Source organism: Gossypium hirsutum, chromosome D01 (genome assembly GCF_007990345.1).
Source record: "Gossypium hirsutum isolate 1008001.06 chromosome D01, Gossypium_hirsutum_v2.1, whole genome shotgun sequence".
In the NCBI taxonomy this organism is placed as follows: Eukaryota; Viridiplantae; Streptophyta; class Magnoliopsida; order Malvales; family Malvaceae; genus Gossypium; species Gossypium hirsutum.
In genome coordinates, this window is record NC_053437.1 from 54,124,792 (window position 1) to 54,196,880 (window position 72,089).

The 72,089-nt window shown below is 32.7% G+C and overlaps 5 protein-coding genes across 9 annotated transcripts; all 5 read left to right on the top strand.

Annotated features, from left to right (window-relative positions):
- The first annotated feature begins 22,444 nt into the window (after positions 1–22,444).
- On the top strand, positions 22,445–25,319 carry LOC107921334 (probable amidase At4g34880). Its single transcript, XM_016851208.2, has 5 exons — positions 22,445–23,206; positions 23,851–24,065; positions 24,151–24,390; positions 24,483–24,681; positions 24,774–25,319. Exons 1-5 carry the CDS (start codon positions 22,664–22,666, stop codon positions 25,137–25,139), a joined length of 1,563 nt encoding a protein of 520 aa, XP_016706697.1. The 5' UTR covers positions 22,445–22,663; the 3' UTR covers positions 25,140–25,319.
- A 4,163-nt stretch (positions 25,320–29,482) lies between these two features.
- LOC107921026 (TSET complex member tstD) lies at positions 29,483–32,852 on the top strand. 5 transcript variants are annotated; one of them, XR_001690900.2, is made up of 6 exons: positions 29,484–29,677; positions 30,971–31,023; positions 31,327–31,407; positions 31,899–32,035; positions 32,356–32,495; positions 32,570–32,852. XR_001690900.2 is itself a non-coding variant. In XM_016850878.2 (5 exons), exons 1-5 carry the CDS (start codon positions 29,625–29,627, stop codon positions 32,419–32,421), a joined length of 390 nt encoding a protein of 129 aa, XP_016706367.1. In that variant the 5' UTR covers positions 29,483–29,624; the 3' UTR covers positions 32,422–32,852. The 5 variants fall into 5 exon arrangements, 3 of the variants coding, with proteins under 3 accessions (XP_016706367.1, XP_016706366.1, XP_016706368.1); XR_001690901.2 differs by having other exon boundaries at positions 29,493–29,677; positions 31,899–32,023; XM_016850878.2 differs by having other exon boundaries at positions 29,483–29,677; positions 32,356–32,852.
- A 4,301-nt stretch (positions 32,853–37,153) lies between these two features.
- Positions 37,154–37,788, top strand: LOC107921956 (dirigent protein 4). Its single transcript, XM_016851750.2, has one exon. The coding sequence runs from the start codon at positions 37,154–37,156 to the stop codon at positions 37,712–37,714; it is 561 nt and encodes a 186-aa protein (XP_016707239.1). The 3' UTR covers positions 37,715–37,788.
- A 10,704-nt stretch (positions 37,789–48,492) lies between these two features.
- On the top strand, positions 48,493–57,788 carry LOC107921565 (uncharacterized). The gene is made up of 3 exons (XM_016851402.1): positions 48,493–48,771; positions 57,504–57,635; positions 57,777–57,788. The coding sequence occupies exons 1-3, from the start codon at positions 48,493–48,495 to the stop codon at positions 57,786–57,788; spliced, it is 423 nt and encodes a 140-aa protein (XP_016706891.1).
- A 9,587-nt stretch (positions 57,789–67,375) lies between these two features.
- LOC107921926 (dirigent protein 4) lies at positions 67,376–68,077 on the top strand. The gene has a single exon (XM_016851731.2). It carries the CDS (start codon positions 67,403–67,405, stop codon positions 67,958–67,960), a length of 558 nt encoding a protein of 185 aa, XP_016707220.2. The 5' UTR covers positions 67,376–67,402; the 3' UTR covers positions 67,961–68,077.
- The last annotated feature ends 4,012 nt before the right edge of the window (positions 68,078–72,089 follow it).

The following is a 72,089-nucleotide window of genomic DNA, read 5'->3' on the forward strand; positions in this document are numbered from 1 at the left end:
GTAATTTCAATTTCTGTTTTCAAAATTCAACTCATATTGCGAGAAATGAGTTGAGCCTTAAGACACGTTGAGGTAATTTCAATTTCTGTTTTCAAAATTCAACTCATATTGCGAGAAATGAGTTGAGCCTCAAGACACGTTGAGGTATTTTCAATTTCTGCTTCTCAAAATTCAACTCATATTGCGAGAAATGAGTTGAGCCTCAAGACACGTTGAGGTAATTTCAATTTCTGTTTTCAAAATTCAACTCATATTGCGAGAAATGAGTTGAGCCTCAAGACACGTTGAGGTATTTTCAATTTCTGCTTCTCAAAATTCAACTCATATTGCGAGAAATGAGTTGAGCCTCAAGACACGTTGAGGTAATTTCAATTTCTGTTTTCAAAATTCAACTCATATTGCGAGAAATGAGTTGAGCCTCAAGACACGTTGAGGTAATTTCAATTTCTATTTTCAAAATTCAACTCATATTGCGAGAAATGAGTTGAGCCTCAAGACACGTTGAGGTATTTTCAATTTCTGCTTCTCAAATTCAACTCATATTGCGAGAAATGAGTTGAGCCTCAAGACACGTTGAGGTAATTTCAATTTCTGTTTTCAAAATTCAACTCATATTGCGAGAAATGAGTTGAGCCTCAAGACACGTTGAGGTATTTTCAATTTCTGCTTCTCAAAATTCAACTCATATTGCGAGAAATGAGTTGAGCCTCAAGACACGTTGAGGTAATTTCAATTTCTGTTTTCAAAATTCAACTCATATTGTGAGAAATGAGTTGAGCCTCAAGACACATTGAGGTATTTTCAATTTCTGCTTTTCAAAACTTAACTCATATTGCGAGAGATGAGTTGAGCCTCAAGGCACGCTGAGGTATTTTCAATTTCTGCTTTACTAATTCTACTTTTTCAAATCAACTCATATTGCAAGAGGTGAGTTGAGTCTCAGGCCACACGCTGAGGTCTTTTCAAATTCTGTTTTTAATTTCTGTTTTTTAATTTCTGTGTTTCAAAAAAAAAAAAATCAACTCATATTGCAAGAGGTGAGTTGAGCATTTTAATTTCTGTTTTTCAAAAATCAATCATATTGCGAGAGGTGAGTTGAGCCTTTTAATTTCTATTTTTCAAAAACCAACTCATATTGCGAGAGGTGAGTTGAGCCTTTTTCTATTTTTCAAAAATCAACTCATATTGCGAGAGGTGAGTTGAGCCTTTTGCAAATTCTGTTTTCAAAAATCGACTCATATTGCGAGAAGTGAGTTGAGCCTTGGCTCACGTGCTGAGCTATTTTCAATTTCTATTTTTAATGTCTAGTTTTAAATAGTCAATTCATATTGCGAGAAATGAGTTGAGCTCAGGATCACATGCCGAGTAAAGAATAAAGATTGGACAATTGAACAAAATTTAGTGCTTTTAAGTCTTTGCACTATCCTTGTTTCACAATGATAAGCAAAGAGGGGCAGTTGTAAGCACTAAATTTTTGTCCGACTAGAGTTTGTGTTTAATTTTCAAAATTTCAAAAAAAAAAAATTAAAAATAAAAATTGCATTTTGACACCTAAACTTTTCCTAAATTTCATTTTGACCCTTAAACTTTCTTTAAATTTCACTTAGACCCCTAAACTTTCATTAAATTTCATTTTAATCCTAAATTTTCTAAAAATTACATTTAGCCCCAGAAGTTTTGCTGCATTTGCGATTTGGTCCTTCAGACAAGTTACATGATTTGGGGCACCCACTTCCAGATTTTCAGGCCATAAACATGGGTGGCTGCTCCTTCCCCACTTGCTACCTGCAAAAAAGAAGCAAAACCAACTATAAAAAGGAGTTTAAACTCCAAAAATGAGGACACCCACGAAAAAAAATAAAAAAAAACTTGCAAAAAGAGAGATTTTTTCGAAGGAAAAAAGAAGAAAAGAGAAGAAAAGAGAAAGAGGAGAAGAAAAGAAAGAGTACCGGCGTCGGAGGAGGTAGCGGCGGCGCAAGCGGTGGTGGAGGCTAGACTTTGAAGAAGAAGAAGGAAGAAGAAAAGAGGAAGAAGAAAGAAAGAAAAAAAAAAGAAATAATAAAAAATATTATAACAGTCGGGTCAACCCGACCCGACCCACCTACGACCCGATCCGACCCAGCAGCCCAAGAAAAAACAAAAAAAAAAGAAACAAGCCCAAAAAAAAATCAAAGCAAAAAAAAAAGCAAAAAAAAGAAGGGAAAGAAGCAGCACAAAAAAAAAAAGGGCAGGCCAACAATAGGCCCAATTCCAGCAGCCCAACAAGCAGCCAACAGGCCACCAGCCAGCAGGCCCGCGCAGGCCAGCCCAACAAGGCAGCCCAGCAGAAAAAAAAAGGAAGAAAAAGAAGAAAAAAGAAAAAAGAAAAAAGAAAAAAAGAAAAAAGAAAAAAAGAAGAAAAAGGGGGTTCAATTTTAGCAACCCGTTCGGCGAAGCTCGTGTTTTAGATTTTTCGGTAATTTTATTTATTTCTCTTTTAATTTAATGCTCGTATTTTTATGTTATTTCATTTTAATATTATTAGCATTTTATGCATTTTATATATTTTTATATTTTTGTATTTATATTTACAATTTAATTAAATTTTAATTTTACTTTATTTTAAATAATTTTAATAAATAAGGCAACGAATCGGTTTAGCATCGAGTCACCGAATTCATCGCTATGTTGGGTGAATATCGATGGCTTATGTTAAATTCGGGACCCGTTTTAAAAATAAAAAATGTTCAAAAATCCTCGTGTTTCAAAAAAATTTTCTCGTGTTTTAATACAACCCGATTAAATATTAAATTGAATTGGTTTGACACTAATTCGTCGATTTCATTGCCATGTTGGGGTGAATATCATCGATTCGTGTTAAATATGGTACGTTTTTCTAAAAAAAAAAATTCTTGTTTCAAATTTTCGAATCTTTAAAAATTACTCGTATTTTAGAAATTTTCGAATTTTCGCGTTTTCAAAAGTTTTTGTGTTTGAAAAAAATTTTCGCGTTTAAAAAATTTCTCGTATTTCAAAAATTGTCGTTTTTTATAAATCTTCGTGCTTTCAATAATCCTCGTGCTTTTAAAAATTCTCATGTTTCAAAAATCTTCGTGTTTTCAAAATTCTAGTGTTTCAAAAATTTTCTTGTTTTCAAAAAAAAAATTTCGTGTTTTAAAAAAAATATTTCCGTGTTTTAAAAATTTTCGTGTTTTAAAAATTCTCGTATTTAAAATTTTTTTTAAGAAAAAATTTTGTTTCAAAAAAATGTCTTGTTTTAAAAATTCCCGTGTTTCAAAAAAAAGTGTCGTGTTTTAAGAAAATTTCGTTTTTTTCCAAAAATTTTCGTGTTTCTAAAATATTCGTGTTTACAAATTCTCGTGTTTTCAAAAATTCTCGTATTTTAAAAAAAAACTTTCGTTTTAAAAAAGAAATACTGCGCTTCAAAATTCTCGTGTTTTTTTTAAAAAAAAGGGGTTCTCGTATTTCAATCGGATCACGACTAAATATTAAATGGAACTCGTATTTTTGAAAATTAAGACAACATGCGTTTAACGAGATACCAATTTTGGGCGTCGCGAGGGTGCTAATACCTTCCTCGCGCGTAACCGACTCCCGGACCCTAATTTTCTCTGGATTTTGACGTGGACCTAAAATTGTCTCTCTTTTTTTAGAAAAGTTTAAAAAAATTCTTCTAAAAAAGGATTTTATTTGGTGTCCGATCACACCTAAAAAAGATCGGTGGCGACTCCTCTTTTGTAAATAAAATTTGAAACTTTAATTTTTCAATAATCATTTCAAATAGCGCCTATTGCCAAATTTTTAGGTCGCTACAATGACCTAGAGCTATGTCACACGGCCTGACCACACGCCTTGTGACCCCTGTTTTGCAAATTTTGCATCTCTTTCCTAAACTTTCCAAACTATTTCAAATTTGTCCTGAATTGTTGCTAAGTTAGTTTTAGGGCCTCGAGGGCTCGATTTAGGGACAATATGCATGTGTATCAATGGTTTATGATGTGATTAATTATCGAATGACATAATTTTCAAATATTTTTGATTGTACTGTAATGCTTCATAACCCTAATTCGGTGATGGAGACGGGTTAGGGGTGTTACATTTAGTGGTATGAGTGATATAGTTTAGTCGGTTCTCGAACTAAACGTACCATGTATGGAGTCTAGAAATACATGTCATTATATAACCTATGATAGTGTGAAAAATCCTGACTCAAATTGAACTATGTTTTCATATAAAAAATATGTCATCCAACCAAGCCGATTCCGATGAAGTAGAATGTAACACATAAGCTTCCGTTCACGGAGCAACCTCTAATAGTAGTGGGCCCGTAGCTAAGGTCCGGAGAGGTGAGGATAAAGAAGCCTTCTTTTAGATGATGTCTGAATGGTTTACAAAGTTCATAAGAACGAACCTGTTGGCTCAACGACCTCCACCCCCTCCCATACCCCAACCTGACCCCATTATTCCTCAGAATTTGGAACCAATACGTACAAGCAAGCCTTCGGTTGATAAAATTCGATAGTATGGGGTTGAAGAATTCCACGGTTCAATCGAAGATAATCTAGAAAGAGTTGAGTCTTGGTTGGCAAACACAGTGAGAGTTTTTGATGAATTATCTTGTACACTAGAAGAATGTTTAAAGTGTGTTGTATCGTTACTAAAAGACTCAACATATCAATGGTGGAATACGTTGATTGCGGTAGTACCAAAAGACCGTGTGAATTGGGAATTCTTTCAAATAGAGTTTAGAAAGAAATATGTAAGCTAAAGATTCCTCAACAAGAAATGAAAATAATTTCTAGAATTGAAACAAGGTCATATGACAGTAGTCAAGTATGAGAGAGAATTTGTGTGACTCAGCAAATTTGCTCAATAGTGTATACCATCAGAGGCTGTTATGTGTACCAGGTTTGAGGATGGTTTAAATGAAGATATTAAGTTGCTAGTCGGGATTCTTTAGTTGAAAGAATTCATAGTTTTGGTTGATAGATCACAAAAAGCCGAAGAACTCAGTAAAGCCAAAAGAAAAGTAGATTCTGAGACTCATGACACGAGTAAATGACCTATGGGAAAATCATTCTCATCTTCATCGAAGAAATCAAAAAAATTTCACAGTCGTTCATCAGTTTCAGTAGGTTACTCAAAGAGATAAAGGAAAACAACATTTGAGTTCGAGACCTCAGGCTACATCTGTAGCGAGTGTGGGTAGCGTTAAAAACAACAAAATCGAATGTTAACAATGCAATAAATGACACTTCAGAGAATGCAGATTGAAAGATGGGTCGTGTTTTAAATGTGGTTCTTATTATCATTTTCTTAGAGATTTCCCGGAAAGATCAAATAAAGAGCATGTTCAGAATACTCGTTGGAGTAATACAACTACGAGAGGGAGACCACCCAAAATACTAGAAATATGGGCAACAGTCAGAGTGGAACGAAATATTCTACTGTTAGATCTGAGGCACGGGCACCAGCTAGGGCTTATGCGATTCATCCTCAAGAGGAAGCTTCAACACCTGATGTGATCACTGGTACATTTTCTATCTTTCATAATAACGTTAATGCTTTGATTAACCTGAGGTCAACTCACTCATATGTATGCACAACTTTAGTATTGGATAAGAAAATATCTTTTGAGTCTACTGAATTTGTGGTTAAAGTAATGAGTCCTTTAGGTCAGTATGTGTTAGTTGATAAAGTCTGTAAAAACTTTCCTTTGATGATTCAGGATTGCAACTTTCTGGTTGATTTGATGTTGTTACCTTTTGATGAGTTTGACATGATTTTGGGTATGGACTGATTAACTCTGCATGATGCTGTTGTGAACTATAGACAAAAGCATACTGTGTTAAAGTGTCAGAATGGTAAAAGAATCTGAATTGAATCAGATAGATTGGATGGTACATCAAATGTTATCTCAACTATGGCAGCGCAAAAATATGTTAGAAAGGGTTGTGAAGCGTATCTAGCTTACATATTTGATTCTAAGGTTTTAGAGTTGAAATTAGAGTCAGTTCTTACTGTTTATGAATTTCCAGATGTGTTTCCAGAAGAGTTACCAGGGTTATCGCCGGTTAGAGAGGTGGAGTTTGCTATTGAATTAGTACCGGGAACATCTCCGATATTGATAGCTCCGTATAGAATGGCACCTACAAAGTTGAAAGAGTTAAAAGAACAGTTGCAAGAGTTGATAGAAATGGGCTTTGTTTGGCCTAGTTTTTCTCCTTGGGGTGCTCATGTTTTGTATGTTAAGAAAAAGGATGGGTTAATGCAATTGTGTATAGACTAACGGCAGCTAAATAAAGCCACAATCAAGAACAAATATCCTTTTCAACGTATTGATGATTTGTTTGATCAGCTGAATAGTGCAGCTGTATTTTCAAAGATCGATCTTCGTTTTGGATATTATCAGTTATGGGTTAAATATTCAGATGTGCCGAAGACTACTTTTAGAACCAGGTACGGACATTATGAATTTCTTGTTATGCCATTTTGTTTAAACAATGCACCTGATGTGTTTATGGATTTGATGAACAGAATATTTAGGCCATATTTAGATCGATTTATGGTTGTATTCATTGATGATATTTTGATTTATTCTCGAGATGAAATAGAGCATGCCCAGCATTTGAGAATTGTTTTGCAGACTTTATGCAAAAAATAGTTGTTTGCTAAATTTAGTAAATGTGAGTTTTGGCTTTGAAAAGTTCGATTTTTGAGGCACATGGTATCGGCTGACGGTATTAGGGTTGACCCGAGTAAAATATTAGCTACAATTGATTAGAAGCTTCTGAAAAATGTTTCAGAAGACATAAGTTTTTTGGGTTTAGCCGGATATTGTCGAAGATTTGTTAAAGGATTTTCGATGATTTATCTGCCGTTGATGAGATTTCTTCAGAAAGATGTCAAGTTCGAATAGTCTGAAAAAATGTCACAAAATTTTAATCAATTGAAAGCGTTGTTGACCGAAGCCCCTATGTTGGTCCAACCAAAGTCTGGTAAGGAATTCGTAATTTATAGTGATGCTTCATTGAATGGTTTGGGTTGTGTGTTGATGCAAGAAGGAAATGTGGTAGCGTATGCTTTTCAAGAGTTGAAACCACATGAGTGAAATTACCCGACTCATGATTTAAAGCTTGCAGCTATTGTGTTTGCTTAAAAGATTTGGCGACATTATTTGTACGGAGAAAAATGTCATATCTTTACATATCATAAAATTTTCAAGTATTTGATGTCATAGAAAGATCTGAACTTGAGATAATGTAAATGGCTTGAATTGTTAAAAGATTATGATTTGATCATTGATTATCATCTAGGAAAGACTAATGTTGTTGTTGGTGCCCTAAGTCAAAAATCTTTGTTTGCTTTGCGAGCTCTGAATACACGGTTGATGTTGAATCACAATGGTTCAATCATAACTGAATTAAAAGCTAGACTGATATTTTTGCAACAGATTTGTGATGCTCAGAAAACTGATGCTGAATTGATCTATAAATGGAAACGGATTTGGTCGACACCTGATTTGGTTTAGACGATAGTTTGTACTTCAGAAACAGGATTTGTGTTCCAGGGAATTTTGATGTCATTCAGAAGATTTTACAGGAAGCTCACAGTAGTATCTTATCGATACATCCTAGTATCAATAAAATGTTGGTGATTTGAAACATATGTACTAGTTGTCAGGTATGAAATAAGAGATTTCAAGGTTCGTATCAAAATGTTTGATCTATCAGTAAGTTAGAGCTCAACATTAGGTACCTTTTGGTTTATTACGACTGTGATGATTCCGGAGTGGAAATAGGAACGCGTCACGATGGATTTTGTATCAGGATTGCCTCTAGCTCTGAGTAAGAAATATGTTGTATGGGTCATTATAGATCGTTTGAAGAAATCTGCACATTTTATTCCAATGCGTACGAATTATTCACTTGAGAAATTGGTAGAGTTGTACGTTTTAGATATTGTTAGATTACACGATGTACCGGTTTCTATTATCTTCAATAGGGATCCACGGTTTATCTCTGGATTCTGGAATAAGTTACATGAAGCTCTGGGTACTCAATTGCATTTTAGTATGTCAGTCTGAGCGAGTAATTCAGGTACTCGAGGATATGTTCCGATATTGTGTTTTAGAGTTCAAAGTTAACTGGGAGAAATTTCTTCTATTTGTTGAATTTGCATAAAATAATAGTTATTAGGCGAGCATTAAAATGGCACTGTACGAAGCTTTGTATGGTCGAAAATTTCAAACTCTAGTATATTAGGCAGAGCTGAGTGAGAAAAAGTTATTTGGTGTTGATTTGATTCGAGAAACCGAATAAAAGGTCAAAGTAATACGTGACAGTTTGAAAGCTACTTCTGATCGCCACAAATCTTACATAGATTTGAAAAAGAAAGATATTTAGTTTCAAGTTGGCGACAGAGTATTTCTAAAAGTATCACCCTAGACAAAAGTTCTTCAATTTGACCAAAAGGGAAAACTTAGTGCTCAATTCATTAATTCGTATGAGATCATTGAAAGGATTGGCTAATGGCTTATCGATTGACTTTGCCGTTAGAGTTAAAGAAGATTCACAATGTATTTCATGTATCGATGTTACGACGGTATCGATCAGATCCTTCACACGTGATTTCACCTGTAGATGTTGAGATTCATCTAGATATGTTATACAGTGAAGAATCGATCAGAACTTTAACTCGGGAAGTTAAATAATTAAGAAACAAAAGTATAGCTTTAGTTAAAGTTCTTTGGCAACGTCAAAGAATCGAAGAGGCTACATGGGAAACGAAAGAAGATATGAAAGTGTAATACTTAAACCTATTTTCTGTTAAGATTTTCGGGGACAAAAATTCCTTTAAGAGAGAATATAACAACCTGCTTTTCACTGATGTCAGAAATAGTGGTTTTGGGCCAACAATTCTGACGAGTAAATTAGGATTTTACTATTTATTATAGGTCCACGAGATTATATTAAGGTCATATTAAAATTTCGTTAAGAAATTTTAATGTTTAAATGGTTAATTAGGTGAAAAGAACTAAATTGTAAAAGTGTAAAAGTTGAGTTATATCAGTTAAAAGGGTTAAAAAGCAATAGAAAGGAAAGAAAAAAGGGTTTATATGGTAAATATACCATAATGAATGCTAGTGGATGTGCATGGGCAAGTTTTTATTGTAATTTTTGGTTAACAATAAGGTTAATATGGCATCTGAGAAAATAACCTTAAAACAAAAGAAAATAAAACATGCATCATATTTATTTCTTCATGTTTAAACAATTTTAAGAGAAGAGAGACTCCATTGTTGATAGCTTGGTTCGGCTAGGCTTAAATCAGTGCATGGTATGTGATTTCAACCCCGTTTTTAATGATTTTTATATTTTTGAGTTCGTTTTAGCTTAATCTAGTTAGCTCGAGGGTTAATTTGTAAAATTTTTAAAGGTTGAGGGACTTACCATGAATTTTTTGAATATGTTTTAATGTTAATTGATAGATTATGAATCTTTGTTGAGAAATAAACAAGTTTTGTTAAGTGATTTTTGATGAAATTGCATTTATGGATTTATTTGTGAAAATAGTAAAATTTCATGTTAAATTTATGAATTGATGGTTTAATTGGGTTAGTATAAGTCCCTAATAAATTTGACTAGCTTTAATGGAGGATTAAAATGGTTAGATTTCAATTTTAAGCTTAAGGACTAAATTGTGAAAAGTTAAAATGTTAGGGGTAAATTAGTAATTTTGCATAAATATAAAATGTGGATTAAATTGAATACTAAAAGTATTTAATTGAATAAATTCCTACTTAGATCAAGATAAACCAGGTTTAGACTTAGATCGAGAAAAAGCTAAAGTTTCGGATTAGTTCGATTGTATTTCCACCCCCTAACTATCAAGGAAAGTTCATATGAACGGTTATCGTGGTAATGTTATTTAATATGAATGTTTAATATGTTATTTTTAATGTAAATGGATTGATATATATATGTATCAATGCTATGACGAATTGACGGCTATTGAGTCCCGGTTGAACCTTAGGAATACTTAGGATACAAATGACATGTCATTAGAGATTTCAAGTTTCGGGTGCTAGTCTTGAATGTCCTACTGATGGCTGAGGTCTTGCATTTGTTGCAGATTCTCCACAGCTCGTGTTAGCAGCATCGTGTAGCTTAAACTCCGACCCACAACTTGTGTGAGCAGGCCCATTTCACAACTCGTGTTAGCAATTATGTAAAGGAAAGGTTACGATTATATGTAAAGGCACACTTCGTGTGAGCTTTCTCATGTATCTGACATAATTCTAGATGGTTCAACGGGTAAGAAAAGGGAATGAAATGGTAAGTATGTAAATGGATTGAATCATGATTAAATGAAAGGATTAATGAATTAATGATGTTGTACATGTGGAAATTTATGTCTTATTATTGATTTCATTTATGTTATGGATAAACATGCTAACTTTTGAGTTGGTGATGTTGATTAGGCCTTGATAAGCTTATGGCATTCGTGTTGAATTGTATTTAATTTATGTATTGTATTATGAAAATGGTAAGTTATGTTTATGTGAGCTTACTAAGCATTGTTGCTTATGTGGTTTCTTTCCATTGTTTCATAGATTATTGGAAGCTCGATTTGGTTGGAAGCTCATCGGAGATCTATCACACTATCCAACAGACATTTTGGTAGTTTTTGAATATTTTGGCCAAAGCTTATAATGGCTTGTATTGGATGATTTGTAATGGTAATTTTGATGAATGTTTTACTGGTCTTTTGATATGTATAAGTTTTGAAAGTTAGGTTGGTTTGGTACCATTTGATGCCTTGTTAAATTGTGTCAATTTGGTTACCTTACTATGCATATTGGTATGGCTCTGTATGGTTTGTTTGGAATGGTATGATAATGGTAGAATTTGTGGTATGTTTTGGTAAGTATTGAACTAAGATATGAAGCTTGAAATATGGTAATATTGACAAGTTTAGGTAGGTGTTGTTTGTATGCATTAGAGGTGCCTTTGAATGACATATTGGTTAGTTGAATTAGATATTGAAATGACATTTTTATGTGTGTTTGGATGCTTTTTAAGTCCCTTTAAAGTGTGCACAAATAGATTGAATGTGTATGTAGGGTTAGGTTTTGAAGTGACTTAATTTTAGGTGAGATTTGGGTTCACATGGCCTGAGATACGGGCATGTGACTCAGCTGTGTGAGTCATACAGCCTGGCGGCACGGTCGTGTATCATCTGATGATTTCCTTAGGGTGTAAGCCAGTGAGTTACATGGCTTAACACATGGCTTGGCACACGGGCGTGTAACCCTACTCAAAGAGTTACACGGGTGAGGACACGGGCTGGGACATGGTTGTGTGTCCCTAGTTTGAAAGTTGCACGGCCTAGAGCTATGTCACATGGCCGTGTGACATAGTTTTTGCAAATTTTGCATCTTTTTCCTAAACTTTCCAAACTATTTCGAATCGGTCCTAAATTTTTTCTATGTTATTTTTAGGGCCTCAAAGGCTCGATTTAGGGACAGTATGTGTGTGTATGGATGATTTATGATGTGATTAAATTATTGAATGACATAATGTTCAAATATTTTCAATTGTACAATAATGTAACCCTAATCCGACGACGAAAACGGGTTAGGAGTGTTACAAGATTTGACTTTAATCAAATAGATTTATGTCATCCTATTTCTAGGATTGTGTGCAACTCCACTCAATTTCGTTAGATCTACTCTTAAACAAGGTCTATTACTCCTCTGAATTAAACACTTTAAGCATGGATCAATAATATAACCGAGAATTAAGCACACATAATTTAGAACAATATCTAAGTATTTATTGTGTAAAATAAAAATCAAAAGACAAAATTTATCATAGGGTTCATCTCCCTAGGTATTTAAAAAATTAGTTCATGCTTGAAAATAAAAACATCCTAGAGATAGTATAACCGAAAGAAATAAACTCATGATAATCTCCAAAGAAATCAATTGTGAGTCTTCAATCTTGACAGAAATCTTCTTCAGAATCAGTTTCAATGGTGTTTTTCGAGTTATTTTCTTGAGTATCTTATGATGAATCACTCCTATATTCTTATTTTGTCAAACATATGCCTTAGAATGTCCGAAAAACCTAAAAATCACATTTTCTCGTAGTTCAGAGTGCCAATTCACGAAATCGACATGGCCTATCACATGGTCATGTGGCAGACCTTGTGGCTCACATGTCAGTGTGCCCAAGTCGTGTGTAAGGGGTCAACACGTGTGGCTCTGATAACTTGCTCTGATTTTTTGGTTTTTGCTTCTTTTTCTCCCACATGCTCTATTAAGCATGAAAACATGAATTTAGATGATTAAGAGCATAAAATTCAACATTAACATTGAATAATCACCCAAAAATACATTAAGAATGAGATTAAAACATGTTACTTTTAGCACTTATCAGCGAACCATGTTGAACCCTTAGTGAGATATTCTTAATGAGCTTATTTTGTGGCGGGGTCCTTATGAAATGACATAACATATTCTACCTAGATTCTTTTGAAATCAAGACCATTAAAAGTAGAACGTGCTACCCAATGAACACAAAGTAAGAACCAAGCAAGTTTAAAGAACGATTAGAGTAAAGCTACGTCTGATAATTCGAAGGAGGACATATACTTGTAAATAGTAAGAGAAAAAGAGGGTTTAAGAATGATCAAGTATGATCAGTAACTCTAAACATCGACTTACGAAGAATATGGGCTAAGGAACCATCATCAAGATTAATTAGAAAGGAAGTCCTATGGTATGAAGTCATTGATGGAACTATGATAAAGGATACAGGCAACGGTATCGTGGACAGAGGAATGATCATGTTCATAAATGGCATAATACTTATGATGATAGATAGATAAAGTTTAAAGAAGAGAAGCTGGTGGTGATGGACTATCTGTCTATTTATGGCATTCAATGAATAAGGTATAAATGACTAATTCTCACTAAGTTCTTATGAACTTACACGAATATTTCCTATCTTTCAAGATGAATGTGAGACTGCTCCTGGAGGAACAAGGCCGAGACTATGCCAAGGATTGGCGTATCGATTTGTTATACATACTGAGCGAGTTAGGAAACTTGTTCAAAATTTGAGCCAATGTGTAGAAATCTACACCCCAAGAATATCTATGATAGATTAGGATTTCAAGTTACACATTTTTGTAATTTAATTACCATGCGTTGTATTTGTAATCACTTAATTGTATGTACTTATGTATTTTAGTTCGAAGCTTGTAATTAAATAAGCCACAGTAAATTGTAATTTGTATGAATAGGGTACGTTTATGTCTGTACTGGTGTTGTAATACCCAAGATCCGGATCCAGTCCATCGGGTCAGGTTTGGGTTGTTACAAAAAATAAAAAAGAAAAAATCACAAGAAAAACCTTTCTTGATCGTCACAAATACTGGAATAAATTTTGTTTTCCATAAATCATTGTTGAAATCTCATTTTCCAAGAACCTTTCGTTTTTTTTTTAGTTGAAATCTCATATTGAAAAAAAATCATTTTACTGAATAAAACACCCATTTGCTAAATCCCTAAATCTTCAACAATACATCGCTAAATTGAAAACCTTTTGCTAATCAAAAACCACTTTTTCCAAGAACTTTTATTCAATTGTGAACCCTAATAAAAACCCCTTATCTTACTCAAAACCCCAAATAAAAAACCCTATTTTAGAAAGCCAAAATCTTTCGTTGAATTTAAGAACCAAATGCATAATATCAGTGCTTTAAAGGCAAATTGAGATGTTGTGTAAGTAAGTTTTTGTGAAATTTCTAGGTTGAGTTCTTTTTATTTGGGTTATGACTAGTTTCTTTATAATAAGGAACTAACTTTTTGTTGACATATTTTCTAGGTTGAAAATATTTGGGTTATGACTGGTTTCTTTATAATAAGAAACTAACTTTTTGTTGACATATTTTCTAGGTTGAAAAAGGAAGGGCATATTGTAAAGATTTTGGCAAATGGCTCGTCTTTATGGTGGCCAAGTAAGCAAAAACAATTGGACCCAATTTGTAATTTTTCATTGGAATTTGTTTGGGTGCTATTGAATAGTATATTGTAAAATAACAATCTTTTTGAGTTCATTTGTCAAGGTTTAGATTCCCTTTCATAAACAACAATAGATATAAAGAAATAAAAAGTAAATAAAGTAAGTACAGTACCGACATATCATTTTCTCCCCATTTTTCTTGTTCTTGTTCAGTTTTATTATATAAGTAAATGAAGTGAATACTAACATAGCTTGTTCATTTCATTAAACTCATTACCAATTGTTTCACTTTTTTTAAAATTAAAGGGTGATTAACACTACAGTTCAGTCCCTTAACTTTCATTAGTCATGTCCATGTAATTGCTTGGGTTTTATCATAGGACATGGACTTTTTAATGTCCATTAAATTCCATTAAGTTGGGTCATCAAGTTAGATCTAGTTAAATATATATAATTTTGTATTATCCAAGTTGTAGAAATGAGTTTGCAACATGTGATCCAACAATTTGTACAAAAGAATATACACGTTGTTTGAAATTATATTTAAGTCTTTAAATAAATTATATTAAGTTAAATTATATTTTAAACCTCTAAGTAAATTATGTTAAGTTAACAATTAAATTATGTTGAACCCTCTAATTAAATTATATTAAGTTACATTATATTTTAAGTCTCTAATTAAATTTGTGTGATGAGTTTATTTCAACATTAGATATGATTTTGCCTTTTGTGTATGTGTGTTAAATATAATTTATCTTGTCTATTGTTTATTTATTGATATTTACTATAAAATATTTGTTAGAGTACTACGTGAATACAATCTGTATGTTTGTTTGTATGACATCATTTATGTATTTATGTATGACATTAGTTTATTTGTTTGTTTCTACTTATGTAGAATGGTGTATGTGCTAAGTTATTTTCATAGTGGGAAGTTTGTCATGCACCCTAAATTTGACTATGTGAATAGTAGCTTAGAAAAGTTTCAAGTGGACCCTGATTTATTATGCTACTAGGATCTTATAAACAATGTGAAAACTTAGGATATGAATCTAAACCATATATTTATTATGGGGTCCCAAATGTTGCCTTTAATGGGGATGGGTTAGTCTTAATACATGATGACAACATTGTTAGGCAAATAATAGATAGTTTGGGAAAAAATGGGTAATATAGACCTATATATAGTAGGTCAAGGTCGTGAGAACTTTAATGAGGGTGGCTTTGGTGTTGGAGAGGGTTTAGTGGATATTGTTGGTGAGGGTGTTACAGGTGCCATAGGGACTAAGTGTAGCAACCCAGTTTTTAGAGGTGTTAGAAAAAATGGTTTCGGGACCACAATTCTGACCATTGAGTCAGTAAATATTATTTATTTAATATTTACGAGGTTATTAGAGTGTCGTATTAGAGTTTGGTCCAATAATTTTGATGTTTGACTAGTTAATTAAGGCAAAAGGACTAAATCATAAAAAATGTAAAAGTTAATTGATATTGGTTTTTATTTGTTAAAAGGCTTGAATTGTTAAAGTGAGAGGATTTATATGGTAATTAGACAATAATGCATGTTGGCGGACGGTTTACACATGTTTTGATCGAAAATTATGAAATATTTTAAAGGGAAAATTAGTAATTAAATAAATAAAAAAAACATAAACAAAAGAAGCAAAATACCCATTTTCTTCATTTCACCATATTTGATCGAAATTCACCATTGGAAGACCTTGAAAATTTTAGCCAATCATCCATCTTGCATGTAATTGAATTTGATGTTTATTTTTAGTAAATTTTATGTTTTTGAGATCATTGCAGCTTAATCTAGCTAATCTAGGGACTATTTTGTAAAATCAAAAAGATTTTGAAAGTTACTATTGTTGTTTTTAAAGCTTTTTGGATGTTAATGGTGAAGTTTGAAGCTTGATGTTGAAATAGGACTACTTTGTAAAGTGAATTTAGTTAGTTTTGAGCTTAGGGACTAAATTGATACAATATTGAATTTAATATGTAATTCTTGAAAAATTAGTTACTTGGGAGCTTCTAAGGGACTATATTGAAATCAGCTCTAAGGTTTTTGGTTTAATTGTGAAAAATATGTAAGTTTCAATTTTAGGAACTAAATTGAATAAAATGTAAAAGTTAAGGGAAATATTCTAAACTTTTATTAAAGGGTCATATGCATATATTTTGACATTACAAGGTATTTGGAATTGTTAATTGAGTTAAATTATTATATAGATAAAAAAAATGGATCAATTGGCAGATAAACACAAAAAAAAAATTACTAAGCAATCCTTGGTGTTGTGTTTGCTGCTGTTTCGGTTTAGGTAAGTTCATATAATAATTAAATTGATTTATATTTACTTTTGTGTGGTTTATTATGGATACTTATATATGTCTTGCAATTGAATATTTATGGAACAATAATGTTGATTGTTGGAAGGATTAAATTGTGAAGGTTGGTATAATTGGTGTTTGAAATTGAAAAAGGGAATTTATACAGTTGAATTCATGTGTAAATGATAATGTTCAAAGTTCTGATTGATATGGATATAAATTGAGGCCCGTATGAACTTAGGGAACAACTAGGATACAAATGACATGCCATTAGGGTTATTACCGTTTCAGGTGCTGGTATTGGATGTCTTACCAATGGCTAAGGTCCTACATTTGTTGCAGATTTTTCACAGTTCGTGTGAGCAGGCCATTTTCACAACTCGTATGAGCATTTACATTCACAGCTCGTGTGAGTATTATCATCCCGTGTATCTAACACTATTTCATTATAGTTCATTAGGTGGAAACATGACATATGAAATGAAAATGATATCTGATTTAATTACAAGGGAATGGATATGAATTATGAATGCTTGTGTTGTATTTGGTATATAAGCATGGATTATGATTTATGTTTCAGTTGGGAATAAACTAACCTTTTTGGGTTGTGATTTGCATAGGACAAAGAATGCCATGTTTCCAAATTGTATATATTTATATGATCAATTCTTAGGTTATACTAAGATCGGTAAGTCATGTTAAATTTAGTACAAACTTACTAAGCATTGTGTTGCTTACATTTTCTTTGCTTGAATTCTTGTAGATCATCGAAAGTTTTATAGTCTGTTGGAATCAAGTCAGAGCTCACACTATTCGTTCAACGGCTTAGTAGATTTTTTATTATTTTGGAATAGGTTATAAATGGCATGTAAATAGATGTTTTGGTTACATATGTATATATGCAAGTTGTGGTTTGAAATATTACATGAATGTTAAATTAGTATCTTGTTAAGTTGGTAGCTTTTTGGACATGAATGTCTATTTATATATTATCCTTTAATCTTGCTTCATAGATTAAATTTTAAAGTATTAAGGAACGAATATGTATGTCATGTATGTACAATGAATGTTGTATGTTTGAGATTATATACAACACTTTGGATGTATTAGATTTTGAATTGGTTAAGTTAGGTTATTTGATCAATAAGGTAATGTTATGGTAAGTGTTTAAAAATGTTATGTTTTGGTATTTGAAATGTTGATTAAGTGAGAATGTTTTGGTATTTGATTTGGGGTAAGAATAATGATGAATGTGTGATTGTAAATTGTTGAATTGAGGTGCCAATTGTGGCATATTGGTTAGACAATTAGGATGGATGATTTAAGTTGTGTTTTGATATAATTTTGATGTATTTGAATAGATTGTATGAGGGTTTAATGCTTGCTTATGGAATAGGTAAACTTTGGGATATATAACTTATTTGAAATGGTTCTTATAGGTACACGCAATCTAATACATGATCGTGTGCCATACATGGGCATATGGCATGGCCATGTGGTCTGTTTAATATAGGTGATATTTGGGATACACGACCTTAGTGAGTTACACGGTCCAACTACATGATCGTGTGAAAGCTTACAAAGTTTTACAGTTTAGTCCAACACGGGCACAGTTAGTTACATGACCTGGCGACACGACCATGTGACTCAATATTACACAGTAACAATTTGTTACACGGCTTGACAACACAACCATGTCACTTAACTCCACACGGCCTTAGCCTGTCACACGGTTATGTGACCCTTATTTGCTGAAATTTTCATGCTTTTTGCATAGTTTACAATTAAGTCTTTATATGTACTCGGGTTGGTTTAAAGGCTTTTGTAAGTCCGTTTGAGACTTGGACTAAATATGAATGCTATGAAATATGTTTGAATGAGGTGTTTATATGAAACCTTGTATGTTTAAGTGCATATACGAATGCTAGATGGTCTAATTTCTGTTGTAGCATCCTGTAGCTCGGGTCCGGCAATCGGGCCAGGTTAGGGGTGTTACACTAAGATTGGGGAAAATGTTTGGACTAAGGTGAGAGTAATTTATAGGACTAAGGGTGTAAAAGATGTTGGCGCTGAGGGTGGGGATGATCTTTATAGTGAGGGTGGGGAAGATGAGGATGCATTCTTATTCAATATGGAGATAGTTAGAGATGTAGATGAAGAAGTTGAGGAAAGTAAGACTAGTTTGAGAAATTAAAAAAAGATTAAGGGAAGAACATAGGATAATGAATGGTTAAAATGTGAGTTTGAGAAAGGTGATGAGGGATATAATGAGGTTGCATTTGATGGACAGATAATTGTGGGGGATAATTTCATAATAGAAGATGAGATATTAGAAAATGAAGGCAAAGTTGAAGGGAATGAGAGTGAATATATGGACTCATTTGAGCTAGGGGATTATAGGGACAATGAGCTTTTTGATGATAAGATTGGCACATCTTACTTGGGTTAAAAAAATATTGGTCCTAAGTATGATCCTAATTGTGTTATCCTATTGTAGGAGATAGGACTTAGGTTTGAAGATAACCAACAGTTCAAAGAGGCGCAAAAAAATATTCTTTAGCAAAAGGAGTAGTATTGAGGTTTATTAAGAATGAGCCCAAAAGAACAAAGGTAGGTTGTAGAGATGGTTGCCCTTGGAAAATTTTTTGCTAGCTTTGACCGTAGAAAGAATTGTTTCACTGTGAAAACTTATAACCCTACACATAAATGCTTTAGAAGCAATGAGAACCAATTACTGTCTTGTAAGCATATACAAAAGACTTTTAGGGATAGAATAATTTCTGAGCCAAATATGAAAGTGACAACTTTGAAGGAGATGTGTAAAACTGAACTAGGACTTTATGCTAGCTATAAAATGTGCCAAAGAGTTAGGAGCGAAGTTCTTAGGGAAACGAGGGGGTTATACCTAGAAGAATATGCAAATCTTTAAGGTTATGTTACTGAGCTACTAATAAGTAATCATGGGAGCACAATTTCAATCCAATTCTATAAAAATTAAGAAGGTAAAGCTGTGTTCAATAGGATATATGTGTGTTTTGAAGCATTGAAAAATGGGTGGAAAGCTAGTTGTAGGTGTTTTGTTGGAATTGGTGGGTGTTTCATAAAAGTGTTTGTAAAGGAGAGATGTTAGTGGTTGTTGGCAAATACACCAACAATTAGATGTATCCATTGGCTTGAAAAGTGGTGGAAGGGGAAAATGCCTCTTCGTGGAAATGGTTTTTGGAGAAGTTATTTACAGATTTGTGTCATCCAATGGGTGTTGGATTAACATTGATGCCAAATCAACAAAAGGTAATTTATTAATAAACATGTTCATTCTATTTATTCTTTTAAGATACATATTTTACAGTAATTGTATGACTAACAACTTAAATTTTATGATTGTTGTAAGGGTTGATCAATTTACTAAATGAGTGTTTCCTAGACTTGGAGCATAGAATGTGTGCAAGACACATCTATACCAATTGGTAGAACACTTTGAAAACATTGAATAGGAAGATGCAATTTTGGAATTGTGTCATGTCAAATTTTGTTGAGGACTTTGATGATCAGTTACAAAAATTAAAAGCAATGGGTGAGACATCCACTGATCAATTATTAAAGATCCCTTTGCATCACTGGGCAAAGTCATATTTTAAAGGGACTTGCAAATGTGATGTAGTGGACAATAAAATGGCTAAGGCATTTAATGCATGGATACTTGATGCAAGGTGCAAGCCTATCATCACTATGCTTGAAGAAATCAGGATGATGGCAATGACTAGGATGTATGTGAAGAGAACCTAGGTAGAAAAGTGGAGAACTAACATATCCCTTATTGCATTGCAAAAGTTGGAAAAGAATGCTACAACCTCAACTAAATGTATGCTTGCATAGAATGGTGATAGAGGGTTTGAAGTGATCCATGAAGACAACTAGCACATAGTTGACTTGAAAGAGTTGAAATGTACTTGCAGAGAGTGGGAGCTTATAGGATTCCTTGTTGCAATGTTGTATGTGCCATGTATATGACGAGAAGAATCCAAAAGCGTTTATCTCACCATGGTACATCAAGGAGCAATATGTAGCAGCATACAGTCAGGTTTTACAACTAGTTGACTGAAAATTTGACTTAAGAGAAATGATTCAATAATTTCTCTATCAGTAAAAAAATGCGTGGAAGACCCAAGAAAAATAAAAGGAAATCTAAGGATGAACCAAAAAAGAGAAAGTTTGGAAATGACACTAGGAAAGGCCTTAAAATGTCATGTTCTTTGTTTAAACAAGTACGACACAACAAGAAATTGTGTGCAAAAAGATCAAATATGAGCCAAAATTTATAAGTAATTCGTGGACCATTTTATTTTAGATAACATTTTCTTTACATTCATATTTGTTTAACCATTAAATACATTAGAATGAATTTCTTAATTTCTTTCTAGGAACAAAATTCAAATGTTGGTTCGTCCTCCATGCAAGTATAACAACCTCATTAGAAGCTACTATACCACAGGTAAAAGATACATTAATGTAGTGTGGTGCACTATCTACTTGTTCAACTGTTTGAGAATTTTGTTCTCTTTTGGTAGATTCAACCATTTCAATAGGCATTTTGGGTGGTCTAATTTCTACTTTGTCATTTTGTTTAAATAATTTAGTTTAAAGAATTATACGAGATTCTAGAAATATTATTTGGTTTAAGATAAATAGATTGAGAAATCAACTCTATTTCTTATTGTACTCTGTTATTTAAACAATGTGTTACCTCGTCATGTTAAAATTTGCACAATTAGACCCAACTATGATTGTATGAACCATTTAATTAGCTTCTTTTTTTTTGTTTCAAGCCATAACTATTTCTTCTTTATTCAAGAACTCACAATATGGAAAGGAAAGAAAAAGAATCAGGTGTATCAACTTCTCAATGCATCACCAATGCAGAAGGCACAAAAAAAAAAGAAAAGAAAAAGAAAACAACAATTTGGTATTGGGGTGTACACAAACCTCAAAACTGGTGAACAAATACTACATGCGAGTATATGTAATTATTCTAAATATTGATTTTGTTGCATGTTGACTAAGTAATTTTATATCTACTGATTTAATTGTTTTCCATTTTCCTTAAAGCTTGGTACAAGCAGTGAAAGAACCATTATTACTGTAAGGAAGATTGGTCAATCTAATACTTCCCATTAGCAATATTCATGGGAAGGCCCTAGGTTGAAGTGGAAGGGGGAAAAAAGCTGTGACAACAAGGAAAACTATGCAACAAAACTCTGATGTTGTCTGAAAGAAAAGGGAAAGCCTCCTAAACAAGTGCAGATAGAGACCCAAACAAGCCAAACAAATTTTATTATAATAGATGATTGAAGTGCAAGCTGGTGCTAGCTTAATTTTAATTTCTTTGATAGTATAGTTTATGTTGACAAGGGACAAGATTGGTACATTTTTTTCATATGGGAACCATTTGTTGGCAAGGGAACATCTTGTTGATATTGGAACATCTTGTTGATAAGAATGCATTTTGAGGATATTGCAAATTTTAAATTTACTTTTCATGTAATTTTTTGACATTTTGTTTCTTTGTTGTTTGTTATTGAATTATAGTTTAGTTGAGATTTTTCTTTGGTTCAACTCATTATAAAAATTGTAATTAATTTTTATTGTAAATAAAATTAATTAAATTAATTTAGCTATAATAACAAGTAAAAAAAACCACATCATGAAAAAAAATGTTGATATCATCAACAGTACAGCATCCGAGATGACATTTTAATTGAGAAAAATAAAATAAAAAAGTCAGACTTAACTGTCACATCATCTTGACGTCAGTTAAGGACCATTTTACTGAGTTTTGATAGGTTAAGTGAATGTGAAAAAAGAAACACAAACTTAACTCATTTTTTTGAAATTGAAAAAGTTGGAGAAATTTTCACGCTGTTAAGTTTTTCTTTAAAGAATATTAATGGGTAAAAAAGCCATGCTCTGCTTGTTCACATTAGCTTTTGTCATTGGGTGGATTCTCAGCTTTTGTCAATTTGTTTATTATCAATCTATTCCATAAGTATAAACATCTAATTTGATTATTACCAAATCCGAATAGTCCACCTTTCCTTTTTTCTTAGTGGGGGAACTCCAAAGTCAAATCAGTGTTTACTCTATCCGTACGCTTCCATTCCAGTAAAAGTGCAGGCTATAGTTCATTTCATATGATTAATTGGGTAAATTTATAGTTGTTTGAGCTTCTATATATTCACTGAGAAACTATGGCTTAGGCAAAGAAGAGTTGAAGAAGGATCCACATCTCTTCAACCATAGCAATGGCGTCTACAAAATCTTCTCCACTAACCATTCCCCTGTTTTTGACATGGATGATTCTGTTTCTTCAACCCATGGTGTCATCTGGGAATCATGCATTCTCAATCAAAGAAGCAACTGTGCAGGATCTCCAACTTGCATTTGAGAAAAACCAACTCACATCAAGGCAACTCGTTGAGTTTTACATGGGGGAAATCCATAGACTTAATGTGCTCCTTAGAGCGGTGATAGAAGTTAACCCGGATGCTTTGTATCAAGCTGATGAGGCTGACAGAGAGCGCAAGGCTAAAGCACCTGGATCACTAAGTGGCCTGCATGGACTTCCTATTCTGCTCAAGGATAACATTGCAACCAAGGATAAGATGAACACCACGGCTGGTTCACTTGCGCTGCTTGGATCCATTGTACCTCGAGATGCAGACGTGGTATCCAAATTGAGGAAAGCTGGGGCTATAATTCTTGGCAAGGTCAGCTTGAGTGAGTGGGCTCATTTCAGGGATGGAAGTGTGCCCAGTGGCTGGTGTGCTCGGAGTGGTCAAGGAAAGGTGAGCTAAAAGCTTATCATTTTTTCATACAAATGAATCAACTCTTAAAATCGTAAATCAAGATATGATATAAAACTTAATGAATCATAAATCATGATGTATAATGTCAAATCATCAAGAACAAAACGATAACAGAACTAGATGCGGAAGCGTACTTGAATCCATGGGTTCTTAGAAATTTTTCGGATATTTTAGATTTGATCTTCCAAATTAGCACACAACAAATTTTGAGAATGTGGCTCTCTCTTTTCTAAAGATAGATATTAGAAAAGTTACATTTTGTGTAATTGGGGACCATAACTCTAATATATATAACTTTGACACATTAGGCCTAATTCCCAATTAGCCTATCATTAGTTAGAAATTAGTTACTAGAATATTTACACATATTTTACCTGTATTTTATTTAATAATTAAAACTTAATAAACCTTAACCAAATTAGATTACTTTTAATTTAGACTAACCTATCATGATAGTAAATAATAACATGTAATTACATTTATTATATATGTGATGTTCATATTTTCTAACATCAACTTGAGATATTGGTAAGTGTAGAGTTGACTTACGGTCAGTCAACATTTTATGCAACAACAATTTAACTCGCTGAACATAATTTCTTGCATTCTTTTTGCTTATGCAGAATCCTTACAATATTTCAAAAGATCCATGCGGGTCAAGTAGTGGATCAGCCATAGCAGCAGCAGCAAATTTGGCAGCAGTAACACTTGGGACCGAGACTGAGGGCTCAATCCTCTGTCCATCCAACAATAACACCATTGTTGGTATCAAACCTACTGTCGGTCTTACCAGCCGAGCAGGAGTCGTCCCCATCACTCCCAGACAGGACACTGTCGGGTAATGTGCTATTATTATTAATCATTCCGATGAAGACTTTGTATATCAGACTATAACGGTGTCATGCTTTGTTGAATTGGAACAGACCCATGTGCAGAACAGTGGCAGATGCTGTATACGTCCTGGATGCCATTGCAGGCTTAGATTATAATGATAAAGCAACCATTAAAGCATCAAAGTACATTCCACGGGGTGGCTACAAACAATTTCTAAAGATTGATGGCCTTAAAGGGAAAAGACGGGGGTTATTCAGAAATGAATTCTTCAATGTTGGCGAAGGATCTGTTTACGCCAAAGTTTTTGAGCGTCATTTCTCCACTTTAAGGTATCAAAATATAATAAATTTCGCATATTAGTTCCATCCAATTATTATCATTAACTGTAGTGGTGATTAATTAAATTTTCTGCAAATTAAAGGCGAAGAGGTGCAGTCTTGGTAGAAAATGTAAATGCTTCCAAGTACTTGGAGGCATACAGCACCAGCATAGACTACGAAACACTAGCAATGACAGCTGAGTTCAAATTGGCCATAAATTCTTACCTAAAACAACTAGTGGTGTCTAAAGTGCGATCCTTGAAAGATCTCATTGCATTCAACAACAAATTTTCAAAATTGGTGAGCATTTCAAATTGTTTTCTAGCACGTACTCAACCCTACTATTCGAACATATTAAAATATTAGGTACTTGGATTTTGGGGTTAATGCAGGAAAAAACCAAGGAATATGACCAACAGTTTTTCCTTGACACAGAAGCTACGAATGGCATTGGCCAAAAGGAAAAGGAAGCGCTATTAAATTTAGCAAAAATGTCGAGAGATGGGTTCGAGAAACTAATGGAAGAGAACAAGCTAGACGCGTTGTTATCACCATTTTCAGTAGCTTCCTCTATTCTTGGAAGGGGTCAATATCCAGGTATCATTGTCCCGGCTGGATATGATAGAGAAGGGCTGCCTTTCGGCCTTTGTTTTGGGGGATTAAAGGGCTCGGAGCCAACCCTGATTGAGATAGCCTATGCCTTCGAGCAAGCTACTAAGATCAGGAGGCACCTTCATTCAAGCACTGAAGTTATTTAGTGCTGCTAGCTTGGTTGTAGCAATAGGGTTATCCACCCAATTCTAATTTGGTTCAATGAAGTGAGATGATTCCACCAACGTCTATGTTGGATGGTTCATACTCCCACTATCTAGTGCTATGTTATCTAAATAGTGTTGCCCTTCTTTGTCTCAAAATAAATGGAGTAGGCTTTTGTTTTTATTTCAAAAAGCCACCTACCACAATTTATTTAGGAAAAAGGAAAGGTATATACAGATGTGAGCTTCAAAATTATTAAAATGATTTTTTTAAATCAACAAGATGATCATATTTAAATACCTGACTACATTATTTTGTTTAAACTTAAATTAATAAAATTTTAAAATGAAGTTCATCTTATATATATCTCTGTTAAAATTAATCACTTCTAAATATATGATTTTATTAAACTAAAACTAATTAAATTTCTCAATTTAAGTATGAAATTTTTATTAATTCATTTAAATATAAATAATTCTAAATCCATGGAAATAAAATCTATTGCTTCAATTAAAATATTATAGGTTGACATACAATTAAATTATTGTTATAAAATAAGAATAAAGAGAGTAAGAATAAGAGAACAAAATAGAAATATGTATACTTCTCCAATATAAAATTTTAATCCTAATGAACATTAGAGTCCTAATGGCATTCACTTCTATGATAATAAAATATTTATAACACTCCCTCTTAGATGTCCATTGATAAATAATAAGTCTCATTAAAACTTTAGTAAGATAAAAACCCAGTAGAACAAATTCTTAGTGAAGGAAAAAGAGTATATATATCTACAATATGTATAAATGCTACCTCATTAAAAATCTTAATACGAAAACCTAGTGGGACAAAACCTCGGTTAATGGAAAAAAAGTACATCGTGTATTTACTCTCCTTTATGACAGCATCGCATAATGTCTCATATTCTACATATTCAATATTCGATACTAGCTTTTCAAATGATTATTTGAACATATTCGCTAAACTTTTAAATCATAATTATTCTATAAGTCATGAGTTAGGAAGAAATTTGATGAAATATATTTTGATCTCTTCAGAAGTTCCAACAATAATCATAGCAAATTTTGATCATGATCCTCTTATAATTATATGTATGTTCAAATTAATTCAATAAATATTTATACAAATATATTAAACAATTTCTCGAAAATTTCTATATGCTTCCAACATTCTAAATCCTTCAAGGATTTTAATATAAACTTCACCATATAGTGATTTATATAAAAGGTTGTAACAACAATCATTAGACGCATATCGAATTTTTCATGAACTACCAAATTAATAAGATATCTAAAAGTTATTGCATCCACCACAATTGAAGGGTAAACTTGGTACAAAAGTAACATTTCCCCAAGAATCTTACATTACCTAAGAAAGATGTGGTATTGAGTTACCCCAAAAATCATATCCTGGTGGTATTAAGGAAGCCTCCTTCATTCAAACATTGAAAAATAAGAAAATAATTACATTGCAAATATTAATTCACTTCATGTCATGTCACGGTAGGAGTTCTTCATATATAATACTCTTGGCGATTTTGGGGTATTGAAGATGGGTAATTATGACTTGGTATAAGTTGTTGGCATGAGAGATGTTATCTTGCTAACTAATAATGGAACCAAGTTGACACTTAATGATGTTAGGCATGCACCAGATATTCATTTGAACTTGATTTTTGCACAAAAGCTTGATGATGATGGTTTTTGCAACACTTTTAGTTCGGGTGGTGAAAATTGAATAAAGGCTCCTCAATTGTAGCTCAAGTGAAGAAGAGTTCGAACTTGTATTTGATACAAGCTTTGACTTCCTGAGGCACAGTGAATGTGATAGAAGATGGTAGCTCAATAGAGTTGTGGCATAGGCGACTTAGTCTCATAAGTGAGAATGGGTTTAATTGTTTTGGTCTAGAAGAATAAACTTTTAGGTTTGAATAATTGCGTTCATTATCTGGCTGGGAAGCAGAGAAGAGCTTCGATTAAGAGTCATCCTCCTTTGAGAAGGTCAGATTTGATAGAGTTGGTCTATTTCGATGTTTGTGATATGTTAAAGGTTAGGTCACATGGTGGTACTTAACTTCGTAACTTTCATTGATAACTATTTAAGAAAACTTTGGGTCTATGCTTTGAGAAGAAAAGGACCATATACTTGATGTGTTCAAACACTTTCAAGCTTCAATTGAGAGAGAGATTGATATCATGCATGCATACTAATCCATACTAATAAGGATGACGAGTATAAAAGACCATTTGATGTTGATCAGTTTTTGGCGTTGTAAGGAAAAAAAAAGTGGTCCCCTTTCTATCTTCTCTTCTCTAAGTAATACTCTCACTTTTTTCTTATTAACAGGTACTTGTTCATTGTGAGAAAATAAAAATTTCATCTTTTGGAGCATAATTCTCTTCTGGGTATTGCATAAATTTCTTGGGTTTTCTTTGTATTGGTTGATGTAATTACAAACATAGCACCTTTTACTGATATATTAAACTTGTGTATTTACATATATGACATATGTTTTCTTTTTTCCTGTGTGCTGGGTTAAATTAGAGGTTTTGATATGTTCTCTTTTTTACATGGTTAAAAAATGATCTGAAGTTATAAAATTCATATATCTATTAAACTCATCAGTTTGTTTTCTTTCTTTTTTTCTTTTTAAGGAATATCAAATCTATAACAAGCTTGTGGTTTATGTTATATAGAGAAGCTAAGTGGGATATAAGTAGCTGGCTGTTGTTTAAAGTAGGTCATTTCATTGAAGATTTTAAGAGTTTGAGGGAAAGAAGATAGCACCTGCCCACAAGGGCGGAGTCAGGAGCCGGTTCCCTAAAATGAAAAATTTTATATTTGAGTCTCTTTATTATGTATAAAATTTTAAATTAATAATGGTAAAATTATACTTTAACCCCTCAAAATATAAAAATTAAATTCAATCCTTTAAAAATTATAAAGATATAAGCTATTAAAATAGTGAAATTAGACTTTTATTATCATAAAGATATATAATTTAATTCTGGACCTTCCTAAAAATTATTTTTGACTCCGTCCTTGCTACCCACACCAAAGCAAGGGTCGAGGAAGAAGATATTAGAAAGCAATGAATAAGAGTAATCTGATGAGCTCCATCACCAGCTCTTATCTCATGGATGGAAAGGTTGTCAGCATTTTAAAAAAAAAATTAAACTGATACGATTAACATGTCAGGCGACATAAAAAAATTATTTTATTTGTATTTGTATATTATTTGTTCGGTATTTTAAGAAATATATATTTTTAAAATAAAAATCAATGCTGTCAATGCATTAAACGACACCATATAAATTTTTTCCCTCGAAAATAATTGGCATATGAATGTTACTTTAAAACAAACATCTCATTTTCATAATTAATCTATGTTTTATACCATTTTTTTATTATTTAGTTATTTTACCCAAATGATCCAAAAAAATAATTAATTAAAAAAATGACCGATGTTAAAAAACAATCACCTAAATAACCTAAAATAAATAATAAACTTGGGTAAGGGGGACTTAATTGCCGACGCCACTTAAATTTTTGACACAATTATTGCCTAATGATTGTGTCAGGGGTTAAAAAAAATATTTTTTAGGGTACTGGACACTAGATGGTCGGAACTATGTATTTTTTTTTCAAATCGTAGCATATCGGTATACATTTATACCGATATTTAAAAAAAATTGAGTGCTGGACAGTAAATGGCAGACACTACTTTTTTTTATAACTTTTTTTTTTGTGTTGGCACACTGATGGCCAACACCCACTTTTTTGGGAACCACAAATTTTTTTTTTAGTGCTAGGACAGTGATGATCAACACCCTTATACTAAATTTTAAAAAAAAATTTGGGGTGATGGTACATTGATGGTTGACACCCTTTTTGTTTATATATATGAAAGCTCCACTACAACAAATTAAGCCTTTAGCGGCATTTTTCGTACGTTTGGAGCGAAAACGCCGCAAAGGTTGAACTTTTAACCGTATTTGTATTAAAAAATGCCACAAATATATACCATTAGTGACTGTTGGTGACTCCGGGCACTTGTTCAATTTTCTGCCCTACCGTGCCATCGTGCCATGTTTCATGGACCAAACATTCGGCTTCTTGTATTTGTTTTGGGCCAACAGCAAAATTTTCAGTTAAAAACACTAAGTCACTACTAAACGAAAAACACTGCAATAAGTCATTCTATAACGGCGTTTGTAGAAATAGTGCCGCAAAAGGTCAAGAAATAGTAGCGATTTTCCCTAAATGCCACTAAAGGTATAACAACAATACAAAACTCATCCAACCCGACATCTGATCCGACCCGAACTAAACGTAAAATAAAGAAAGGAAAATGGGAAAGAAAACGACGATTGACGACACAGAACAAAGCAGGAGTAACTTAGCTGATCTCCGTCTCCCTACCTCAAGAGAAAAAGGGAGTATCTGAGAGAGGGAGATTCATCGCCATGATTCTCGCGGTGTTATTCGCCAACTCTAAAGGCAACATCTTAGTTGAACGGTACGTCTACCCCTCCATTTTCTCCCATCCCATCCCATCTTATGCTTTGATTTCTTTTGCTGATTTTTCCAATTATGCTCTTTATCGCTTCTAGTTTGTTGAATTAGTTGAATCTTTTTTGTATAGATGTTAATGGGTCTTTTTTTTATGGAAATCGAATAATTTTATTCTACTTTCTGGATGGGATTTGATTTGGTAGAAATTGGAAATGGATGATGTTTGGCAAACACATGATCTGTTGTGGCTGTTCATGATCTATGGAATTGGAAATGGGATTTTATTTCTTTTTGATAACATAATTGAGCATTACCTCAAGGATTATGTTTTATGTCAAAGATCTGGTTATGTTTGTTCAAAACTGTGTTTTGTTATAAAATTTAAAATTCAAAATTCAAAATTCAAAATTTTTTTGTTTAATGCCATGGAAAATTAGATTTTTTTTTTTTTGAAATATTGAATGAACCATTTCATTTCATGAACACAATTTGCTCTACATTTTCTTTCAAAATTTCTCTCAATTCTTTCAATAATTTTTTTAAGCTTTTGATTCTTATCAATCAATCTTGAAAAGTTTATTTCTAGCAAGATTTTCTATGTTTTTAAGATCAAAACATGATTTTCCATATTTTTTCTATTTTTGTAAGAATATGGAAAAGAAGGGAGATCGATTTCTTGATTGTTCTTGACTTTGATTTTTGGAAAATCCAACTAGGCAATGATGATGTAACTTAATTTAATGATTTTCTATCCATGAAACTTAATTTCCAATGATTTCCTCATTTTTAAAACTATGCTCATGTTTGTTGGGTTAGAGAGAGTCAAGATTTCTAAGATTTCTTGTTGTTTTCCAAGTTAGATTTACCATGCTAATTAGATTTCTTGTTGTCTAAGTGAGGAAAATTTGAGTTTTCAACAGAGAATTCAATGTTTGTAGGTTAGTTTTAAGTTCTTAAGTATGAATATAAGGTTAGATTTGAGTTATGGTAAGTTTCGATTTGAATTCTTGAAAGTGGGCATTGAAGTGAGAAAGTGTACAGCTAAATCGCATTGCATGATTTTGTTGAATTTTAAAGGTTTTGATGGTTGTGATTTTGTTGATCTGTTCTAACATGATTGAACTATGTCAAACGCTTGCATCTGCCATTAGCACAGAATTGTTAGTTAATTGCTCAAGTCTTGCATGGACTGCAATGAGCACAGCATTCATTTTTAGTTCTATTGTAAATGTTTTAAACATGTAGCTAAAGTTTGTTAAGTTGCAGATAGTCTAAAGTATAAACAATGGTTCAACAGGCCTGATTCACTGGATTTCTTTACCAAGCTTCCATCTTTGTTCGCGTGGTCTGGTAACTTTCATAAGTGGAAAAGCCATTTTGAGAGTAAAAAGAAACATAGTCTGTATTTACGGATACGTTTTAAACTGGGCAGTGGGTTCTTCTAATTCAAAATATAGCAGTAGCATAACCTTTTTGCTTCTGTCATGTTTTATTTTTTTCTACCCTGAATTTAAGTTAATTCCATGAGTTAATTCATCAGGGCCACAGGTTTCCTGTCTTTGTTGATTGTGGATGGATCTGTTGCCTAAACCTTAATTAAAGCCATCCTGAGATATCAGTTTAAATAAATGAACAAAAATGTTCTTTTATCAGGTCTGTTTACATTGTTTACATGGTGCTTGGAGATGTCAGCGTCTATGTTGTTGTGCAAATATGAGTATGATGAACTTGCATGTAAGTATACCTTGCCCTCTTTACATTTACAATCTTAGTTTGTGAGATTTAATAAAGCGGCAAAACTTGAAACTTGACTAAAGTATGCAGTTTTCATGCTGTTTGAGGTGAGAGAGCTTGAATGGTTCATAGGTTCTTTGAAAGAACTGTTCTAAATTATTTGATATTAAAAAGCACTGGGTTTTCTGTATCATGACTTGCACATATCTCTGTGCTCTTAGTTACATAAGCTTCTCTGTGATGTTTAACATTGCTTGCTCATGGTGCGACCCATTCTTATGGTCTGCAAATTAAAATAAATATTGCTTCTTCTTTTTTTTTTTATCTTTTGAAATGTAATTTGGCACTCCACAGAATTAAAAAGAAAAGAATGTTAACACCGATAATTGTAGTGCATTTGAAAGGGAATCAAATAAATCATCTAACATGGTGCATTAGGTTACATACTTGAATTTTATTACTGATTTACTTCCTGAATGGTTTTGCTCTAGTGGCAGAGGTGATCTTTGTTATAACCTCAGCTGTAAAGGATGTATGTGGGAAGCTACCAACAGAGCGCCTTTTTCTGGGTAAATACGGAAGGATATGCTTGACTTTGGATGAAATCATTTGGAAGGTGAGGTCACAAGTTAGTATTCTAACCATAGTTTTGGCGTTCTTCCTTTTGATCAGAAGCTGTTGGTGCTATTTGTTTTAATTTGACTTGCACCACTTCAGTGAGGCTTAAGAAAACTAATTATGATCTTTCATCTGGCCATGATTATCAAAACGCTAGAATTAATGTAGCATGTGGCAACTCACTTTCTTGTGCTGCTTAAGCACATCTAATATCTCTGTGCTAGGAAACTGTAACTTTTTGTCTGATTGTCAATTAGCATCCTTTTGCATTTTCTTCGATGGATACTTCTCCTAACGTTTTGCCCCACCCCTTTTCTTAATATTCTCAAGCGATATCTGGAGAACACGAATAAAATCAGGAGATTAGTACGTTTAAAACCTCCAACCGAGTTTTAGGCTGAGAACACCCTACTGTCACAGCCCATTTGGATGCAGTAGACTCTGGGTCCCGTACTCTACTGAAAGACATGGTATATCCTCTGCTGCAGTATGTATTTACTATGTGCGTATTGTGTAATATCATGCTCCCTATTCTGCATTACAGATATTTTTCAGTTCTGAGTTGGAGCTTATGGAACTGTTAGATGGACATTGTGACATCCTCGCATTGATAGCATATCAGTTTGAAGACATAAATGTACTTTATTGTTATTTTCATGACCTTACTAACTTGAGATTATATATAACGCAAATAATTTGGTATTGTGTTTTCCCTGTAACACATATGTACATAACTTGTTATGTTGTCTCAACTGGAATTATTGGCATCATGCGGCCTCTGCATCTTCATGAACTGCTTATGAAATTATACCAATTGAGATTTTGAACTTCTCTCTATCTATAGGTTTTTACTTTTTAGTATTTATGATATTTAATTTGAAAATGGAATTATCGAAAATCACTTCTTCTTTTTATTATTAATTTGGTAGAGTTGAAAATAAAATTTGATTGTTTAGTAAAATGGTGGGTGGCTAAAATATAGAAAGGTAGCTAAAATATTACTCGCCTGTAATTAGAAGCCCTAATTTAGAATATAGAAAGTAGCTAAAATATTCAACAACTGTCATTTTTTATACTTGTGTTATACTTTTGTCCTTGATCCCTTTGCATATAGATATGTCCAATGTAAGAATTTATGGTTAAATTTCCTTTGGATTTGTTTTGTTGTTTCTTTCAAGGATAAAGAACTTAAATCAAGGAAATCGTTAAATGGGTGTGTTTTTTGTTTTTTTTTTAAAAAAATAATTATATGCATTCTTGAATATATTTTGTTGTTTCAGTTATTAATTTAGATTATATACATAATTCTTTCGTGATAGTATTATTTAGATTTGAAAATTGTTGTTGGATTTCAAGTTGCAAGAAAATATGTTGAAAATTCGGATTCTATATAAAATAAAATGGGTTGGTAAAATCTGTTAATATTAGTGGCGTTTTCCCACAAACACCGCTATAGAACATGATTTTTTGCAGCGCTTCTAGTTATAAACACCACAACATGCTCGACTCTCTTGTGGCGTTTTTAAAAAAAAGTGTTGGTAAATATCATATTTTTTAGCGGCGTTTGTAATAAAAACGCCGCTAAAGATCATGTTTTATAGCGGTATTTTTTCACATAAACGCTGTAAATTTTAGCGGTGTTATCTAAAGCGGCATTTTTTGTGATGCTTATAAGCACCACTATAGGGTAAAAAAAAATTCCTCTAAAAACCTGTTTTGCTGTAATGCTGTTTGGGTTGTGGTATTGTAATTGGATGTGAAAGAAATTGTTGAGATTACCTTCAAATGAAAGTGTTTGAGTGTGTACCATCAAATTGGAATACCGTGTTTGGGAGTATAAATATGTGTGATGTAGTGGATTGCAGATGGGAGTGTGTAGGAGTGTACAACCGAATTTCAGAGTTGAATCATATACTGTCACATGAACCATAAAGGTTATGCCATCAAAGATGATTTCTTGCGTCATAAATGACGAACTGTGTAGATCGGTTACGGTTAAAGAATATGGTGGACGAGCATGGTCGAAATTACTCAATGCAACACAGACTTGATTCAAGTAGAAGACAACTAACTGTGGAGAAACTACTATTGAAAATGTTCGTATTATTTTTGTATTTGTAAATCAATTTTAATCCATATTATTTGTTGGTCAAATTTTATAATTTTGTATATCAATTTTATAAAATGTTTGTATTATTTTTGGATTTGTAAAATTATTTTACTCCGTATCATTTGCTGGTTGAAATTTTGGATCAGACACGGGCTAACACGGCCTAAGCTGCTTGACATGGGCTGATGAAGCCGGCCTGAACCCAACCATTCACAGGCCAAGGCCTAACACCTTTTCCTAGCCTAAAGCCGGCATTTAGTGGCCTCGTCCCGTCACCTTTTCTTTTACTTAAAATCTAATTTAGCCTTTAATTAATTTAATGGCCCGTCCCATATCCTTTAATTAAATTCTATTTTTAATATAAATTTATTACTTTAAATATAATTATCCTATAATTAATTATTTTAATTTTAATTTATTGCTTTAAATATAATTTATCATTTAATTAAATTCTATTTTTTATTTTAAATTTCTTGTTTTAAATAATTTTTTAATTTGATTGTTTAAGTTAAGAATCATGATGACGTCAACAAAATTTTCCCATCCAATTTTAATACCACAACCCAAAGAGCTTCCATATGTATAGATTAAGGGGTGTCAACCATCAATGTCCTAGCACCGTTATTTTTTAATCTGGTACAAGAGTATTGATCATCAGTGTCTCAACATCCAAATTTTTTTTAATCTGGTACAAGAGTGTCGATCATTAGTGTTTCAGCACCTAAAAAAAGTTTTTTTTTGATTTCCGAAAAAGTGGGTGCTTGCCATCTACTTCGGGTATCGCTAAAAAAACACCCCAACATATTAAAAAAAAACACCCTAATTCTCCTTTTCCGTGTAATTGATTACAACATTTCTCATTTTATTGGATGAGTGTCTTTCCCAATGAGTCTTTTTATTAATACAATAATTAGAGTCAATATCTTAAATTAATGTGGTCCAAAAAATTAATTAGTACATTTTCCAAATATCTTCATTTTCAACATCTTAAATTAATTAGTGTAATCAATTTAGTCCAAAAAATTAGAGTCAACATCTTAAAAAAGGGGAAAATTATTTTTGTTGTAATTAATACAATAAATAAGCAGAGTTATATAAAACAATATGATTTGAATGGTTTTGATTTCGAGTTATATAAAATTAATACGAACCTGCCTTGTTTTAAAATACGCGTGGACGACCAACCTTGAAGAAACAAAAACGAGTCGATTCTATAAGTCAAGCTCCCAGAAGACGTAGCCATTCAACCACGTCAAAATATGTTGGGTTGGATATGGTAGAGTTGAACAAAGAACCTGCAAGACATAGTTCATACGTAATCGAAATTCTAGACTTAAACCAGGAGCCATCAGAGCAAGTTTTAGACTTCATAAACTTAAACCAGATGCTTGAATCATGTAACACTCATCCACTAATGAAAGAAATTCCAGATATGTTCCACTCTTACATCACACATGTACAAGATGTCAGGGGTGATGGAAATTGCAGATTTCGAGCAATATTTGTTTGTCTTGGTTAAGGCGAAGATCAATGGCTCTATGTTCGACATCAACTGCTAGACGAGTTATTGAGTTCATATGATGTCTATGCTAGAGTTTTCATTGATGGAATCGATGAATTACGTAATTCACTGTGTTTCTCACAATTGCCTGCACCAGCAGAACACTGGATGGTTATGCCTATGACAGGTGTCCTGATTGCCAACAGGTTTAGGGTGATCCTCAATTATTTAACCAAGCGAGGTGACATAACTTTCTTTCCTCTTTGGAGAGGTCCGGAACATTTTCAATACCATCATGCTATTACAATTGCACATGTATATGATAATCATAATGTGATGGTACAATTAGAAGGAGATTACCCAATGCCTACCATTTCGGCTTATTGGATCTGCCATAGAGCCCCGTCTACAACTGGATGTAAAATCATGTATATGTCACGTCTGGAATTTTATAGACAACTGAAACATTGTAATCTCAAAACACCTGTTATAACTATAGAGGATTATTGTTGAATAATATTAATTTATTATATTTTAGCATTTTGCTTATATTTTTGTATTTATGTATTCATATATATGTTTAACAATAATGCTATAATAAAAAAATATATTGAATAATAATACTTATATCTTTAATAATAATAATACAATAATAATACTTATAATATTTAATAATAATACAATAATAAAAATATGTTTAACAATTAAATGAGATAAAAAAGTGAGTGGAGAAGTGATAATTAATTCTTAATCATTACAGTAGAAAGATGTTAATTACTAACCAATCAATAAAGTAAAAGAACATTAATTAATAACTAATTATTAATTATAGTAAAGGTGTGTTATTTATTAAGGTGTTTTTTTAGCATGTTGGGGGTATTTTTTTAGCCAACTCCATCTATTTCCCCTAACCCCAAAAAAACTTTTTTTTTTAGTTTGATAAAGTGGATGCCAACCATCAATGTGCCAACACCAAAAAAATTTCTTTTTATAGGAAAAAATGGTGCTGACCATTTATTGTCCAACATCCAAATTTTTTTTTAAATTCCAGTATAAATGTATACTAGTATGCTAAGATTTGAAAAAATATATATATAGGTGCCGATCATCTAGTACTGTCCATCACCAAAAAAAAAATTTAACCCTTGACACAATCATTAGGCAATACTTTTGTCAAAAATTTAAGTGGTGCCGTCCATTAAGTTCACCAACATAAATTTACGGTTCATTTTAGGTCATTTGGGTGATTATTTTTTAACCTGGATCATTTTTATAATTAATTATTTTTTTGGGCAGGGTAAAATAGTCGTATTATTTTTATAAAACCCCTTTAAAAGGAAATCTGAGATATAATCTCCTATTTTAGCTATTATTATTACAATACCAGATCTTGTAAAAGTAACGTCTAATAATACTGGATATAAACGATGCAAGTTACGAAATCCCATATGTTCTTGCATATATGTTCTTGCATTCGACCAAACTTCTGAAACTGCATTACACTACAAACTTGAAAAATGAAAGGATCATCCATCATCTCTTGGATTTTGGTCATCACCAGCGCCATCTCTCCAATTTATACCCAATACTATTCCAAGACGGTGCCATTTGTTTCCAATGCGGAGAAAGTAACCAATCTCCACTTCTTTTTCCACGACACTCTCTCTGGGAAAAATCCTTCAGCTGTCCTAGTAGCCCATGGCAACATCACCGGGAATGAAAAGTCAGCGGCACCATTCAGCAGCGTCTATGCAATCGATGATCCCCTCACTGAAGGTCCGGAGCCGACTTCGGAGGTTATTGGTAATGTACAAGGGCTCTGGGTGTCATCCAGTAAAAGTATGCCCACCTTGATGGCTTTCTTTGATTTTGGCTTCACAAAGGGTGAGTTCAATGGAAGCTCCATTAGTGTGTTTTCAAGGAATCCAATATCGGAGACTGAACGTGAGCTTGCCGTGGTTGGAGGAAGAGGAAAATTCAGGATGGCTAAAGGGGTTGCAAAACTTAAGACCTATTTCCTTAATGTAACCACCGAGGATGCTATTGTTGAGTATAATGCCACTGTGATTTATTATTAAGATGTAGTAGTTTCTTCTGAAAAGAAATTTAGAAACCGTTAATAAGTTCAACTAGTGATTTTTCCTAGAATCATATTCCCAACCATCCCGGAAAATAAAATGCAAATCATGCAATTGAGATTTGGTTAATGTATTCACCTTTCTCATCTTTGTATCCAATATTTTTTTTGTTACAAATGATACCTAAATTATTCTTTTTTTTTAAATTACTATCTCTATTAGTCAAACTCTTAAATCTATTTTAAAAAGCTCATTAGTATCTAAACTATACAATTTTCTCAAGTTGGTATCTAAAATTTTTTCTTTTGTCACAATGGTACCTAAACTATTATTTTGTTACCCCTTTTACACAAAAATGTTATATTCGTTAAAAAAAATTCTAGCCAATAATAATCTTCCCATATGAACATTTTTTAAAATAATTTTTAATTATTTTATTTTACATTATTTCTCTCTTTTTTTTTCCTTTTTTTCTTCCTTGATAATATCTAGCAATGCCAATAATGCTTGAAATTCATCCTCTTGAGGTCGAGATGTTGACGACTAATTCTGTTTTGAACTTCATTGCTTGCTTGCTTGACTTGATGAGATTGGAAAAGTTCTTTCATCGATCAAAATTAGTGTTTTCAAAACTGGACCGACGGATCAGATTGGAAATTGACTGAGGTATCAGCCTAAAGATAGTGGTTGAACCAATTGACCTACTAACTGATAAAGACCTCTTGAACCAAGCTAAAAAATCCAGTTGAATAAGTTAAACCAGTTTCTCTCTTTTTTTTAAATATATATATATATATTTATTTTTATGAATATTTTAATACTTTATTCGAGTGAGCTAAACAAACCGGTCAAGTTGGGAAATGGTGGCTTGACTTGTTTGACCATTGGTCTAGTTTTTAAAACCTTGATCAAAACAATGAAGCCCATAATACTTACACTTCTAGAAGAAGCCTAATATGGGAGAAAGAAGAACGAAAAAAATGGATTAGTTCAAGCAGGTGTCAAAATTATTTTAAGGGACCAAATACACATATTGTTTAATTATTCATTATTAGGAACTGCTGAAATAAGCCTATATACTGACCCAATACATTTTAATTGCTTCCAAAGTTTATGATTTCATTAATTGATAAAAACATTTTAAAATCTTTGACAGTTCAAGTTCATACTCATAATTACAAGATACACCCCAAAATAGAGGTGTTAACATATTAGTTTATCAACTTCATTTCAAAGTCATGTACTCTATAGTTAACACTAAAGTTTTAATCCAAAGCCCAATAAGAGTATTTTTTTAATAGAAACAAACAGTTCAAGATCTCATGCCACAATTTCAAGAACAATACAAGGGCATGAAAGCCAACTCCTTGTCAAATGGAGGCTAGAAGGTGCTACAAATATTGCTGCACTAAAAACTTCATTAAGACAAATTTCTCAACACCAAGATGAAACAATTGAATTAACATTCAATATGCCTATAACACCCCACTCGTCCCAACATACAGTATGAATGGAAAATGTTTGAAACTTTTTTTTAACTTGTATAAAAAGTTTCTTTTAATAAAACAACTGTAACAGGCTCGATTCGCCCAGCCCACTAAAAATAAACCAAACAAAAAAATACCAAATAAAACAAACCCAATAAAAGTCCAAGAATCAAACAGTCCATTTACAAACTAAAAAACCCAAGACCCTAGCCCAATACAAGCCCACCCATTACATTTTCAAAAAAAAAAACAAAAAAACCCTAGCTAAACAGCTTTCAGCCATCGCACCTCCAGCCACCTCCCCACGTGCGCCTCCATACGCCAGCTGGCTAACGACCTTGTACCTGCAAAACGAATGAACGAGAAGAATCTAATAACACTGTAAAAAATAAGAGAAAAGAGAAAAATATAAAAAAGAGGATATTTTCGTGCTATAAAAAGGGGCATCGATTCCTGTATTTTGGCTTCTACCTTACGAACACGAATAAAAAAAATCAGAGAAAAATCAATACAAATACAAATCAATTTTGAAGGTAGTTCTTTACTCTTTTTTCGTTTGATTCATTTTTATCACTTTTATTTTTTTAAAATACACAAAGAAAATAAAGATAAATGATTAAAATCTTACTTTTATTCGCGTTTTTGCTCCGCTGGGGAAGAAGGTTCGCCTATTCCAATGAAAATTAGCATTTTTTTAGGCTCGGGGAGTTGAAAAGCCCAAAAATGGCTTTTTTTACTCTCCGGCCACCATGGCCGATGACTGGAGCGATGGTCGGAGCCTAGAAAAGGGAGAGAAGAGTTGAGAGGATTTCTTTGTTTTTTTAAGAAGGTGTTTGAAAATGATTTTTATGAAACGACGCTGTTTTGGGTCAGCACACATAAATGTCAAAACGGCGTCGTTTTAACTTGGACCGGACCGACTCGACCCGAACCGCCTAGGATCCGCGTGTTTTTAGACGAATGGGCTATTTGCATCCTTAGTCCTTCCACTTTTGAAGCTAGTTACAATTGGATCCTATCCTATTTTCTTTATTTTTAATTTTTCCACGAACTTTCATTTTTTTTAATTTGGTCCTTAGATCGTTTTAAAAGGGGAAAACACCTGAAACGGTGTCGTTTTGGGAAAGGGGAATAATTTCCCCAATGACCCCTCCTTTTTCAAGCACATTATTTTCAATCCTATTTCGATTTAATCATTAAATTTATTACGAATTTTGCCTCCAATTTCATTCTGATTTCAGTATAGTCCTTTGACTAATTTACTTTATTATTTTCCTATTAATTTGTCTATTGTTCTTCATTTTTCTTCAAGTTAATATTATTTTTATTTTTATATCCATTATTTGTTTAGTTTTTTTATATATCTAAATCCTAATATTTCTTTTACTAATTTATTTTTATTTCTTTTATAATCCTTAAATACAGTCTTATGTATGTTTTATTTACATATTTATTATCTTATTTTTATAATATTATTACTATTATTATTATCATTATCATTTTCACCATTATTTTTTAAACTATTTTATTTAATATTTTATTTATTTATTTATTTACTTACTCTCAATTTTAAATCTATCTTATATTAGTTTTTATTTTATCATTATTTTTTTATATTGGCTTGTTTATTTTATTTTTTTTCCATTATTAGTGTTATTTTATTCCATTATTAGTGTTATTTTTTTTAAATACTTTCAAGTTTTAGACTTATTATTTTGGTTATTGTGGTTGTTATTCATTTGTTATTATTTACTTTAATCTTTTTCATTGTTAATATTAGCATTAAAATGATGTATGTTATATTATTATTGTTATTGTATGTGCAACGATTTGCTTATTAATACACTCATTGTAATCATTCAATAATTTGATATTTTATTCGCATATCATTTTAAACATTACATTAATTTTCGTCCACATTCAAAAAAAGAAGATTTTTAAAAACGAAGACAATATTTAGTATTTTTGGAATTTGAGAAGTCGTTTCCTAACTTACGGGAATTCGATTTTTCGATAAATTCGAATATACGAACCACTTTTCAAAAAATATATTTTTAAAATAATCTCGGGATTAATAAAAGACCGTGTTCTAACTTACGGAATATGGTCTTTTTTTAAAACCGAGATAATCGAATATCTTTTAAATAAGTGAATTTTTCGGCATTTAATCTCATATCTGGAATTTAAGACATTGTGTCCTAACTTACGGGACGTAAATCTCTTTCTCGATTAACGCGTAATATGCCCCTTTCTTGAAAATTTTTAATGTTTTAACAAAGGATTGTATTTTTAAAATCTTTTTAAATTCTCAATTCTCAACATTAAGACACTAATTAATCAACTAGGTACCAATTTTTAGGCGTTATGAGGGTGCTAATCCTTCCTCGTACGTAACCAACTCCCGAACCCATCTTTTTGAATTTCGTGGACCAAAATTATTTTTTTAATAAATCAAATCATTTATAAAAATAACTATTTTTCGAGGTGACCTGATCACACCTCATTAAAAAAGATTGGTGGCGACTCCCATACCCTATTTTTCATTTTTTTAATAAAAAGTCGACGACCTCTTTCACCAAAAAAAATGGTTTCGACAGCTTGGCGACTCCATTGGGGACAAAATAAGAGAGTCAAGCCGCAAGTTGATTATTTTTTGTCTTTTTGTCGAAAATTGATAATTTGGTTTAAATTTACGATTCTTTCATCGGATTTCATTTTTGTGGTTTTCATCATTTGGATATGTTTTCTGTTTGGTTCGAGACTCTTAGTATACTTTTGCACATTGCATTACATGATTGCTCGATTATACCCTTTTAAGTGGGAGTGAGAAACTATTCCTTCGTGAGGTCTTCACCTCCGTATAGGATAGTGGACTATTCTCGCAATACATCTGTACCTAAGCCTTCGTTTGATTTTCATCTCCGTATAGTCATAGGGAAATGTATTCCTCTGAACTGAACTCGGTCTGTATGAGCCTATAATGAGTGAGGATCGAGGAATCTGCTGGTTCAGGTACCTTTACTTTAGAATCGAACCGCATATAATAAGCTCTAAAAGCCTACCCTAGGTAGAACCATGCCGAACCCCTAGTGGTCACCCGAATAGGTGCTCTATTTTTTTTTATTTTTTTTCTTGCTTGCTTTTTATTGGTACTAACCTATTTCATTTTGTTCTAGTTATGATTTCATTGCATTTTCATCATAAAAAAGAGGTGTTGATTCACGTCCAGTTGCTAAATAGAGAGCTTGTCATGGAAAATGGATTTCTTGATAAAGTGGAAGATAATATGGTTGTCCGAATATGTTTCGAGGAAACACAACAAGAGAAGGGTGATAGTTTAACGGAGGAGTACACGATTTTGCTTCGTTGCCCAAAGTTTCAGGTTGACAAAGATTATTCGAGAGTTGTCAACGTTCTGACCTTTTTAAAGAAGCTAACGAGCATCACAAGGCTAAGTGAGTAATAAGTCGCGGCCCGGATCAAGCAAAAATGAGCTAGTAGAGGCATCTATTAGAAAATTTACGGGGTTTATCTTAACATTCGAATGAAGGAAAGGATCGATGTTTTCACCTAGAGTATGAGGGCAAAGCCGAATATATATCCTCTTTATGTAAAGAGATTTATTTTCTAGTAAAGTTGTTCTAACATAATTGAATCAGAATCAACGTCTCTTTTTGCATTCATTTCATGCATTTGTATTACATTACATCATATGCATTAAAGTCCACCAAAAGATCCTAATTGGTTAAAATCATTTCAGTTAATCTGGAAACTGACAAAAACTTACCAACCAAACACCGTTACGGTACCCGACCAAAAACAAAAGACATGGACCAAAGATTAGAAAGACTTGAACAACTTCAGAGGGAGATGCAAGACTAACTACAAGCGCAAATGCAAGAGCAACTGGCTAAGATCCAACAAGACATGATGGACAAAATGCTAGAATCTCAAAGAAACATGAGAACTCAGTTGACCTAATTATTTGTTGGCGGAATAGATAAGGGAAAAGGCCCCATGGCCAATCCTAGGGAGGAGGAACCGTTCTATCCTCCAGGTTTTACTCTACCAAATGTACAGACCTAAGCTGAGATGTACCCACGGAGACCATCCGTCACAATTAGGCCTTAACAATTTTAAGCTGGTGCTTTGATGCCAATGAACTTTCAAGTTAGATCAGGTTCAAACCCAGGAGATAACCCAACTAATCCCGTTATCCTCGATTTTAATGAAGTGGCAGAAAAGGAAAAAGCAAAGGCAGAATTGCCAAAACAACTAGAGGACAAGTGTAAATGGCTAGAGGAAAAATTCAAAGCAATAGAAAGCGCTGATAGTCATCATGGAATTGACGCTAAAGATCTAAGCTTGGTTCCAGACTTAGTACTTCCTTACAAGTTCAAAATGCTAGAATTTGAAACGTATAATGGGATCAATTGCCCCAAAGCTCACATCACCATATTTTACAGACGGATGACTGGATACGTTAACAATGATTAACTGCTAATACATTGCTTCCAGGGTAGCCTAGTGGGGGCAACATTGAAATGGTACAACCAATTGAGCTGTTCCATGATTGGTTCGTGGAAGGACCTAGCACAAGCATTCATGAAGCAATATAGTCATGTAACTGATATGACTCTTGATAGAATTACTTTACAGAACATGGAGAAGAAATCGAGTAAGAGTTTTAGGCAATATGCACAGAGATGGAGGGAAATTGCCATCCAAGCTTCTAGAAAAAAAAAACTACGATACTCTTTATCAACACTTTAAAAGTCCCGTTCATCACACACATGCTAGGAAGCGCCATAAAAAGTTTTTCAAATATAGTCATGAATGGCGAAATGATCGAGAATGCCATAAGAAATGGAAAGATAGATGCAGGAGAGAGTAATAAAAGGTCAGCCTTAAGGAAAAAAAAAACGAGGTGAACAACACAAGTACATATAATAAGGGTTACTCAAAATCAATTACTGTAAATCAGCCAAGAAAAGTGGCTGCTGGTCAACAAAGACAAGAATCTGACACAAAGCAAAACACTGAAAAGCTCCAATTTACACCAATCCCAATGACGTATAGGGAGCTGTATCAAAGTTTATTCGATGCACATGTTGTTTCCCCTTTTTACTTAAAACCAATGCAACCCCCGTACGACGCAAATGCCCAATACAAATACCATGCAGGAATTATGAGGCACTCGATAGAAAACTGCACTGCTTTTAAAAAGCTAGTCGAAAGGCTCATCAATATGGGCATTTTCAAATTCGATGACCCATCTAATGCAGAAAATCTGTTACCCAATCATATTGATGATGGGGTAAACGCGATGAGTGAAGATATGGGGAGAAGAATCAAGACAGACATTGCAGAAATAAAAACTCATTTGAGATGGGTCTGGAATGAGATGGTAAAAAAGGGGTCAACCATTTCAAATTCAGGAGAAAATTACGAAAAGATGAGGAACTACTGTGAGTTCCATCATGAAGTGGGGCACGAGATTCAAAAGTGCAATGAATTCAGAGCCTTGGTGCAAGACCTAATGGATAATAACGAACTAGAATTCTTTGAATATAATGAAGGCTCGGAAGGAATGTTCAGAAATTGGGGCATCAATGTTATATCTGAAGAAGAAACTGAAGGAGGGTCCTTGTTAGATATCTGCCCTTATGAACTAGGGAATGTGCTAAACAATTGGACTGCAGAAGAAATTCCTGTAGATTTTAGAGCTTACTTAGAGTAATGTTTAGAACACACTTGTTGCTTTTAGCGTAGAAGTGATAATAACCCCTTTGTGAAATAGGCTCATGTCTAAACATCATTATTTTAATGAAGTATATCTTTGCATTCATTTTGAGCAAATATTCTTTCATTCTTTCCATACGAGAAATTATTTTAGATTTTTTCATTCTTTTGGGATTTTCCTCCAAATCATTCTTTCATTACATTCATAATCATATTGTAACACCCCAAACCCAACCTAAACATTAGGGCCGAATCTAGTGATGTCACATTGTAACACCTCTTACCCGTATTCTACGCTGAAATATGGTACGAGGCATTACCAAAATAAATACACTTATAAACATATTAAACCGAGTTATAAAATTTTATCCAAATTAAAAACTTTCAAATTATTATCTTCGAGTCGCTAATTAGGGTTTACGAGGCCTAATACATACCCATTCATATGCTCAATATATCCGTTAAATCAATCCAATATTGAAGAATCCACTTTAAGTCAGTATCAATATTAATCACAATCATAAATCTTTTCATGTTATTTTCATATATCACTAACTGAACTTTGAATGTCAATTTACGAATATGTAATTCACTAACACATTCTGGAATATACAATGTTTAATTGATGAAATCATTTCATTGAGCCAAATTTCATATTCACTCCAAATTTTCTTTTAAATCCATAAATCCTTTCACTTACCATTTACCTAACCAATTTCTCGAACCAAGCTATAACACAACAATAATACATCACCTGTGCTTCACGAATTCAATGTTCGAATTTTATCACCATCAAATCCATGTCATTCGAATACTTAAAGTTTATTCAAGCATATATTATTACGTTTCATATACCAAGCATATGTCAAAATTATGAATACGCAATCAATTCATTTGTCATTTATTTAACTAGAAAATTAATCTCAAAATTCATAACATTCCATTACCTAAGATATGCCATAAAACACTCTTTTAACATAAACTAGCACCATGGCCGAATTTTCAGTATGCTATTTATTCCCCTTTTTCTGAATCACATAGCAAAATATTACAAATATGTATATATTTGAATACTATAATTATGCATCAACTTACCAACATAAGTTAATTCATGAGCCACTCATGACATCATTTCATGCCAGATATACCCCACGCATATGCTATTAAACTTTATTTTCTCTCAGGAGCTTACCATGACCAGTAATGTACCAATATAAGCATCACTCCTATTTCAACATTTATCGATTATAATCAGACATTTAACCAATTATACACAATTCATTATTATACTCTATTGTCCTCCTCCTCCTCTCCATCCCACATCCTTTATGTATATAACATGCTTAAATAGCATTATACATAATTTCACTATTCGCTTATATTTAAATTCAAAGTTGTCTAGTCGTGTTATAGTTACTAAATTATTTTTATCCAGAGCTAAAGAGCTCCAAATTAAGTTCTATTAATTTTATCCAAAACTAGACTCACATATATTCCTATCATAAAATTTTCAAAATTTTTGGCTCAGCCAATTAGTACAGTTTATTCTTTAATTTCACCCCGGAGATAAGTGACGCTGCTACAGACTCAGAATCCCCTTTTGAACAATACATGTGTTTAGAGGGATCCCATGACTTTGAAGATGACGTAGACTGTGGCTTATCTCCGGACTTGTTGAGGATGGTAGAAAAAGAGGAGAAACAAATCTTACCTCACAAGGAATGAATGGAAATTGTGAGCTTAGAAGAGAGAAAAGAGGTGAAGATTAGAACTGACATTACCACAAAGACGAAGCGAGACCTCGTTAAGTTACTGTAAGAATTAAAAGATGTCGCATGGTCATACCAGGATATGCCCTGGTTAAGCACTGATATTGTAGTACACCACCTTCCTATAAAAGAGGATTGCAAGCCAATTTAGCAGAAACTCCGGAGGATGAGGCCTGACATTGTGCTAAAAATAAAAGAAGAAGTCAAAAAACAATTTGATGTTGGGTTCTTACAAGTGGTCAAATATTCAGAATGGGTAGCCAACATCGTTCCAGCCCCTAAAAAAGATAGGAAAGTACAAATGTGTGTGGATTATAGGGACTTAACAAGGCCAACCCAAAAGACAATTTCCTATTGCCTCACATTGACACTTTAGTGGATAATACGACAGACTACTCACTGTTTTCCTTTATGGATGGCTTCTCTGGATACAATCAGATAAAGATGTATCTCGAAGACATGGGAAAGACCACATTCGTAACCCTGTAGGGAACGTTTTGCTATAAAGTGATGTCATTCAGATTAAAGAATGCGGGAGCAACGTATCAAAGAGCCATGGTAACCTTGTTCCATGACATGATGCACAAAAAATCGAGGTTTACGTCGATGATATGATTGCAAAATCCAGAACAAAAAAGGAACATGTGCAAGTCCTGAGAAAATTGTTTTTAAGATTGAGAAAGTTCCAGCTCAAGCTCAATCCAGCAAAATGCACTTTCGAAGCTAGGTCAAGAAAGCTGTTATGCTTCATAGTCAGTGAAAAAAGAATCGAGATCGACCCAGATAAAGTCAAGGTGATACGAGAATTACCTCCACCACGCACTTAGAAGAAAGTTTGAGGTTTCTTAAGAAGACTGAATTACATTGCCCGGTTCATTTTACAACTAACTGAGAAATGTGACCCCATATTCCGTCTTCTGAAGAAACATAATCTAGGTGTATGAGACGAAGAATGTTAGGAAGCTTTTTACAAGGCCAACATGATGAGACAGAAAGTAAAGAAAGGGCGATATACTATCTTAGTAAGAAAATTCACTGATTGTGAAAAGAGATACTCACCTATTGAAAAATTATGTTGCGCCCTGATGTAGACAACTCGGACACTAGGGTAGTACATGTTGTACCATACGACTTGGCTAATTTCAAAATTAGACCTTTTAAAATATATTGTGCCTTGATCTGGACAACTCGGACACTGAGGCAGTACATGTTGTACCATTCGACTGCTTTGAATGGGAGGATGGCTAGATGGCAGATTTTGCTTTCTGAATTTGACATAGTTTATGTGAGCCAGAAAGTCGTGAAAGGGAGTGCAATAGCAGATTTTCTAGCTAGTAGAGCCTTGGAGGATTACGAGCCTTTGAACTTTGATTTCCTGAATGAGGACCTAATGTATGTGGCAACCACTGAATAATATTCTCAAGTGGGTCACATTTGGAAGCTAAACTTTGACAGAGCCTCAAACGCTGTGGGCAATGGAATTGAGGCAGTCTTAGTATCCCCAAACGGAGATCATTATCCTTTTACTAGCAAATTAGATTTTGATTGCACAAACAACATGGTAGAATATGAAGCGTGCATCATGGGCATCCGTGCAGCCATAGAACGTAAAATCAAAGTACTAGAGGTGTATGGGGATTCTGCATTGGTGATATACCAACTCAAAGGAGAATGGGAGACAAGACATCCCAAATTAATTAGTTATCGAAAGCTGGTTCTCGAATTGATTGATGAGTTTGATGACATTACTTTCTGCTATCTCCCACGAGATGAAAACCAGATGGTTGATGCGTTGGCTACCCTAGCTTCCCTGATTAAAGTAAGCAAACAAGAGGATATTAAGCCTATCCAGATGAGTATCGATGAGACCCCGGCTCATTGTTACAGCATCAAAGAAGAGGAAAATGATGATCATCCTTGGTACCAAGATATACTACGATATGTGAAGAATCGTGAGTACCTTGACCAAAAAACTGAGAATGATAAGAGGATATTGAGAAGACTAGCCAGTGACTATGTCTTAGATGGGGAGATCTTATGCAAAAAGGGAAAGGATCAGGTACTATTAAGATGTGTGGACGTTGTGGAGGCTAAGAAAATTTTGGAGGAAGTCCATGAGGGTATCTGCGAAACGTATACAAATGGTTTCACAATGGCTAGACAGATTATGAGATTCGGGTATTATTGGTCCACCATGGAAGGGGATTGTATTAATTACGCCAAAAGATGTCATAAGTGCCAAATTTATGGAGACAAAATTCATGTGCCTCCATCACTTCTTCATGTCATGACTTCTCCCTGGCCTTTCTCCATGTGGGGCGTGGATGTCATTGGGCCAATATCACCAAAAGCTTCTAATGGGCATCGATTTATCTTCGTGGTCATTGATTACTTTACCAAGTAGGTGGAAGCTTCTTCATATGCCATTGTCACGAAGTCGGCAGTCAGTAAATTCTTGAAAAAAGAGATCATATGTCGTATGGAATGCCAGAAAGAATCATATCTAACAATGCGCTGAATTTAAACAACAGCACAATAGTGGAGGTCTACAATCAACTCAAGATCAGACACCATAACTCATCACCATATTGCCAAAAAATGAATGGTGCAGTGGAGGCAACCAATAAAAACATTAAGAAGATCGTGGGGAAAATGGCTGAGACTTATAAATATTGGCATAAGAAATTACTATTTGCCCTCTATGCTTATCGAACATCTGTCAGGACCTCCACCGGGGCAACGCATTTCTCTTTGGTTTACGGAATGCAGGTAGTTTTGCCTATTGAAGTCGAGATTCTGTGTCTCCGAGTTCTGTCAGAACTAAAATTAGATGAAGCAGAATGGACCTAATCTTGTTATGATCAGTTGAACTTGATCGAAGGAAAGAGGCTAAAGGCTATCCGTCAAGGTTAGATGTACCAAAAATGAATGATACGAGCTTATGACAAAAAGGTTCGTCCTAGAGAATTCCTTGAGGGGGACCTGGTGTTGAAAAAGATCATTCCCCTACAAAAGGATTTTAGAGGGAAACGGATGCCAAATTGGGAATGACCTTATATGGTAAAAAAGACCTTTTCTGGAGGAGCATTGATTTTGACCGAGATGGATGGTAAAAACTTGCCTAATCCTATAAATTTAGATTCAGTCAAGAAGTACTTCACCTAAAGAAGGAGAAGAGACCAAGGTGAAAACCCGTAAAGGGCTCTTTGAGTCCTAAGAAAAAAAGAGAGGCCAACGTGAAAACCCGTAAAAGGCGAATTTAGACCAAAGAGGATTTGAGTTGAAAACCCAAAAAAGGCGACTCAAATTTTGATCAAAATGGAGTGCGGTGATCTTGCTATACCTAAATCAACAGGAAAGGGAATACGACGTCTGGGACATCGACAAAGTACTCTAAATCTCGTAAACACATGTCAAGCTCAAAATGATTTTTAAAAAGTTTGTACAGAGAAGTTCAAGCTGCGATATCTGAGGAACCTAGTTTTCATATTACTTATATTGAATTTGCTATTCTTGAAATACTTTATTCTTTTCAAGATACATGTTCCCAATCAATTCTTTTTTTATTTTCTTCCATCATTGATAATTTATTCATTTCGAGCTATGCTCCAAATCAATTCTATTCTTATCCAGTGTTATGACCTTTTGCAAGCATGTTGCATTAGAATAATGATTAATGGATTAACAATACTTTCACAAAGGAAGTTCTGCATATTATTCTAGAAGTTTCTAAATGATACAAGAACCTGAAACAGGACTATTGCTTAGAACGCACCAAGTTTAAAGGTTAGAAATATCTGAGAAGGAAGAATCTAAAATAAGACTATACCGTCGAATTTTTTTGTCAAAATATTGATTGAACAAAACGATAAAATATCGTGTCGGTGATAAAGCTTCAATGAATAAACAAACAATGATCACCAAACAATAAGAGGAGGTTATTCTTCGAGAAGAAAATTCTACATTTGTGCATAAACATCTGGTTACGATACCCTGGGAATGGTGTAAAAGAACAAAGATATTCACATCATGTACCCTTGAATTGCAGTAGGAGAGAATTGAGAAAGAGCTAGATCTTATACCCCAGGGTTACAGTGGGAGGAAGATGGTACAAATCTTATGTCTCAGAAGTACAGTGGAATGAACCTTGAAGTTACAGTGGGGGCAACCTGATTAAGTAAAACGTGAGTGTTTCGTTGGAGATACAAGTCGGACAAGATGGCATTATAACATGTCAGTGATAAAGCCTTAATAAACAACGAGCAATGACAACTCAAATATTAAGGGATCATTCTCATGACATTCTGCATTCATTCATACACATCTAGTTAGGAGATTTTGATTCATTCCGATCATAACATCCTAATCAATAGGCACAACTAGGCCCATGAAATGGATTCTACAGGTCATGTTCCCCAGAGAACAGATCAGTAGAGTTACAAATCCTATATCCCTGAAGTTGCAATGGGATGAATTGAAGTCACTACGGTGAATCTTATCTCCTTGAAGTTGCAGTGGAGCAGATTTAAGCCACCAGCCTTATCTTCCTGAAGTCGCAGCAGAGCAGACTGAAGGTAATGAATCTTATTTCCCTGACGTTGTAGTGAACAGATTAAAGCTACAAATTATGATGGATCTTATCTTCCTGAAGTTGCAGTAGAGTAGATTGAAGCCACCAGCCTTATCTCCGTGAAGTTGCAGCGGAGCAGACTAAAGATAGCGAATCTTATTTCCCTGGCATTGCAGTGGAACATATTAAAGCTACAAATTATGGCGGATCTTATCTCCTTGAAGTTGTAATAGAGCAGATTGATGTTACCAGCCTTATCTCCCTGAAATTGCAGCGGAGCAGACTGAAGACATCAAATCTTATTTCCCTGGCGTTGTAGTGGAATAGATTAAAGCTACAAATTATGGCGGACCTTATCTTCCTGAAGTTACAGCGGAGCAGACTGAAGACAACGAATCTTATTTCCCTGGTATTGTAATGGAATAGATTAAAGCTACAAATTATGGTGGATCTTATCTTCCTAAAGTTGCAGTGGAGCAGATCGAAACCACAATCCTTATCTCCCTGAAGTTGCAGTGGAGCAGGTTGAAATTACTAATCCTTATCTCCTTGAAGTTATAGCGGAGTGGATCGAAGCTACAAGTCTCTTTTCCCTGAAATTACATTGAAGCGGATCGAAACACCAATTCCTATACCCTTGAAGAAGTGGTGAAATGGAATGAGGCTACTTGAAGAAGATGAGCACCAAGAGGGCAGGCAAAATTGGCCCTTTTAAAGTCTTTGCTCCATTCTTATTACACGACAACAAGCAAAGAGGAACAGCTGTAACAGGCCCGATTCACCTGGCCTATTAAAAATAAACCAAACAAAAAAAAATACCAAATAAAACAAACCCAATAAAAAGTCCAAGAATCAAACAGTCCATTTACAAACTAAAAAACCCAAGACCCTAGCCCAATACAAGCCCAAACCCATTACATTTTAAAAAAAGACCTAGCTAAGCAGCTTTTAGCCGTCGCACCTCCAACCACCTCCCCACGTGCGCCTCCGTACACCAGCTGGCCAACGGCCTTGTACCTACAAAATGAATGAACGAGAAGAATCTAATAACAGTGTAAAAAATAACAGAAAAGAGAAAAGAGAAAAATAAAAAAAGGATATTTTCGGGCTATAAAAAGGGGCCCCGATTCCTGTATTTTGGCTTCTACATTACGAACATGAATAAAAAAAATCAGAGAAAAATCAATACAAATACAAACCATTTTAGAAGGTAGTTCTTTACTATTTTTTTGTTTGATTCATTTTTATCACTTTTATTTTTTTTAAAAAGACACACAGAAAATAAAGATAAAGGATTAAACTCTTACTTTTATTCACGTTTTTCTCCGCTAGGGAAGGAGGTCTGCCGATTTCGATGAAAATCGGCATTTTTTTAGGCTCAGGGAGTCGAAAAGCCCAAAAATGGCTTTTTTTACTTTTCGGCCACCATGGACGGCGGCGGGTGGCCGACACAATGGCTGATGACTGGAGCGATAGCTAGAGCCTAGAGAGAGGAGAGAAGAGTTGAGAGGATTTCTTTGTTTTTTTTAAGAAGGTGTTTGAAAATGATTTTTATGAAACAACGCCGTTTTGGGTCAGCACACATAAATGTCAAAACGACGTCGTTTTAACCTATACCGGACTGACCCGACCCGAATCGCCTAGGATTCGCGTGTTTTTAGACGAAGGGGCTATTTGTGTCCTTAGTTGTTCCGCTTTTGAGGATGGTTACAATTGGATCCTATCCTATTTTCTTTATTTTTAATTTTTCCACAAACTTTCATTTTTTTTAATTTGGTCCTTAGACTGTTTTAAAAGGGAAAACACCTGAAACGGTGTCGTTTTGGGAAAGGGGAATAATTTCCCCAATGACCCCTCCTTCTTCAAGCACATTAATTTTCAGTCCTATTTCGATTTAATCATTAAATTTATTACGAATTTTGCCTCCAATTTCATTCTAATTTCAATATAGTCCTTTGAGTAATTTACTTTATTATTTGCCTATTAATTTGTCTATTGTTCTTCATTTTTCTTTAAGTTAATATTATTTTTATTTTTATATCCATTATTTATTTTTTTTATATATCTAAATCCTAATATTTCTTTTACTAATTTATTTTTATTTCTTTTATAATCCTTAAATACACTCTTATGTATGTTTTATTTACATATTTATTATCTTATTTTTATAATATTATTTCTATTATTATTATCATTATCATTTTCATCTTTATTTTTTAACTATTTTATTTATTTATTTATTTACTTACTCTCAATTTTAAATCTATCTTATATTAGTTTTTATTTTATCATTATTTTTTATATTGGCTTGTTTATTTTATTTTTTGTCATTATTAGTGTTATTTTATTCCATTATTAGTTTAATTGTTTTTTTAAATACTTTCAAGTTTTAGACTTATTATTATGGTTATTGTGGTTGTTATTCATTTGTTATTATTTATTTTATTCTTTTTGATTGTTAATATTAGCATTGAAATGATGTATGTTATATTATTATTGTTATTGTATGTGCAACGATTTGCTTATTAATACACTCGTTGTAATCATTCGATAATTTGATATTTTATTCGCATATCACTTTAAACATTACATTAATTTTCATCCAAATTCAAAAAAAAAGAAGATTTTTAAAAACGATGATAATTTTTCGTATTTTTGGAATTCGAGAAGTCGTTCACTAACTTACGGGGTTTCAATTTTCTGATAAATTCGAATATACGAACCACTTTTCAAAAAATACATTTTTAAAATAATCTCGGTATTAATAAAAGACCGTGTTCTAACTTACGGAATATGGTCTTTTCTAAAACCGAGATAATCGAATATCTTTCAATTAAGTGAATTTTTCGGCATTTAATCTTGTATCGGGAATTTAAGACGTTGTGTCCTAACTTACGGGATGTAAATCTCTTCGATTAACGCGTAATATGTCCCTTTCTCAAAAAATTTTAATGTTTTAACAAAGGATCGTATTTTTAAACTCTTATTAAATTCTCAATTCTCGATGTTAAGACACTAGCTAATCAATTAGGTACCAATTTTTGGGCGTTATGAGGGTGCTAATCCTTCCTCGTACATAACCGACTCCCGAACCCATCTTTCTGAATTTCGTGGACCAAAATTGTTGTTTTAATAAATCAAATCGTTTATAAAAATAACTATTTTTCGAGGTGACCCGATCACAACCCATTAAAAAAGATTGGTGGCGACTCCCATACCCTAATTTTTATTTTTTTTAAATAAAAAGTCGACGACCTCTTTCACCAAAAAAAATGGTTTCGTCAACAACATTAGCAACGTTGAGGATGTAGTGGTGTTTGATTAAGTTTTTGACATAGGTGTTACTAGTTTTAATTTGATTTGAAGGAATGATGTTATCGATCAAATTTATATTTACGGCGTTTATGGTGCTAAATTGTTTAAGGCGTTGTCGAGCCAAGTGTTTTTAAGTTGATGTCTTTGATTTTAGGCGAGTTTTGACTCTGTTATATAGTGTTCTTTCAGGGTAATTATTTTTGCATGGTATTTTCTTGTTTCAAGTTCTTTAATCAATAAAATTGACTGGCTTAGCAAATAAAAATACATATATATATAATTTTAATAACAAACATTCATATTTGTTGAATATAGGATTTGTATTTGATAATTTTGAATATTTGTCTTGTCAAATAAAATTGTTAAATTTGTAATTACGTAGTTATTTTAATAGAATAACATGGTTGCATATGCCAACATAAATTATTGTTATGTTCGTACACGATCTAATTTAAATGAACTTATTTTTGTGTGTTTATTGACTAAAATCACTACATCAAATTAAGCTTTTAGTGGTATTTTTAGTGGCGTTTGAATCGAAAAACGTCGCAAATATATACATTAGTGGTGTTTTTTCTATAAACGCTGTAAAAGGTAAAACAATAACGGCGTTTTACCTATAAAAGCAGCAAAAGTTAAAGTAATAACGGCGTTTTTCATATAGCGCGAATTTATTTAATTTTTATTGAAACAGCTCCATTTTCATAAAGAAATCAAATATTCTTTTTCTTCTTCGATATCATCTCCACAGATATATTACCTTCCCTATCCACATTATTTGATTTCCCGAAACCCTAAACATCCAATGTGCCCCCATTTCCTCAGAGGCTGTAACCGAGCAGTCGACGCCTAGCCACTTTACCCAACAACCAACTCACTTGCCAGCCTCCGTGAGTCGAAGATTTATCTTCTATTACATTTTAATTTGGGTAGTTCAGTTCATTTATTTAGTTTCTTATGTGATTAAAATAGTGAAATATCAATATGTTTGTTAAAATTTTTATTGTTTCGTTAGTCCTGTATTTCTGGTGAACTGTGATAAAGAAATGATTTGAGAATCCTTGACCATTCTTGATATAGAGCACGGTTTTGCAGGGCAGTTACTGAGCTCCAAATTTTCTATTTCTTTCTATTTTTTAGTCCGACCGAATTAAGCAAGCCAAAGTTTGTAAAAGTAATAGCAATGAATTTCACCCTTATATTTAAAACTGCTGTTTTTTCTTCGCATGGCATTTATGTGTTCTGTAAGCTGATGATATCTACTTAGCGATGTCTATTGTATTAAGATATTGGATATTTGATGCTTAAAAATATTGGATATTTGTCTAAGAGTCTAGTTATTTGTGGATTTTAAGGTGGGTTAATCATAGTCATGTTCCGAGATTGCTGTAGCAATATGTTATTTTTTCTGTTTGGATTGTTCAGAACCTCTTCTAGTATTCCATTGAAAAAATGTCTCCCATTAACGATTTCTCAGGCTACATCAACTTTTATGCATTTTGTATTATTTTTTGGAGGTTGATAGAAATCTAACAAAAAGTTTCCAGTTTTATGATGGGGGTGGGGGACAGCCAAAGGATAATGTAGTGCCTATACATGTCTTTTACTATGACCGGTAGTGACTCAATCTATAGCCTCTAATATATCACTTAGTTTCCTCTGACGCATGTATAATATATTTGACAACATTGAATATCATTAGGTGTGTTCTCATGATTCAAAAGTCTTTTGGTGTAAAATGAAAATGCAAAACTGACAATTTCTTTGGAGGTTATTTCTCATTTGATAAGTGTTAAGTGGTGTCATCCCACGTCTATTAACTCTTTTGATTTTTTTGTACTCTTATATTCAAGTTAAACTCCTCTACTTATTACCAAATGGTTTTAAATTGGATGCTTATCACTAAGGGACCAAGAGGATGCAAGATTTTCCTAAGTGCATGCCTGGCTCAATGTTCTCATGTGTTTGAATGGACTTATCTGGTTAAAGTACTATGTTTCTTGAGCATCTTGCTTTTGCTTCTTCTTTTTTTTAAATAATTTTTGTTTGCAAAATTGTGGTAGACTAGTTAAAGTTTGTTTGGTGAATTTTATGGCCATTATGGGGCTATGAAATGGTCAATGGCCAATGGCCAAAATGGGCAAATTTGCTTCATCTTGAACTAATATCCTGTGTCATTTTGGAAGAGCTGCAGATTATTGGTTTGAGGAGGCGAAAGAGAGACATACACCTCTGAATGCAATCATTTATGGAAATATTGTTTATGCTCATTGGAAAGTAGTAAAAGCTTGGCTTCTATCATACAATATTTTCATTCTTCTGTATTTTGTGTTTTTATCTTTTTGCAATTTTTGGGCCATTTTCTTTTTGTGCATAGGTCAATGAAGATAAATTTGAGACTTATAGTGGATTCACATAGTGTGTGTTTATGTTAATCCATCTTCAGCTATTTCTATTTTTTTATCATGTTCTAATTAGCGGGTTCTGCTAAAATGTCCAAGTGATCTCATGTGGACTGATGCAAATCTCATAGATATTGTTGATATAATGTATATTTGGAGATTTATGTGCCGAGGAGTTGTTCTATTGCTGCAATTCCAGAACTCAATGTTAGTTAACCTTTAACATTTTCAAATTCTTTTCTATTCAAACCACTTCTGTGAGTTAAGTCTTAGTGAAACATGTTCATTCTGCAAGGTGTTAGTTGTTTATAGGCTGGATAGGAACTAGTTGCCAATGTGTATAGACAGACAGATGAATTTAGGTTTATAGGTGTTAGTTATTCTAGGATAATCTTGTTAATAGCTTTTTAAGTTATGGATTTATGTGTATAGATGATCCTTTTTTTTCCATGAATTTAATTCTTTCCCTTACTGATCATCTTACCCTGTATAATGTTTTTGCAGTCAACTACATCAGAAAGTAGCCTTTTCGATCATTTGATAAACATTTGGGAATTCATTCCTGGACCAGTCCCAGGAACTTGCAGCCTTTACTTCCTTGTGGACTTTAAGTTCCAGTCACCACTCCATCGGCAGGTAATGTCCCGGTAGGCCATAGGGCGTTTATAGGTCATTACCAATACTTGAGTTTCCCTCTTGTGGTATGCGCATAACAATCACTCTACTGTTTGTATTTTGACTTATTATTTCTTTTCTCCTTTGATGAAATGTTGCCAGCCTCTTGAGTAGTTGTGTTAGATTCTTGTTAACCACCTGAACCTTCTTCCCTTTGGTTCTTTTTTAATATAACTGCATCCATATTGTCAACTAGATGGGTTTCAAAGAGTTTTATTACTTGAGAGTGTATATTTTCAGTTGTGAATACATATAGCCAAATATATAAATATCCAAGGACCAACAGAGTTTTAACTATTAATTTATGGGTTTTATATGTTGTTTTAAAACAATTAGAACTTTTTATCTTCTGCTCTATTTGGCTTTATAATAGGTAGGTTTAAAAAAGGAAAATTTTAGCGGAGGTAGCTTGAATAATCTCTATGTAAAGATTGGATCAATTTTTATTGAGTTACATTTTGTAAGAATCTTTGATTTCAATTCCATAGTCAACACTATATGGTATTGTTAATGTCTTGTTTTGGTGGTTTAATTTCAATTTTCTAACACTTCATTTATGACTTAGGAATAATAATATTAATTTTTAATTTAATTTAGAATTTTTAATTAATATTAATATCATTATTGTAATTTATTTGTATATATAATTATTTTATATTTTTTAGATCTTTTGTAAAATTTTGAGCTGTTGAAATAATGATTTAATTAATTAGGTCAAAAATACCATTTGTTGAATTCTAAAAAAGTTAATATATTCGAAGATACCTGAATTTCATATATCTAAATTTTTTTTAATTGATATTTAAACATAAAAATCGTAAGCCAATTTAGGTATCAAGTAGGGGTAATTTATCAAATTTAAGTAGGTAGGTATATACTGACCCATTCTATGAACATTCTTAAAAAAATAAAAAAAGCAAAATAAAAAAAACGAAGGCATAATAACTTATTTGATCATCTAACTTAAAAAAATTATTTTAATCATTCATTTAATTATTTTGACTCTTTTAATTTTTAAATTTGTGTTCTCAAAATAGATGAAAAATTAAAAAATATTAACTTTATTAACGTATAATTATTAATTTGTTAATTTTTATTTTTTTAAGTATAGTAAACATAAAGGTGATAAAAAACACAAATTTAAAAATTAAGAGTATAAAAAAGAGTCAATATTTAAAGTTAATATTTAAAGATGATAATCAAAACTTACATAAACATTTAAAGAATATAAAAAATATATATCATATCATAACTTACATAAAACTTTGGATCAAAATATATAAAAATCACATAAATTAAGGCAACACTATTGTTTTTCCCTACTCTTAATTATTCTTATAAATAAATAACTTACCTGAATTAGTTTACACTCATTAAAATACAATGCATTAAATCTTCAAGATAAATTTTTTATAGCGAATTTGGAGTATCCAAACATAAAATGTTGTCACTAATATATATATTTAAAATAATTAGATACTTGATACTTGATACATATTATCTATTTTAGTACAATGACATGATTTAAATCTATTTAGAACACATAAGTAACTATAATTTATTGTCAACTTTAGACTTCAAGAACTACGAAATGGATAAGAATTGGATGGATTTGTCAAGGGTAAGCAACTACTATCGAAATGGAGTACAAACTTTTCTAAATTTTGCATTTCAAAATGCAAGCCAAAAGAATTGGATGGATTTGTCAAGGGTAAGCAACTACTATCGAAATGGAGTACAAACTTTTCTAAATTTTGCATTTCAAAATGCAAGCCAAGAGAATATGATTCTTTGCCCGTGTAAGAAGTGTGGCAACATCAATTGGCATATTCGTGAAGTTGCCTTATTTGGAGCATCACATTTTGCGACACAATCTTGATTCATGCATATTGAAAAGAATGTTTGCGAGAACATCATCAGGACAATTCTCAATGTCAATAGAAAATAGAAAGACAATCTTAAGAGTCGACTTGACCTCGTTGACATGGGAATTCGGTATGATCTTCATCCTCAATTACTTTCGAATGGAAAATATCGGTTGTCGCCTTCTATTTTTGCAATGTCGAAGAAAGAAAAAGAAGTGTTCTACACGATGTTGAAGGATATAAATGTCCTAGATGCGTATGCATCAAATATATCTCAATGTCTGAGTCTTAAAGATCAAAGACTATATTCTCTAAAATCACATGATTATCACATTTTCATTCAAGATTTACTGCCAGTTGCTTTACGCTGTTGTATGTAAAAAAAGGTGACGTCTTGTATAATTGAACTATCCAATATAATGAAAGCTATTTGTGGCAAAGTTTTGATTGTTGAAGAACTTGAGAAAGTACAAGATTGAGCCGCCTTAACTTTATGCAACTTGGAGAAGATCTTTCCACCTTCGTTCTTCACTATTATGGTACACTTGCTAATCCATCTCCCTCATGAAGCAAAACTTGGTGGACTGGTTTTCTATCGATGGATGTATCCTATAGAGAGGTGCTAATTTATTTGCAAAGTTTTCATTCATTTATGAATATACCTTTAATTACAACTTTTGATAATGTTGTGTATCGTGTTTAGGTTCCGATGCAAATTGAAGTCTTATTGTCATAATAAGCATTATCCAGAAGGATCAATTGTCGAAGGTTACTTAACAGAGGAGTGTATGACTTTCTGCTCTAGATATTTAGTAGATGTTGAAACAAGACTGAATAGACCAAGTAGCAATGCTAGGCTCACTAATCATAACTTAGTTGAACCTTAACTATTTCGAAGTTATGGACAACCAATCGGTAAAGTTGAAATTGCATATTTAGATGATAGATCCTGGGTACAAGCACATCGATATGTTCTTTTTCACCATGACTCAATTGAACCATTACGTAAGTAAGTTTTAGAATTTGATAAATATTAGTCTTTTTCATCTGTTTATTTTCTAACCAAGTAATCCACTTTTTAACATAGTGAGTTTAAACAAGTCTTGAGATCTCGTTCACGCTCCCGAAAATTACAACATCAAGAGATTCATAAGTTATTCACAGAATCTTTTCATGAATGGTTAGGGCAGACCGTATGCAACTGAAGCTTTCAATGACAAATAATAATTTTTTCGTATAACATTATAATTAATCAATTTACCTTCAATTCAATAGGTTTGGAGTGTAAAGGACGTCAATGAAGAAGTTAAATGGCTTTCCCAAGGTCCGAATAGAGTAGTAAAAAGATATAATGACTTCCTCATTAATGGATTCAAGTTTCATACAAAATCTAGCAAAAATTGAGGACTCAAAATTGTGGAATAGTTGTTAATTCTTCAATTACAAGTTATGCTAGTGCTAGAGACAGTGATTCTGTTGAGGGAAATGTGGAGTGTAAACGTCCCATTTTGTCCAGGGCCCAAAACCAGAAATTACAACTAAATAATTTAAAACCAAATAAATAAAGTCCATTTACATTTGTCTAAAAAGGGCCCAATTACAATAATATCCTAAACCCATTACCCATTTACATCAAGCCTAACCCAGTTACAATAGACCCAAAAATTCAGTAGCCTAAATTGAATATTCCAGAAACCCCTAGGGTTTCTAAAACAGTTTCAGCCGCCGCAACAGTGGCCCAAGCGTTCCTCCATCCGCCCTCCACACGCACCGCATACAAACTAGATTTCCCCGCTCGTGCTGCGCCTCCATGCGTATACCTGCAACAAAAACCACAACAAAAGCAGTGAAAAACAAAATAACAGAAAAAAGGCCAGCGAATAACAAAATAGAATTTTATTTTATTTTATTTATTTGCTGTAATTTCATATTATTTTGGCTATAAAAGCCAATTCAAAGTTGTAAAAAATGGGGATACGAAATCAGTGAAAAAATACGAAAGAAATAAAAAAGCAAAAGTTTTCAAAAGGTGATTTTCACACTTTTCTTTTCTTCTGTTTTTCTTTGAGTTTTCTTTTCTGTTTTTCTATTAATCATATAAAAAAAGAGAAAAAGGGAATAGTTAAGGGTCGAGAGACTTACCTGGTGGCTGAACCTTCACTCGCTTCGTCGCAATCGGAGTCTGGCAAAGGGCGGAGTGCCTTAGGGAGTTTTGTTTTCCGAGTGCTGCGGCTAGGGTTTGCCATTTGTAAAAAGTGGCTACTATGATTCAATTTTGGCCTTATAGGGACTGAACAATGACACCGTTTGAGACCCGTGCTAATGGTTTCAAAACGGTGCCGTTTTGGCAATGATCCGTGCGGTGACCTGACTCGAGGGAAGGATCCGCGCGTCTTGTCTCAATGGTTTATTTGCGCAATTGGTTCCCCCACTTTTGTAACGTGCTTAAATTGATCCTCTTATATTTCCTAAATTTTTCCACATATTTCGTTGTTTGTTTTAGTCCATGCTGAAGCGTAGCGTTTTGGGGTTGGGGATATTTTCCTCTTTAGTCCCCATGTTATTCGCGCGTGCCTTTTTGGTCCTCAATTCTGCTTTATTTTCATTTTTTATTTTTATTTCGAATTAAATATAATTTAATCCATATTTATTTAATTTAATGTATTTGATTTTTATTCTGTTTAAAATTCATTTTTCTATTATTTTTAGATATATTTATTTTTAAATCTAACATTCTTTTTATGTTTAAGTTTAATCTATTTTTAAGTTTATTATCAATACTATTTTAATATTATAATATATATTATTCTAAATTTATCATTAACATTATTTTAGTTTTATCATGTATTTTTATTTAAAGTTATCATGTATTATTATTTTGAATTTATCATCTATGATCATTTAAATTTATCATGTATTATTTTATGCATCCTTGTTGTAATTTCAATATAATTTATACATTTATTAACGATTTTATTTTATAATACATTTTTTTAACTTCACTTATATATTTCTTTGCTTTAAAGATTAATACAATAATATTCTTACATAATATTCTTTTATACATATATATAATTTGTATTAAACTATTTTTATGATACATATATATACATAATATATCATTATTTCATATTATTATATATCTTTTACCTAATTCATATATAATTTATTTCTTTCAAAACCCTACTCTATTATATACTTGGTTTATATCAACTTTTTATACATACTATTATACATATATTATTAAATGAAAATTTTCAATCCATATGTAATACTTATTTAAATTAATATATATTATTTTATGTATTTTGGTTTTCTTCTTATACAATATTTGCTTTAAAATTCATTTAGATATTATTATCTGGTATTTATTCTTATCTTCATTTTTTGACCTATTTCAAACTTATATATATATTGCTTATTTTGAAATTTTGTGCATATTATTTATTGTTTGTGTATTGATAATTTTAAATTTCCTCTCTTGTATGCTATTCATTTTTTTTATTTTATTTTAAAACTTGTTATACTTTGTTTGTATTAATTTGCTTGATATTCCTTTTAATTCTTTAGCTTTTTATATTAGTATTTGCCCAACGTATGATATGAGATTCTTACTATTATTCGTTGTATTATTTATTTATTTATATTTATTGATTGTTTGTCATTCATTAATATATATTTTATGTATGAATTATCTCTTCACGTCGAGCATTATGATCCTATCGTATTTTATTCACTTGAAAAGTATGGTTTAAGTATTAAAATCATTTTATTCAAAAGTCATTCAAACTCATGCAATATTTGGTATTTGGGGCTTCAAGAAGATTGCGTCCTAACTTACTAGACTCTAATCTTCTTCGTTGAATCTAAATAACCGAATATCCTTTTTTCAATCAAAATGAATAGATTTTGAATATAAGATCTATTCTTGGGAATTCAATTTGTTATACCCTAACTCATTGGATATGATATTATGCTATCTCGAGACAAGGATCTTTTCTTTTTCAAATAAAGGCAAGCTCATGTGTCATCATTGGAATCTCAAGAAATCGTACCCTAACTTATGGGGGTTTCGATTTTCTCGTCGAGTCAAAATGACTAAAGATTTTTTGGTTTCAAATATACGAGATTTCAATAAAAAATTTTAAAGGTTAGCTTATGTTCGAGAATTCAAATGTTACATCCTAACTTAAGGGATACGACATCTTGTTGCCTCGAGACGAGAGAGCCTTTGTCTTGCTAATTCAAATTTATTCAAGGGTTGCTTAAAAAAATTGGCATTAATTAAAGGGGAATAATTTTTTAGTCTTTTCTTGTTTTCATCATTCGACTTTAAGACATTAATTAATCAATTTGGTACCAATTTTGGCGTTACGAGGGTGCTAACCCTTCCTCATGCGTAATTGACTCCCAAACCCGTTTTCTCAAATTTCGTAGACCAAAATCATTTTCAAAGGTGATCCGATCACATCTTAACAAAAGATCGGTGGCGACTCCTATTTTGCCAATTTTAATTTTTTTAAGTCGACCCCTTTTACCAAAATTTGGTTTCGACATGGAGTATTACAGACTTCTTACGGACGTTATTGAGTTGGATTACTATGGCAAACGGAAGGTTGTCTTATTTCAATGTGATTAGGCTGATGTTAATACTGCTCGCGGAATTAAAAAAGATCAATTTCGTTTTACAATGGTGAATTTTTCTCGATTAATTCACTCTGGACAACAATTGATAGACGAGCTGTACGTATTTCTTCTCAAGTCAAACAAGTTTTTTACTCGAAAGATCCAACTGATGAGGGTTGGTACGTTGTACTCCGTAACACTCCTAGAGACTTGATTGACATGGGCGATGGAAGTAGAGATGACATCGACGAAAGATCAGAAACTTTGCCTTTTCCAAAACAAAACTTAAATGAAACTATCCCTAGTACTAGTACACAATTTCAATGGGTTTGCCAGGATGTGAATAAAGATATTTACGAATCATGATGTAGTAAGATTTTACGTTTTTCTAATTATATGTAATTTTATAATTTAAATCTTGATCTTGTTAAATATATCCATTACTATTATTGTTGTAATTAGTTACTAATATTTCAACTATTTTATGCATATTGCAGATAATATGTCTAGAAGAAGATTGCGAGATCTAAGTATTATTCAAAATCCTCCAAATTTGGAAGAATCAAATAGTGATCAACAGGCTGCTATTGGATCTTCGAATGTTTCCGATACAATTGACGAACTTGTAGAAATTCAAAGTAATGTTAACTTTAATTTACATGCATGTTGACTTTTATTATTGATTTTTGTTTCAAATTCTTATATTATTATATACAATTTTTTAGCTGAAAATGGTAGGAGGTGCAAAATTCGAAGACGTGCACTATTAAAGGATTTATACAATCTTAATTCTGTGGAGCGTGTCAAAGTATCTAGAAACAGTCATGGTCAGCATATTGGATCAGAAGCTCGACTTTTAGTAGGATACTTGGGCATTATAGCACGAAATGCCAATCTGTTGCCAATCAACTACGAGTCATGACATCATATGCCTGATAGTAACAAAAATCATGCTCTGGATAATATTAAGGTAATAACGTGAATGTAATTTATAATACTTTGGTTTAATTTTTATTTATGTTTACTTTCTAAACTTGTGTTATTTATAGGAGAGATTTGCTTTAGAGGTCTCGGATAATTATGTGAAGAAAGCATTAGCAAAGAAATAGAGAGACGATAAAAGTACTTTTAAAAAAGAAATATTTAAGAAAAATATAAGCCTCGAAGAGAAATTGCGAAATATCCCGCTGGGAATGCTAAGGTACCAATGGGAAGATGTAGTTGAATTTTGGAATTCAAAGAAATGAGAGGTATTACATACTTCCAAACTCTTATATTTATTTCGGTTTATAGTATTTACTATATACGTAATAATAATTTCATAATGTAGGATTGTGAGCGTGTTGGAACTACAAGTAGGAAAAAACAAAAATTCACGCATACAGTTGGGTCGAAAAGTTTTGCTTGTGTAGCTGATGACGAGGTATTTTGAATTTATTAATTATGTAAAATATTAATTAAATTCTAGTAAATAATATTTTTTCTACTATATTGTAGGAAGTTGGGCGCCTTCAGCTTTTTGACATTACACGTAAAAAGAAAGATGGATCTCCTATGACTACTGAAGCTGCAGAAATTATGGTATATTTACTTAAAATTGAATTATTTTAAATATTTATCATGTTTAATTATAATGGTTTAATTCGTCGTTTGTAATGCAAATAATGCCAAGTTATGTTGCATTTGCTTGATTACACATTTCGTTTCTAACTCCTTGATTTATTAGGAGAAACTAAAGGATAAAAAGGCGGAGTATGAAGCGATGGCTTCAAGTGATAGTTCTGTTAATCTGGACGACATTGATAACCTAGTTATTACTAAAGTTTTGGGTCCTGAAAGGTATGGTCGGGTTCGATTTCAAAGATTTTTTGTTAGCCCAAACCAACATTTTGGATCTAGCTCATAACAATACATGCCTTCGATGAATCAGGCTCAACCTGAAGTTTAAAGGTTAAGGGACCAGATGACTCAGATGCAAGCAAGCACAACTGAGCAAATTGCTTAACTTAAAGCGGAGGCAGTATCGAGAGAAGAAGAGGCTAAAAGAAAATATGAACTCCAGCTACAACTTAAAGCGGAGGCAGCAGCGAGGGAAGCAGAGGCACAACATGGGCAGTAGAGGCAACAAGAAAATATGACGAGCTCCAGCTACAGCTTCAAAATATGATGAAAATGTTTCTGCAGAATCAATCGTAGAATCTGCCATCTTAGACTTTTGTTTTCTTATTGTGAGAATATCTTAACAATATAACTTTTGAATATATTTTGTTATTTCATTTATTAATTTAGATCATATACATATTTCTTTCGTGATAGTATCATTTAGATTTGAAGTTTTTGGTTGGCTTTGAAGTTATAGGAAAATATGTTGAAAATTCGAGTTCTATATGAAATAAAATGGGTTGGTAAAATCTGTTAATGTTAGTGGCATTTTCCCACAAACACTGCTATAGAACATGATCTTTAGCGGCACTTTTACTACAAACGCCGCTAAAGAACATGATCTTTTGCGGCAATTCTAGCTACAAACGCCACAACATGCTTGACTCTCTTGTGGCGTATGTAAAAGAAAGTGCCGCTAAAAGATCATGTTCTTTAGTGGCGTTTCTAATAAAAGCGCCACTAAAGATCATGTTCTATAGCAACGTTTTTCACATAAATGCTGTAAAATTTAGCAACGCTTATAGGGCCAAAAAAAGTCGCTAAAAACCTGTTTTGCTGTAGTGAATTGAATCTCTTTAATTTTTTATACGATAAATAAATTAAATCTTGAGACGGTTGTTTGTTAATAAAATAAACAATTTCTTAGTTATCAAAAAAGTAAGGTGAAATTGATTGTTAAGCACCACAACGATAACTGAAAGTAATTTATTAAATTATCTTTGAATCGACAATTCAGAAGTAAGATTTTACATTTTAACTAGATTTCAAATTTTATTACTAAAGCTCACTACTATCTCTAAAATGATTTTTGAGTAAAATATTTTTTTTTGTTTGATTCACACCCATTAGGTGATGAAGATTCCTTCTCTTCTTTAATTTTGTTTTTTCTCAGCCAAACAAAAAAGTTATTGAAATTATGCAAACATTGTCACCAAAAGAGAGCCTTAAACTAACTCAGCTTAATTCCTGCCTTATCTTTTCAGATGAGAAATCAACACGATATATAAAATGTTTTAGGCAATAAATACTAGCCTTCATCTATATTTCGCCCCATAAATTTGTAGAGCAGAGACAATGAGAGGAACATTGACGTTGACTTGGATTCTGATGGTTTGCATCTCCCAAGTAGCGGTGCAGAGCCAATACTACTCAGAGAGCTTACCATATGATCCCAGGCCGGTTAAGGTCACTAATCTTCACTTCTTTTTGCACGAAACTCTCCGCGGTAAGAACCCAACAGTAGTCATGGTAGCCCAAGCTAACAACACAAGCAACGACAACTACTCATCAGTGCCATTTGGCACCCTATATGCCATTGATGATCCCCTCAAGATAGGTCCTGGGGACAACTCAGAGGTGATTGGGAATGCTCTGGGACTTGGGATCTTGGCCGGCAAAAATTCAACGACCGTGGTGATGTACTTAGATTTTGGATTTACTACCGGAAAGTTTAAGGGCAGCTCTATTAGCATATTTTCAAGGAATCCGTTAATAGAGACGGAACGTGAACTTTCGGTGGTGGGAGGAAGAGGAGAATTCAGGATGGCAGAAGGGCATGCACGACTCAAGAATTACTTTTTCGATGGCACCACTGTTATTATTGAATATAACGTGACCATAATTCATTACTAAGAGGACATTCTCTTGGACTGTGCAAAATTCACATGGTTTTGCAGCACTTGATTAGAATAAATGTATGAGAAATTTAGTAAATTTCATCATACTTTTAAATAAATCAACTTAAAATAATATTCCCTTGCCTTGCCTATATAAAATATTTATATTTCTATTTTTGAATAAGTGAACATTTCATTTCCCCCATGAAAACACCACAAAATTGGCTGCAATAGACCCCAGTCACTAATTAAAGAAGACGGAACATTAATAATAGACCTGCAACATAATAACCTAGCTTGTACATTCATTTTAATCTGATTAAAAAAAGTTTGAATTTACCGTGAAGACCATTTCTATCTTGCCAAACAAATTGCAACTTGAAAATCTTGTATGAATTATGAACTCTATTTTAGTCATATATCTGTACTATTTTGTTTTTCAAACGAATTCAATGTTAAGAAATAAGTAAGAATAATAAGAAGATATTTTGTCTTCTAAACTTTTTTATTATTTAAGAAGTTATCAAAGCAACCAACAAGGAACTCAGTATGGTAAATGATTAATACGTAGGGTAGCGTCTGATTGCCCTGGATAAATTTAGTGGCGAGAGAAGCACACCGCATCTCAGTATGGTAAATGATTAGTGATATAATGTTTAAACAAAAGGTATTGCTTCTTTTACTACCCAAATATGCTTCAATTTATTTCTTTGGCCCTCATATTGATTGTATTTACAAAAAGAAAATTAATTAAGAATTTCAGGGATTCTCAAACTAGTTTCAGTCAGAAAAGTTAAGTTGGTACAGTGTCAGCGGTTTTAATATTTAAAATCGAGCATAAAATCTATTTAAGCACTAGAAGTAACACAATCAGAAGCAAAAAACCAAATACCAGTAAGGTAAATATTGCGTAGAAAAATGGAGAAACAGATGATATTTGCGCGGGCAATGATATTTTGCATTGCCATAGCACCGGATACTATTCCAAGACTGCTACGCCTGTTCAAAGGTAACTCATTTCTGCTTCTTCCTCCACGATGTTCTCAGCTGAGAAAACCCCAGTGCAGTGATGGTAACCCGTAGGGGTGAAGTCAAGAATTGTGTAATGGAACCAAGATAAAATAAAATAAAAAATGGTGCCAATGCTTAACATTTTGTATTAAAATTACTTCAATTGAAATTTTAACTTTTGAATGGGCCAAAAATGCAGTTTCCTATTCAACAAAAGGGCATAACTCGTAATGGCTCTATTAGGAACTTTGGTTGACTGTCCCATATACCTATTTCATTCTCTGTTTGAACAGTTTATGACAATCAAAGTGATGTTATTGGTAAATTTAATTACTTGTATAAAATTAATGTTGGTTATTTATATTTTGATCAAGTAACATATGCAAGAATTAGAAGTTAGAATTTTGACTAGGATTTCTTTCTGTCTTAAAAGATAACGAGCTGATCAGATTTACTTTAAGTGGGATTGTATTTGTTGAAGACTGATCTATCCTTTTTTCTTTTTTTTTTTTTTACTTGGGATGAAATAATTCAAAGCCTATTTTTAAGATGCCATACACACATAGTAGAGAGTGCTTTTGGAGTGTTCATTTGTCGAGTATTTTACTATATTATACTTGATATTTTGACACTTTTTTATTAGACATTCTTTGAAGAGTTTAAGTGATTGCACTATGAGATTTCTGGGGAGAGTAATTGTAACAATTTAGGCACCACTTTGATGTTGCAATTATCCATTAGTGTAAGGGTGAACTGGGCCTAAATCAAGAGTTGTTCCTGATTAATTGTTAAGTAAAATTATTTCTAAGCAAGGCTCCGCATAGGTAGGATTGTTAAACCTAGAGTTGTTCCAAAGACCATTGAAGAGAAGTATGCAAAAGATAATAATTTGAACAATGAAATTTTATTAATAAATATGTTTTAGAAGTTGCAAGCATTAATGACAAAATAATTACACTAAGGGTATTAGATTCCAATAGTAACTTCATTTGTTGACATGATGAAAGCCCTTACAGGAGTTTTCCAATAAGCATAATTCGATGAGTCAATCAACAACAAAACTCAATAAATCAAATATCTTCCTTCATGGATTCCGTGATTATAAACCAACCATAGGATCTCCTTCAAGTGTGTTTGTAGTTTGCTCTGATACCAATTGAAACGACCTCGATTTGCCTTTGTTACAATTTATTGTTCCTTTTATTATTGTAACAAGAGTTAGGATAGGAAAACGGAACAAGACAATTTTGCAGGGAGATAACAAGATAAGCAAATGAGAGAAAGAAAATCAACACAAGTTTGTTAACACAGTTTGAATTTAAATCAACACAAGTTTGTTAACACAGTTTGAATTTAATAATCATATCTATGCGGAGCCTTGCTTAGAAAGAATTTTATTTAACAATTAATCAGGAACAAATATTGATTTAATAATGATTAATCTAACAATGAATTTAACAATCCTACCTATGTGGAGAATAAAATGTGTAATCAAATATTGGTTTACTGATTGCGTAACATTTAACTAATATCAAGTTGCATCATGTGGTCGGATCATAATGCGAGGAGACAATTTATATTAGTAGGTAATCTAAACAATTTATAGTCTGAAGAATCAAAATAAAGAAAATTGATCAAATGACTATTTTGTTGTCTATCAAGTCTAATTAGGGAGATACATTGTCTTGGATATCCGAATTGGTGACTATCTAGACTAACAATACATTGGGCATGACCTAAGTTGAATTTATTCTAGATCTGTTTATGGATTTATTCATTTGTGAAGTTAATTGTATGACTTACCTCAATCTTGAGTAAGTAATTTATTGTGTGTATGTAACTTGTAATACCCCGAAAATTTTTACAATAAGATATTATTTTTGATATAGTAAGGAAATAAAGTGACAAAAAGGAGAATTTTGAGTTATGACAACATTGGGAAGTATATTATGACATATTAATTCAAGAAATGATTAAATTGTAAAAGTAAGAAAAGTTTTGCTACCCAATAGTAAATACTCAAAATTTGAAGGGTTAAAATGTAAATATGAAAAATTTGAAGGATCAATAGTGTAAATATTTTAAGGGTGGAATAATCTAGAAACTAAGGAAAATGAAAGAATTTGGACCAAATTGAATAGATGAAGAATTATGAGGGACTAAATTGTAATTTTACCAAATTAAGTGATGACTCAAGGATGAAATTTTAGAAGATCTAAAGGGCAAAATGGTCAATTAGAAGAGAGAGAAATCTAGAAAATAATGATGATGTTGGAGATATTTTAGATTAAATAAATAAATAAATATTAGTTTATTATATTTTGATTTGATTTTTTTTCTTAATGATATTTTATTATTTTATTTAGTGTATATATATATGTATATATGGAAAGAAAGATGGAAGCCATCATCCCACCATTTTTCCATGATTCAATGTGAGAAGAAGAGAGAAAGAAAGAAATTTTTGCTTTCTTTACAATTTGGTCCTCTCACAAAAAAAAAATTCACCATTTTCACTTAGAATTCAAAGAAATTTCCATAGCCACCAAGAGAGAAAATTGATAAGGAGATTATGGGGAGCTAGAATATCAAGTTAGATTCAAGAAATAGAGGCTAGAGGAGAGAGAAAATCAAGTTAAAGTTTGAAATCAATAGAGCAAGGTAAGACCATCAAGATTTCAATATATTTTTGAGTTTGATATGATTGAAAAAAGTATGAAATTGATGTTAATGTAGGGTTTTATTATATAAGGTTCTATGTTCTTGATACGTTAGTGAAGAAAAATTAGAGAAAGTGATGGGAAATACTATAGAGAAAGGGAATAAGGGTGTTATAAATTTAGTAATCAACATTTTGTACTAAAATAGTTTTGGACAGCAACAGTAGGTTAACTTTTAAAAATCACCATAAATCATGGAAATTGAATTAGAGGATTAAAAAAATATGACATTAAAGATTCTTGAGTCTAGTTTCTCATAGAAGAAACGTGTAATCAATGGAACTGTAAATTATGAGATATAATAAATTTTGTGAGACAAGGTCAGAATGAATTTGGGTTCCCTTGTTTTGACTTTGAAAAATTATTAAAAATTGTACAAAAATTATTATGAGTTATAAATTATATTCTTAGAAT

What these genes read in the sequence shown, in the direction of transcription:
- LOC107921334 (XM_016851208.2), top strand. Translation starts at nt 22,664, where the DNA reads ATGGCGTCTACAAAATCTTCTCCACTAACCATTCCCCTGTTTTTGACA. An exon ending in CTCGGAGTGGTCAAGGAAAG is followed by an intron (nt 23,207 to 23,850) that starts GTGAGCTAAAAG and finishes TTGCTTATGCAG; the next exon opens with AATCCTTACAATATTTCAAA. An exon ending in CGTCATTTCTCCACTTTAAG is followed by an intron (nt 24,391 to 24,482) that starts GTATCAAAATAT and finishes TGCAAATTAAAG; the next exon opens with GCGAAGAGGTGCAGTCTTGG.
- LOC107921026 (XM_016850877.2), top strand. Translation starts at nt 29,625, where the DNA reads ATGATTCTCGCGGTGTTATTCGCCAACTCTAAAGGCAACATCTTAGTT. An exon ending in ATCTTTGTTCGCGTGGTCTG is followed by an intron (nt 31,024 to 31,326) that starts GTAACTTTCATA and finishes TTCTTTTATCAG; the next exon opens with GTCTGTTTACATTGTTTACA. An exon ending in TGGATGAAATCATTTGGAAG is followed by an intron (nt 32,024 to 32,569) that starts GTGAGGTCACAA and finishes TCTGCATTACAG; the next exon opens with ATATTTTTCAGTTCTGAGTT.
- LOC107921956 (XM_016851750.2), top strand. Translation starts at nt 37,154, where the DNA reads ATGAAAGGATCATCCATCATCTCTTGGATTTTGGTCATCACCAGCGCC.
- LOC107921565 (XM_016851402.1), top strand. Translation starts at nt 48,493, where the DNA reads ATGGTTGATGCGTTGGCTACCCTAGCTTCCCTGATTAAAGTAAGCAAA. An exon ending in GCAAAAAGGGAAAGGATCAG is followed by an intron (nt 48,772 to 57,503) that starts GTACTATTAAGA and finishes ATGTTTTTGCAG; the next exon opens with TCAACTACATCAGAAAGTAG.
- LOC107921926 (XM_016851731.2), top strand. Translation starts at nt 67,403, where the DNA reads ATGAGAGGAACATTGACGTTGACTTGGATTCTGATGGTTTGCATCTCC.